General features: G+C 36.5%; 2 protein-coding genes and 1 long non-coding RNA gene across 3 annotated transcripts; 1 reads left to right on the top strand and 2 right to left on the bottom strand.

The window, feature by feature from the left end:
- Nucleotides 1-23,451: 23,451 nt before the first annotated feature.
- LOC145956560 (uncharacterized) lies at nt 23,452-24,732 on the top strand. Its single transcript, XR_014432806.1, has 2 exons — nt 23,452-23,740; nt 24,481-24,732. It is a non-coding gene; the product is annotated as an uncharacterized LOC145956560 (long non-coding RNA).
- A 5,265-nt stretch (nt 24,733-29,997) lies between these two features.
- LOC145956294 (uncharacterized) lies at nt 29,998-37,749 on the bottom strand. Its single transcript, XM_083071871.1, has 5 exons — nt 37,594-37,749; nt 32,648-32,762; nt 31,069-32,552; nt 30,620-30,768; nt 29,998-30,394 (listed from the first exon to the last, which is right to left on the bottom strand). Exons 1-5 carry the CDS (start codon nt 37,747-37,749, stop codon nt 29,998-30,000), a joined length of 2,301 nt encoding a protein of 766 aa, XP_082927997.1.
- Nucleotides 37,750-39,828: 2,079 nt separating this feature from the next.
- LOC109794163 (uncharacterized) lies at nt 39,829-41,029 on the bottom strand. The gene is made up of 5 exons (XM_083071870.1): nt 41,019-41,029; nt 40,798-40,924; nt 40,431-40,709; nt 40,243-40,344; nt 39,829-40,155 (listed from the first exon to the last, which is right to left on the bottom strand). The coding sequence occupies exons 1-5, from the start codon at nt 41,027-41,029 to the stop codon at nt 39,829-39,831; spliced, it is 846 nt and encodes a 281-aa protein (XP_082927996.1).
- Between the last annotated feature and the right edge of the window lie 31,060 nt (nt 41,030-72,089).

Below are 72,089 nucleotides of genomic sequence, written 5' to 3'. Positions count from 1 at the left end.
CATTTGTTCAACTAGCTTATGTTGAAATGATGTTCCAGGTACATCACTAGTTTTACCTTCATGGAGAAGGTGTAGGAACAGTTGATGACTTTGCGCATTTCAGCAGGGATGATCAATGGTGCAGCATTTTCCAGATGTGCATCTATTATAGGATGAACATATGGAAGAGAATGGAGAGTAGGAATTTAGAAAGGCTCTTTAAGTCTTTGAGCGTTCAAGCGAGTGAAGTATGATACTAAGTGCGGGGGAATTTATAGAGATTTTTGGTGCATAGGAGTTTTTGTTTCAATTATTATTATTATTTCAAACAAGTGCAAAATTTAAACAAACCTACAGATATTAAAGCCAAGAAAAATAAATATATACAAATTAAACAAAGTAAAGGGAATAGAATATTTGAACAATTATTCTTATTTTTCTAACTTCATCGTTTATTTCGGCTTGACCCTCTTAAAGCTTCCCCAATGAAGTCTCCATTTATCAGAATCTAAAAGATTTCAATCTTTCCCACAAATGGTTTGGACTTCTGTTGTGAAAATTTCATCGGTTAGAGAATGCTTGAAAACCAGTCTAATCCCTAATCAATAGTTTTGAAAAGTGCTCGAAGGAGCACCACCAATATTTTACTCTAAACATTGGAAAAAGGAAAGATTTTAACAAAAAAGACCAAAATGGTCCTTATAGTCAGTCTTGGGTTTGGGGTCGATTACGCGTAGGGAAGGTATTAGACACTCTACAATGCACTATCTCGGTACCCTTTATGACAAAATTAGCGCGATATAGAATAAAATTTTAAATATTTAGATCCCTTTAGTAATGGTTAATTACATGCTTAATTTAAAATTACACGACTAAACCTAAGACGTCTACATTGTTGCTTTTATTTATAATAATGTTTTATAACAAAAATAGTAGATGGTAGAAAAGGAAACTGATAGAAATACCTCTTGAACAAGCTTTTATAAAATGCTTCCAATATGACGAACTTAAGGCACATTTTGGCTACCTTACACACTACAAAGTACCTCACACATCTCAAGCAATACAAAAAGGGGGGAAAGAGAATATTTTAAATTATAAAGTACTCTAGTAAGCAATTTTTGCTCCATTTTCGGTCCCTGAGCACTATGCACGAGGCTCGCATTTATAGACGTCAAACCTAACTGGAATGACCATTTTGATTATCATAATGAGTCATTCCATATTAGTTTGTTGTGAGTAAATTTTGAAACTAGAACGACCCATTCTGAAATTGGAAAGGTCTGTTCCATGTTTGAATTTTACTCATGACAACCTAGGTTAAAACAGCCCATTCCAGTTTGGGAATGACCCATCATTTTAGAAGCTTGGAATGGCCCGTTCCAGATTGGGAACAACCCGCTGTTTTAGAAGCTTGGAATGGCCCATTGCAGATTGGGAACAGCCCGTTCTGGGCTCTTAATTCAAACCTTTTGGGTTTTCAGATCTTCTGATATCATCCTAGTCCATTATAATGCCTATAGGCCATTTTGATATCATGTCGGTCTGTTCTGACGTCACATTTGGGCCTCCGTGAACGCCTTTGTCTTGTACTAAAGATCCAGTTCCTTGTTTGCATGTCCTGGACAGAATAAAGGTGTTTGCAACTAGAACCACATAAATAAGTTCCCACCAGAACCTCAATATGCAACTATAATGCATGTCACCATTATGCAAATCCTACTATACTATCACATCATGATCATCGTTTAAATCATTGTTCTCCAACATCTTTATCAATCCACATCAAGGTCATTCATCATTCAACAATATCTATACTCATCCACATCAAATGCCATCCATCAAGACAAAAATCATCATTTGTCAAGCATATATATATATATATATATATATATATATATATATATATATATATATATATATATATATATATATATCCATCATCATATAATCAATTGTTAACATTATCAAACATCATTTAAAACATTATAAAGGAGTCTCTTGACAATCTATGTTGGGCTTGGAAACCCACGCCCAGCTTTAAGCCGAGACAGAGCATTATGGTCAACTCATGCCTGGCTTAATAAACTCACGCTCATCTTTGGGCACTCAAACCCGGTAGCATGTGCGATCAAACACCCAATCACCATCACCAAAATTGCTAGATCTTGAAATAAATGTTTTGATATTCAATTATACCAATTATAATCTCCCAAAACTCATTTTACATCCAGAAAATCACCAATTTTCCATCTAACCCTTTTTACAGAGCACTAAATTAATTACTCTAAAGACATATGATCATCAAATAAATTATATATTCAACATCTACTCATCAAATCACATTAAATGCACATCAAATTTGATCAAACAGAAAACTGACAGGATTGGAGGCTAATCCCTCTAGCTAGGGTTCTAACCCCTCTTCTACAAGGCATTCAATTAATTATCCAGAAACATTTGATCATCAATTAAATCACATATTTGGAATCTGCTCATTCAATCACATCAAATATCATCAAACAGAAATCTTATGAGATTGGGGGCCAATCCCTCTACCCTTCATGCATACACTCAATCCCTAGAATGAGTGTTCTCACTCCTCTTACCTGGAGTGATGAAAAATGTAGATTTACACGTTTGGCTCCTCTCCGGTGATTCCTCCTCCTTATTCTCTTGATACGTCCTCTTTAGAGTACTCAAGCGTCAATTAAAGAGTTTAAAAATGAAATGTAAAATAGTAATAACCTCTCTTATCTTCTAACATAAGCCTTTTATTTCCCTAAACCCCCTCTCATCTTTATTATTTCTAATACTCCCTTATAATAATTAATTCTATTAAAAGTGTAGAGTAAAAATTATTAATCGCAATATAAAACCAAAGTCACCCTCCTTCTCCCTAATTAATAAATATTACTAAATAGAAAATTTCAGGGTGCATGTTTAAGTTATTTATTTTAATTTTTTCTAGTAATAGTTTTGATATATTTGCTTTTTTTATAATTATTTTTAGTAGTATTTTATTTAATAATACTATTTATATATAAAAATATTTAGGAAAAGAATTATCAAAAGAAATAAGTATTTATAACATTTATTGAAAGGAAATTTTATTAGAGGAAGATTTTAGAATAAAGAAATTATAGATACTATAGATATAGATACTATATATGTATATATACTATATATGTAGATAGAGATACTAATTAACATTTATTGAAAAGTTAAAAGAGATTGTAATTAACTAAAAAAATTCTAATTAACGCAATCTTTTGTAGTGTTTTAGAAATTTTAAAATATTTATATTTATTACCGCAATCTATTATACTCTTTTTTTTAAAAAATAAGAATATGAATTAATTACTGCAATCCTATTTGATTAGCATTTAATTGCAAATCAATTTTTTGTGTATTATTAATTAATTTGGATGCTTTTTCTTACTGGTTTAGAAATGTCATGCAGAAATTAATGCGTTGTGTATTATTAATATATTATTAATTAATTTAATCGCAATCCTTTACTGTTTTTAAAAATATATTTTGATTAGCATTTAATTGCAAATTAATGTTTTGTGTATTATTAATTAATTTGGATGTCAAAAAATATTAGAGCATCTCCAATGCTAGACTTTTATCTGGATTCTTAAGTTTAAGCTCTTATTGCTTATAAGAAACCTGTATTGGAGCATGCTGACATGACAGGTCAAATTGCTAAAATTTAAGCACTGTTGCTTATATAAGAGACGATTGCTTAAGAATAGAAAATAATTTAATATTTTCTTCCTTCACTAAAGCCAACAACTATAATAATTAAACTTTTTAAAATTTATTAAAAAGGAAGTATGAGTGATTAAAAAGTGGAGGTGCTTATAAGCAACTTTAATTGAAATAAAAATTATAAAAATATAATATAAGTTGCGTATGAGTGACATGACAGTATGAGATCCATTTAAGGTGAATGAGAGTTGCTTAAGCAACTCTCATTGTAAATGCTCTTATATATTAGAAATGTTCTGCAGAAATTAATGCAACCCTTTATACTGTTTTAGAATTTTGAAAATATTTATATTTATTACCGCAATCTGCAATTGTATACTCTTTAAAGAATAAGAATATAAATTAATTACCACAACTGATACTGTTTAAAAATATATTTTGATTACCATTTAATTGGAAATGCTTTGTGTATTAGTAATCTTTTATTAATTATTAATTTGGATGGTCATGCATAAATTGATGCAACCTTAGATTTTTTTAAATATTTACATTTATTACTGCCATCTGTTATACTCTTTAGAAAAAATATAAGAATATAAATTAGTTAATGCAATCTGTTATACTGTTTGAAAATAATGTTATTTTGATCAACATTTAATTGCAATTTTTTTTGTGTGTCATTTATAACAATTAATAGATAAGAAGATATTGTTATGAAAAGAAAAATAATAACAAAGATGTATGAAATAGATAAGAATTTGACTGGTATTGTTTCTGGAAAAGGGAATAACTACATATGATAGCTAAATAATTAATTATACAAAAAAGGGAATAATATATAACGAAAATATAAATGATAATGATGTATATTAAATATTGACATTCGCTAATTAAGCCACAAATTATTATTCATAATATTTTCCATTGAATGTCTAATATTTAGAATGTGTCTTATTAAAACCTTACAAGGAAAAACCATAAAAACCTATTGAAGGAAAAAAGAATACATCATTGTTAGATATTTATTTCTCCCTCTCATGCATATATATAATCATCTTTAAGACTATACGGAGTTCAATCTTGTATCTCTACTCAAGAATTTTTCTTAGAAATCACTTTGTAAAGAGATTTGCTAAGTTTTCACATGAGTGAACTTGTTGAACATTTATATCATTATTTTTTTTAAGATAATGAGTAACAAAAATTTTGGTAGAATATGTTTTGTTCTATCTTCCTTTATATATCTATCTTTCAATTATGCAATGCATGCAACATGATATTCGTATATAATTGTTGATATCATTTTTTTAGAAGATAACCGACAAGTTTCCCATACATAGATCTTAACCAAACACGTTCATGATTAAATAAAGTGGCTGTTATGGTTTGTTTTACAACCACTCGTAAATAAATATGTTGTTTGTAGTTTACCATTATGAGGATTTTGATAGAAAAGAATGGCACAATCCAAGAGGGGAGGGTGAATTGGATTCTATGACCCTTTCTTTAAAAAATTATCAGAGTTTCTAGGATCTTTATTTCATTTAAAACTTTTCTATGATTGAATTTCCAAATGAAGCTTTTCTAAAGACTTGTTATGAAAATATGAATGCAATATGCCCACTTGATTACAACATAATGAGGTTCAACAACAATGCACTAATTCAGATTTAAACCATCATGATTCACATACACTTGTTAATCAAGTTTTATCTTCTTTAAAGTTCAACCAAGAAATTACACAATGTAAAAGATAAGGTAGAAGAAGATTGCACAAGTCTTTTATACTGGTTCAGCCACTCCACATGTGACCTACATCCAGTCCTTAATCAACACCTGATTAAGATTTGTTCCACTATCTTTAAGCAAGAAGGTTTACAAGCACACACACATGCATATACTTCAACACTAAAGATAACCACTTTCTTGACCCCAAGAAAGCACCCCTTGTAGAACCCACTACAAGAAACCTTACCACTTGAGAAACCCTTCTCAAGATTTTTACAAAGATTCACAAAGAATAAAGGAACGAATTCACCTGGAATTCTTGAACAAATCTTTATCTTCCCCTTTCAAGAATATGATGATGATGATTTTTTAACAAAGCTTTTCACAAACGTTTTTACTCTTGGATTTCACAAAGAAAACTTCTCCAAGATGTCACAAAGACTCACAAAAACTCTTTTCACAAATTGATTATCAGTTCTAACTCAATGTCTGAAGTTTCTCAAAGTTCAAACTATTTATAAAAAAGTTTCAGACGCAGATAATCGATTATTTTGTTCTTCAAGTTTTCTGGAAACCAACCAAGAACAATTTAGTCGATTATTTTGCTGGATAATCGATTATTCCAGAGAGTTGTTCCTGGGATAATCGATTATTTTGGCAAATAATCGATTATTACAGCAAGGCTTTCCACTTAGCCTATTAGCTGGAATAATCGATTATATTTAACGATAATCGATTATTTTGAGTTAGTTTTTAAAACTTCATTTTATACCTCAAAATAAGTTTCCAATCTTCTTAATTCATCATCATATACTCTCTACTTAGTTTAGACATAGATTTTGTTTATGCACAAAGCATACTAAGCACACAAAATATAAAAACACATTCAAAACAATTTATTTCCTAAGTTCTATTACACAGCTCCAATTCATAGCATTTTCTTGACTCTTCTTTGACTTTGTTTTTGTGCTTCCAAGTTGTTGTTTGTGTTGTGATCATCAAAACTCACTTAGCTTCAACAGCACTAAGCTCAACAATCTCCCCCTTTTTGATGATGACAACCCATGTTTCTCATTACATCAACTCAATGCAATTTTGCTTGCTTCAATCTTCTTAGCCATTGTGCCTAATTACAACCTGCACAAAGCACACACAAGCACAATACCTGCTAAAACAACAACAATACACACACAACCTTTTCTCCCCCTTTGGCATTATCAAAAATAAAGTAAGCCAAGTTTCACAATTATAAGCCATGTCTAAGTCATTGGTTCAGCAATCCAAACTTTGTGCACCAATGAACCACAATTCAGAACAAGTCAAGCCAAGAAAAGCATTATCACAATTAAAAAAACAGAGCATTCCAATCAAAAACAACATATATGCTCTCAAAACAGAGCATTTTTGCATCAGCCAAGCAAACCATAACATGATACCACATTCAGACCAACAAATCAGCAAAATAAAGTCCAAATTTCATCAAAATGTAAATTGTTCAGAACCAGAAAAATACTTACAACCAAATTGAAATTAATTGTTCAAGAACAGAATTTAAAATCCTAATTAAAACTAATCAAAGAAACAGAACACGGATCAATCCTCATCCTCCGGTATCCCTAGTTGAGTCTTGATCAGCCTCACTTCATGATCCAAGTCATCAAACCTGTCAAGACTACCAGAAAACAAAGGTTCATGTTTCCTTGACATTTCCATAACAGCATCAATTTTGTTGATCATCAACTGCTCAAAAGGTGAAAACGGCTTCAGTTCCGGTTCAGACTCCCTTCCAGGCTCAGCTTCCACCTGTGGTGGCTGATCCTCATCATGGGACGGAACACCGTCTTCATCGGTTGCCTGCTCCGGAGTTGGGGGTACATCGCCTTTAAACACCCACTTGTCTTCTTGCTTAAGCATCCCCATGTGATGCAATGAAGACTTTTCTATCTTGTTTGAAGCATGAAAAATTATTTTTCTTTCTCCAGATAAATCTATACCGGCACCTTCAAAAATCTTAGACAACAAAAGAGCATAAGGAATTGGACCGTCTTCCTTCCTTCTAGCCTTTGATGGAATCATGCTTTGGAGTGCAAGAGGTGACATACTCAAAGATCCAAGAGGAGTTGGCTAGAGATGAAGGTTTGGGCCTGTCAGGGCCCATCGGGCCCATTGGGCCTAGGAAGGCCCAAGTTGAACTTTTCATGGGCCATATTTTGTTATAGCTATTTTCATATGTTTTGTATACATCATGTTAGTATAGGTATCATATATTTTGGTCTTGTATTTTGGACCACATAGAGTAGCATTTTAGGTTTTAGGCTTGTTGGGCCTAGTTTTGGGCTTCATGGGCCTTTGGGCTTTTGGTACCCAATATTGGGCTCATTTTCATTCTTGTAATTTTTCCTTTCCATTGTATTTGTTTGACCATTGTATTTAGGTCATTAGATTAGGAAAATACAAGGAATACTAAAGTAGGCTAATTAGGTTAAATTAGGTTTAATTTGGAAGCCATTTAAGTTACATTTGAGTCACATGTTTTGCACCTTTGGTGGCTGAACATGTGACCTCAAATTAACCCTAAATGACACTCCAAATTACACTTAGATGCACCTTAGGTACATGAATTTTCGGAGTAGCACATGGGAGCCAAAATTTGAATTCAAATTTCAAATTTGAATTCAAATTTTGGGCGCCACATGTCACCTTTTGATTTATGCGCCCAAAGTGTGCAAAACCATGCTTACTAAAGTGTTTCCTTCACTATTTTGTATTCACTTTGAATATTCAGAAATTTGAGAGCCATTGAGCCAAGTTTCTCCCTCAAAGTCACCGAAATTCCAAGAGAGAAAGTCTTAGAGAGTGCCTTCAAAATACCCTAGGAAAACCTATTTTCCTTCTCTTTGAAGTGTGCAATCCCTTGAGGCTTGAGCTTGGATGCTTCCTTCTATGGATTAGGTCTTCTAATCCGCAATTCCTCATCCATTTTGAGCTTCCATTCATTCGGTCTACATCTCCTTTGAAGAAGATCCGTGCCTAGAAGAAGCTTGGAGGAGTTCACATCTTCATTTCTCCTACTACTTCTATCATTTTTTGTATCAAGAGCAAGGTCTTCAAGGAGATAAGTTCTTCATCTTGTTTTTGGTCCGAATATTTTGTGTTCTTTGTGTTCTTATGTTTGTCTTAATTGAGTTTCAATTCAGATCTATATTTTGATGTTATTGAGTTCATAGATCCATTGTTGATTGTCTTGAATTTTTCTTCCATAATCAACTTGTAGGAACTATTTGCTTTGGGCTAATTTTGAGTTTATTTTGAGTCTCTCCATTCCTTGTATGTGTCCGTGATTGGACCTCATGCATTGCATTTAGATTTTGTTTTTAAATCTTTGTTTTGTCTTAGAAGTTTGTGTTTAGTCCTTACTTGTTGCAAATTCCTTGAATAGCATGTTTAACCTAGTTTTATTTTGAGTTTTGTGTCCATATATTGCTTTCGGTTTACCTTTTGTTCTTGCTTCCTATATGTGCTTTTTCTTTTGCCTTATTGTGTTCATAACTTACTATTAGTTCTAGTAAGTTTCTTTAGAGTTAGGTTTCTATTATGTTCTTAAGTTTTCAAATCACATTCCATTGAAAAACTTATAAAAATTTTGTGACTCAAAAATTTCAAGTATAAACCTACTTCTAGTGTACTCTTCTTGTGGATTCAAATTTTAAAAAAAAATAGAGGCTGAAAATAGAGATAAAACAGAGCCTAAAACAAAAGAAAAGACCTAAAGTTCAAAAGAAAAATAGTCAAAAAGAATCCAAACCAAAACCTAAAACTAGTGCACTAGTTTATCATTCTTACTTGAAATTTGACCTAATTTTTGGCTGATTTGTATTCTCGGTTTCTATAGCTTGGAACCTTAGAAAAATTTGAAATAAAAGGCAAAAACACTCTCTGGAATCTTAATTTGATACTGGAAAAAGAAAGAATTAAAAAAAAATATATATAATACAATTTAAAACACAAAAGCCGAGAGGTGTACATTGGTGAAAATTCATTTGGTTCCTTGTTATTGTTTTGGCTACTAATTTTGCTATACTTGTCCAATTGCTTTCAATTTTTTTTTGTTTTCTTCATCTACTCTAGTACCTATCTAGGATTCATTCTAACTGAGTGCTAGCTTCATTTTGGAGTCTTAATTTTCCAGTTTTACTTGTTGAACCTCTTTGAGTCTTGTCATATATACATATTACTCTTAACTTTTGGTATAAGCTTTCCAAATTGTGCTTTATTGCTTGTCTAGTTTTCTTTCAATAATTTCCCTGTGCTGGAAGTGGCCTCAAATCCTTGCTCAAGGATCAAGCATTGCTCAACAAAGAGTAGGAAAAGTTTGGACACTAAGACCTAAAAATTTGACCTAATTTAGTGACCAAAACTTCTCCTAAACTTCCTTCACTTGAGTGACCATTCCTTTCACCTTGTGAGGCAGCCACCATTAACCTCTTTGTTGTGTTTCTTTTGCAGGTCCAGTAGCATCATATTCAAGGATTAGTGGCGGATTAAACACTTGATTAAGTGTTGGAAAATTTGCACAACAATCCGTCACTAAATTGGTCACCAAAACCGCCATTTATTGCTTTCTAGGCTAGTTTAAATTTTGCAATCTCTCTTGTATTTTAAAATCAATTTGTAAAGCTTGGAGGGATTATTAAGAAGCTGGTCAGGTATATCTAACTCCTTGTTAGCATCCTCACGTGTAGTGCTAGTGGAAGTGGCTTGGAAATTTCATATGTTTTAAGCTTCCACTTAGGATATCCGACTAGTTGCTTACATTGTTTCCTTTAAGTTCTTTGTCTTTTAATTGCTTTATTTTGCTGCCTTGAAACGTCTAGACTTGTGTAGATTTACTTGCTCACGTTTAGTTTAGTCTCAAAAACAAACAAATTGTGAAAAAGCATTCAAAATTTTGTGAAAAGCTTTGGGAAATTGGAAGTATCACAAAGGAGTTTAGTGATTTCCACTTGAAAAGGCTTGGTTATTAAGTGGCTCTTTGTAGCTCACCTCCCTTGATAGTGTAACTTGTACACTTAGACTTCCAAGTGCTATTTTCATTCCTAGAAAATACCAAAAACATTTTATAACTCTTTGCATAGCATATACAAAAAAAAAAAAATTCTTTTGTTTAATCATGAGAAAATATTTCTCAAGTGGTAGTGAATTAAGCTCTCCAAAAGGTTTTTCACATTCTACTCAAAGGCTTAAATCACTAACACCTTGGACAAAGCAAGAAGCTTTAAAATAAGAAAAAGAAAAACTTGAAAAAAAAGCACAAATTGCAATTTTAGAGGAAGAAATTCACATTATTAAACAAAAGAGAGAAAAACTTTTAGCAAAAGAAAAATTGAGAAAAACAAGAGAAAAAGAAAGAAAAAAGGCATTGCTCTTAGGGAAGAGTAAGGAGGAAAATAATTCCTCTAAAGGACTTGTGAGTGAAGAGAGTTGTTCTACCACTAAAAATCATTTACAAAATACTCTCTTCATAAATAAAGACCTTAACTCTTACCCTAATCTTACCACTAGTCATGAAGTAGAGATTCAAGAACAAATCATTCTAAAGAAAAATGAATCTCAACTTCAAGATGTAGTGAAGAAGGAGTGGACTACATTTAGTTCCACTTCTTGTGCTACTTCCTTGGAAGTGCCCAAGGAAGATAGCCTTCCTCTCTTTAGGAATCCTTCTACCATAGTTTTTCTAATAAAACACCCAAATTTTGGAATATATTGTTTGATAGATACATCTTGTCATATTTCATATTCTATTTTTGATCTTATGGGAAGTTCATCTTTATTTGAACTTAATTTGCACCCTTCCCTACAAAACAAAAATAGTTTATATGAGTTTTCAAGATTTTCCAAGACATTTTATCTACCAAACAATATGATTCAAAATTGTTTAGGACGTTTTCTAGTATTCTTTTCTTTATATTTTAGGAAAAGCCTAGGCTACCATTTAGGGTATTTTAGGCAAGATATTGTAGTGTTTAAAAATCATTTTTTTCATTGTCTTAGTCATAGTGTTCTTACATTTTTAGGTTTTACTTCTAGGTTATGCTTAGAAGAGGAGCCTATTTTTAGAGAGTCTAATATTTTATCTTTCTTTGTTAGGTTAGATATTAGGACTCCTCTTAGGATCCATGATCTTTTCTCTTACCATGTTACTTCTTATTCCTTGCATGTTTTATATGTAGGTGTTAATTTTTCTTCCATTCATCCTCGAGATTTGAGGACAAATCCTTTTCAAGAGGGAGGGGATGATGGAATCATGCTTTGGAGTGCAAGAGGTGACATACTCAAAGATCCAAGAGGAGTTGGCTAGAGATGAAGGTTTGGGCCTGTCAGGGCCCATCGGGCCCATTGGGCCTAGGAAGGCCCAAGTTGAACCTTTCATGGGCCATATTTTGTTATAGCTATTTTCATATGTTTTGTATACATCATGTTAGTATAGGTATCATATATTTTGGTCTTGTATTTTGGACCACATAGAGTAGCATTTTAGGTTTTAGGCTTGTTGGGCCTAGTTTTGGGCTTCATGGGCCTTTGGGCTTTTGGTACCCAATATTGGGCTCATTTTCATTCTTGTAATTTTTCCTTTCCATTGTATTTGTTTGACCATTGTATTTAGGTCATTAGATTAGGAAAATACAAGGAATACTAAAGTAGGCTAATTAGGTTAAATTAGGTTTAATTTGGAAGCCATTTAAGTTACATTTGAGTCACATGTTTTGCACCAATTGGTGGCTGAACATGTGACCTCAAATTAACCCTAAATGACACTCCAAATTACACTTAGATGCACCTTAGGTACCTGAATTTTCGGAGTAGCACATGGGAGCCAAAATTTGAATTCAAATTTCAAATTTGAATTCAAATTTTGGGCGCCACATGTCACCTTTTGATTTAGGCGCCCAAAGTGTGCAAAACCGTGCTTACTAAAGTGTTTCCTTCACTATTTTGTATTCACTTTGAATATTCAGAAATTTGAGAGCCATTGAGCCAAGTTTCTCCCTCAAAGTCACCGAAATTCCAAGAGAGAAAGTCTTAGAGAGTGCCTTCAAAATACCCTAGGAAAACCTATTTTCCTTCTCTTTGAAGTGTGCAATCCCTTGAGGCTTGAGCTTGGATGCTTCCTTCTATGGATTAGGTCTTCTAATCCGCAATTCCTCATCCATTTTGAGCTTCCATTCATTCGGTCTACATCTCCTTTGAAGAAGATCCGTGCCTAGAAGAAGCTTGGAGGAGTTCACATCTTCATTTCTCCTACTACTTCTATCAGCCTTCCACATACAATCGTTCACGACCGATACCCAATCGATCTTTATTTTCTTCTTAATCACATGCATCAATAGAATGTCATCTCTTGACATCTGAGCATGGTTGTGCAACCTGGGTTTCAACATCCAAGCAATAATAAAAGAAATTAAACGAGAGTTCTTTTTCATACCTCCCGCCAAGAATTTCTCATAATTTGTGTGCACCGGGTTCCTTTGACAATCCCGGAATGTTGTTAGCTCTTCAAAATCCCCAAAATTGAACGGTTGGGGTTTCTCCTGTCCAGTGCCGCTCAGCCCTGCAGCAGCCGCCAATGTCGGTCCGTCCAACCAAATCATTTTCCCTTTTACCACCGATTGCATAATGCAATCGTTGCTAGTGGCAAAACAGAGGAAAAGCCTAATCAACTCAGGATAATAGGGACCTTCCAGCTCTAAAAATTTCTTCAGCCCTTGATGCTCCAAAAGGGTTGGAAAACTAAAGCCCTCATTCTTAAACCATTCCAGTTTAAGAGTCTTCGGAAGAATGATTCTCCGGCCATCATATCACTCAAAATAGTACTCTTGAGTCTTCTCATCAGGGAACCATTTAGAAATAAGTTGCCCAGAGGGTAGAGGACGTTTGCTCCCCTTCACTTCAAGCTTCTTTGGCCTTTTGGAAGAAGATGCCATGAATGGGTATTGGAGAGGATGAAGGAAATGAGAGATTTGAGAGGATTTGAGGGAGTTAGGGTTTTGAGATTTGAGAGAAAATGAGAGAATGAGAGAAGAGAAGTTGGGAGAAGTGTTTTATGCCCTAGCACATTCTGGGTATAAGAGTAATGGGTCGTTTTAAGAGTTGGCGCGTAGATAACCGTTTAAAAACGCTTCAGGAACTTCTCAAACGGTCCAGATAATCGATTATTTATGCAAATAATCGATTATTTGCATTAGTAAAATTTCTTAAAAACGAAATCTGATATGGATAATCGATTATTTTCAAGATAATCGATTATTACAGAGGGTATTTTCTCCTAACACAACCCAGATAATCGATTATTTACAGAATAATCGATTATTCCAGTGGCCTTTCAGATTCCACTACTCAGATAATCGATTATTTCCCAAGATAATCGATTATTACAGTGACTCTTGAGTTCCTTCTTACCAGATAATCGATTATTGCCCAAATAATTGATTATTTCAGAGACTCTTGAAATTCTTCATGTTCCAGATAATCGATTATTACCCAAATAATCGATTATTTCCATGGGTTTACTTAAGATAATCGATTATATCTTAAGATAATCGATTATTCCAGAGAAGTTTTGCTTCTCAGAAACTTTAACTTCTCAAATTTCACCAAGTCTTATTTGTCACTTTAAATACTCTCTTCCAAACATCCCTAATTATCATTCTCAAAGCATAATCAATTCAAACATGATTCATTGATTATTCCCAATTCAATTCTCAAATTGTTGAATCTTTCCCTTTGTTCAGCACATAGCACTTATACCCAAACACTCTAAAATATGAAATGTTAGGTTTCTTTCCTTTGTAAATTTCATAGGGTGTTTTCTTTAATATAGGCCGAATCAGAACTTTGTTTAACACATGACAAGCAGTGTTAATAGCATCAGCCCAAAAATATTTTGGCAAGTTTGTTTCATTCAACATTGTTCTAGCAAGTTCTTCTAAGGACCTATTTTTCCTCTCAACAACCCCATTTTGTTGAGGTGTCCTAGGTGCTGAGAAATTATGGTTTATACCATGTTCCTCACAGAATTTTTGAAATATTATGTTTTGAAACTCACCTCCATGATCACTTCTTATAGAGGTGATGTTTGAACACTTCTCATTTTGAACAAGTTTTGCAAATTTTCTAAAGGCATTAAAAGCATCATTTTTGTTTGCAAGAAACATAACCCATGTATATCTTGAGTAGTCATCAACAATCACTAAACCATAGTAGTTTCCGCCTAGGCTCATGGTTCTTGAAGGACCAAACAAATCCATGTGAATTAATTGCAAAGGTCTAGTTGTGGAAATTTGATTTTTGCTTTTAAAGCTAGCCTTCACTTGCTTTCCCTTTTGACAAGCATCACATAGTTTGTCCTTACCAAACTTGAGTTTAGGTAGACCAACCACTAATTCTTTCCTACATAGCTTATTCAAATGATCCATATGAATATGTGCAGCTCTCCTATGCCAAAGCCATATATTTTCTTCTTGAGTTATTAGACACTTAGTACTTGAAGTTGCTATTGAGTGTTCTAAGTCAAGCATGTATATATTGTCAATTCTTTTTCCTATGAATCTGATTTCTTTTGTCTTTTTATCACAAATCAAGCAACATGTATCATCAAATTCAATTTTAAAGCCTTTATCACTTAGTTGACTAATACTCAGCAAATTATGTTTCAAACCATCAACAAGCAATACATTTTCAATCAATGTTTGAGAGGAGGAATTACCAACATTGCCATGGCCAAGAATTTTCCCTTTGTTGTTGTCACCATAGGTAACATACCCTTCATTCTTCAATTTCAGACTTGAGAATTTTGAAGGATCCCCAGTCATATGCCTTGAGCAGCCACTATCAAGATACCAAAGTAGATTTTTGGCCCTCAAGCATTCCTACAACACAAATTCAGAGGAAAAATTTAGGTACTCATGTGAAGGGTCCTTGTAGGTTAGTTCTCAGCCTTTGACTCTTTTCAACCCAAACCATCTCTCCATTTGGAACTCCATATTTTCTAGAATAACAGTTCCTAATTGTTTGGCCCTTTTTCCAACAATAAAAACAAGTTGTTTGTCTAGAAAAGTTGCTTTTGAATTTTCTAAAATTTTGATTTTTCACAAAAGCTTCCTTCTTTGACTTAAATGGCATGCTCATGTTTTGGTTAAAACCAAGTCCACTCCTATCAAAAGTATTTCTTTGTTTTCCCAAAAGAATGTTTAAGTTTGAGTTTCCATTTGTGAACTTTGCAAGAGTTGATCTCAAATCATCATTTTCTTTTTCAAAAACTTTGCAATGTTCACAAGCATCTTTTGAGGAAGTGGAGTTTTCACAATGAGCTTCATTAAAGTTAAACATAGTTTGAAGATTTACATGCTCATGCTTTAAATCATCAAGCTCTTGTTCAGCTTTAATTAAGGCATTTTCATACCATTTCAGCTTGTTTTTCAGCTTTAAATTTAAGGCTCCTAATTTGACAGCTTCTTCATGGATTTGTATAAAAGCTTCTTGGAGTTGATCATAATCCGGATTTGATTCAAGGTCAGAGTCACTTACAATTGTGTCTTGTTCAGTTCCAGCCATCAAGCACAAGTTGTTCTCCTCACATTCGAATTCATCACTTGATGTGCTTGAGTCATTTTCTTCCCAAGCAATGTAGGCTCTCTTCCCTTTTCCATTTTTCTTAAATTTCTTCTCCTCTTGTTGCTTCTTCAAGAGATTTGGACACTCAACTTTCATGTGTCCCGGTTTTCCACATTCAAAGCAATTGAAGGAGGATGTGCTTGCTTCCTCTTTCTTGTTTGTCTTTTTATTGAATTTGTAAGGGTAATTCTTCTTTCTTCTCATGAACTTTCTGAACTTCTTCACCAGCAGATTGAAGTTCTCGGTTTCAGAATCATCGGAGCTTGTTTCTTCACATACCTCTTTTCCTTTGGCAGATTTCAAGGCTTTCAATGACACTCCTTTGCCTTTCTTATCTTGCTGCTCATGTTCATCAAATATGTGCAGCTTTTGCTCATGCTCTCTCAGCTTCCCAAAGAGAGTAGCTAATGTCAAGGAGGTCAAATCCTTTGATTCTTCAATGGCTGTCACCTTTGCTTGCCATGATCTGTCCAAGCATTGCAGCACTTTTAAATTCAGCTCTTCCTTCTCAAATTTCCTGCCAAGGTCAACAAGGTGATTTATCAAGTGTGTAAATCTCTTTTGAAAATCAGAAATAGATTCACCATTTTGCATTCTAAACAGCTCATATTCTCTAATGAGAGTATGCTTTCTTGATCTCTTTACATAACTTGTTCCTTCATGAGTGACTTGCAAAGTATCCCACATTTCTTTAGCAGATATGCATTGTGAAATTCTAAAAAATTCATCAATAGACAATGCAAATGTTATAATGTTTTTGGCTCTCTTATCATGTTGGGCTCTTTTCTTTTCTTCATCACTCCATTCACTCCAATGTTTTTCCTTAAGCTCACCATCATCATCTTTTTTCATAGGGATATAGGGTCCATTTTCTATAGCATCCCATACAGCAATATTAATAGCTTCAATGAAAATTCTCATCCTAATTTTCCAGTAGACATAGTTTTCACCATTGAAAACAGGAGGTCTATGAATAGACACACCCTCACCATAGGGTAAGTTGTTGTTGGCCATTTTTGAAATCTTGAATAACTCTCAAGAACCTTGCTCTAGATACCAATTGATAGAAAAGAATGGCACAATCCAAGAGGGGGGGTGAATTGGATTCTATGACCCTTTAAAAATTATCAGAGTTTCTAGGATCTTTATTTCACTTAAAACTTTTCTATGATTGAATTTCCAAATGAAGCTTTTCTAAAGACTTGTTATGAAAATATGAATGCAATATGCCCACTTGATTACAACATAATGAGGTTAAATAACAATGCACTAACTCAGATTTAAACCATCAAGATTCACATACACTTGTTAATCAAGTTTTATCTTCTTTAAAGTTCAACCAAGAAATTACACAATGTAAAAGATAAGGTAGAAGAAGATTGCACAAGTCTTTTATACTGGTTCAGCCACTCCACATGTGACCTACATCCAGTCCTTAATCAACACCTGATTAAGATTTGTTCCACTATCTTTAAGCAAGAAGGTTTACAAGCACACACACATGCATATACTTCAACACTAAAGATAACCACTTTCTTGACCCCAAGAAAGCACCCCTTGTAGAACCCAATACAAGAAACCTTACCACTTAAGAAACCCTTCTCAAGATTTTTACAAAGATTCACAAAGAATAAAGGAACGAATTCACCTGGAATTCTTGAACAAATCTTTATCTTCCCCTTTCAAGAATATGATGATGATGATTTTTTAACAAAGCTTTTCACAAACGTTTTTACTCTTGGATTTCACAAAGAAAACTTCTCCAAGATGTCACAAAGACTCACAAAAACGCTTTTCACAAATTGATTATCAGTTCTAACTCAATGTTTGAAGTTTCTCAAAGTTCAAACTATCTATATAAAAGTTTCAGATGCAGATAATCGATTATTTTAAAGAATAATCGATTATTTTGTTCTTCAAGTTTTCTGGAAACCAACCAAGAACAATTTAATCGATTATTTTGCTGGATAATCGATTATTCCAGAGAGTTGTTCCTGGGATAATCGATTATTTTGGCATATAATCGATTATTATAGAAAGGCATTCCACTTAGCCTATTAGCTGGAATAATCGATTATATTTAACGATAATCGATTATTTTGAGTTAGTTTTTAAAACTTCATTTTATACCTCAAAATAAGTTTCCAATCTTCTTAATTCATCATCATATACTCTCTACTTAGTTTAGACATAGATTTTGTTTATGCACAAAGCATACTAAGCACACAAAATATAAAAACACATTCAAAACAATTTATTTCCTAAGTTCTATTACACAGCTCCAATTCATAGCATTTTCTTGACTCTTCTTTGACTTTGTTTTTGTGCTTCCAAGTTGTTGGTTTGTGTTGTGATCATCAAAACTCACTTAGCTTCAACAGCACTAAGCTCAACAGATTTGACAAGTAACCTGACTCTGCATAACCATTTAGTTCTGGTTTGGGAACATTTGAATAGAATAATCCCATATCCATTGTACCACTCTAAGATAACTGATGGAAACCTCTTGGATAATCCAAATTACTTAATGATGGCTTCTCCTCCAAGTTTCTTCCTAGACCTTTGGCTCTTTGACTTTTCTCAAGCATCTCCAAAGCTTCCTATGATATAAGTAGCTTCAAATTTCACCTTAGGAGGTGAAGAACACTCTTCAAGTGATGCCACTCCTTAGAAGAAGATGAATTACTTCAATACTCACCACACTCTTGTATGAAGAGGATAAGAGAGTAGGATTGAAATCAAAGAGGTTTAAGACTTTTAAGAAGAAAGAATTCAGAGAAAAAATTCTTGGCTATGCTCTCATATCATCAAAAAGTGTTTACCAAATGAAAGAAAAACCTTGTATAGAGAATATGTAGCTTATGGTGTAAGCTAGTCTAACCATGGTTCAAGTAGAACTATGGTTAGCCTTCTTACACTCAAGCTAACTAACCCTAGTTACCTAGAAGCTTATGGAGCAAGATAAGCTTGAAGCTTGGGGAGCAAGCTAAGCTAGAAGCTTGAGGCACAAGCTAAGCAAGTGTGTTGGAGAAGCCAAAGAGCAACTCGACCAAATGGAGAGTTAGACGGCCTAGTCTTGTTTTCTTCACTAATTCCAATCCAAAAATATTGGAATTAGTTTAGTTAGGTTCACCAAATAATGGTGAGACCTAGCTAAATCAATTCCTTGGAAAAAATGGAGGAAAACGAGCCTAATATGTAAAATTTTGCCTAGGCACACCAAAGGTCAAATTACTAGCTACGCCTACACACTTACTATTTGTCACCCTACTTCTATTACTAAAAATGAGAAAATCTATAACCATTAATATAAGGTCAAATGGAGCAAAAGTCTCCAAATCACATACCTTAGAACCCTAAAGGGATGACCTATAAGAAAAGAAAAAGGGTGTCTCACAAATACAAAGGCAAAATATACCTATACAAGTAACTACATTGTACAAGTATTATACAATGTATATAAAATAGAAGATAAGAGACTAATAAGAGGAATAATACTCAATGCTCATGAAGAGCATAGGTCTAAGAAGCACCTCCTCTATAAAATCCTTCTCTAGCCTCCTAACCATGGACCTAGTTAAAGGCCTAATGGTCTTTAAGTGTGTAGCCTCCTGGAATGGTCTTCTATCAATAACGAAGGATTTGTTTAATTTCATTCCAATGTCTTTGTGTTGATGAAAAACTATATCTTGGTAACAAATTAATAGCAAATGCTATATCAACTTATGTATAATTAGCAAGATACATTAGTGCGATTAGGTTTTTCTTCATCTTTTTCTTGGGGTCTAAATGGATCTTTGTTAACATCTAAAGATCTTATAACCATAGGAGTGCATAATGAATGTTATTTGTCCATATAAAACCTTTCAAGCACCTTTGTTATTTAAGCTTCTTGATGCACAAAAATTCCATTTTTTAAAATATTCAATTTATAGTCCCAAGCAAAACTTCGTCTTTTTTAGATCCTTCATTTCAATTTATTTCTTTAGGTAATCTATTGTTTTTGAAAGCTCTTTAGGAGTTTCAATAATGTTCATGTCATCTACATAAACTACTATTTTGGAAAATCTATTTTCAAATTTTTTTATAAATATACTTGGACAAATTAGATCATTTTTATATTCTTCTTTTAACAAATATTCACTTAGATGATTATACCACATATGACCTAATTACTTTAATCCATATAGGAATTTATTCAACTTGATCATGTAATTTTCTCTAGTAATTGTATCGTTGGGTAAATTAAATCATTTAGGGAGTTTTATATAAATGTTAGTGTCAAAAGAGTCATACAAATATGTTGTAACTACATCCATTAGATGTAAATTATGTTTTGCATGTACTACCAAACTAATTAAGTATCGAAAAGTACTTGCATCCACTACAGGTAAATATGTTTCTTCAAAATCAATACTAGGTCTTTACAAAAATTCTTAAGCAACTAGTCTTGTTTTGTATCTCACAATTTCACTATTTTCATTTTGCTTTTGTGCAAAACCCCATTTATACCCAACTGGTTTTACACCTTTAGGTGTACATACTGCTAGTTCAAAAACTTTTCACTTAGCAAGAGAGTCTAATTCTGCCTCAATTGTATCTTTCCATTTTGACCAATTATTTTTTTTGTCGATAATCCTTGATGGACTTTGGTTTGTGATCCTCAATATCATTTATTACATTTAGTGCTATAATATGCAAATACACTGTCAATGTTGACTTCTTTTTGGTTTCATTGTATTTTCATTCATGACATAATTTGAAATCTCTTTGTTTTTACCAAATTTTAGGTACCTGATTTCTTCTGAAACTTATTATTTATGTCAAAAAAATATTTTGGACTTTTTATATCCTTGATTTGACCATCTTGATTTTTAGCTCATTTTCTAAATCAAGAATTTCTTATCTTTGGAATCAATAAGTCTACCACACTTCATGCGTATTTAAGACTTTTTGTAATATAACCTAATAGGGACTTTAATTTTGTTACAGCATTAACAATTGATATACATGATTTAACCATTCTTTTGGTTAAACTTTTGTCATTGAATTATCTCTTGAACTTTTTATTCATTTTTAGTTTGAGGATCAATATTATAATTCATTCCAACTAATATCTTCTTTCCAACTACTTATTTTCTCTCCCTAACATTGGAAAAATCAACTCAATAAAAGGACAATCGACAAATCGAACTGTAAATATATTCCTGGTTAATTGTTCAAGATATTTTATCATAGATGGAGATTCATGCGCAACATATACTCTCAACGTTATTTGAGGACCCATTTTAGTTCTTTGAGGTGGGCATTTGGAACATATACAATACACTCAAAGATTCTTAAATGAGAAATATTGGGTTGCTCACTAAAACCAACTATAAAAGAGAGAATTTGTGATAGCTTGTTGGCCTAATGAAAATTAATATTGCAACATGCAAGATTGCATGCCCCCAATTTGAAAGTGGAAGTTTTGATCTCATAAGTAATGGTCTTGCAATCAATTTTAAATGTTTGATGAATGATTTTACAAGTCCATTTTGTGTATGAATATGTATTACTATATGTTCAATATCATTTCCAATGGACATATAATACTTACTAAAAGGATAAAATGTGAATCCACTAGCATTATCCAGACAAAGTTTCTTCATTGGATAGTAAGATAATGAGTTCTTAATCTAATTAGTTGAGCTAGTAATCTCCAAAACACCTAATTAATTGCAAGTTGATAATAAATAAACATATAACCATCTTGATGATGCATCAATTAAAATCATAAAATATCTAAATGATCCTCAAGGGGGGTATATTGATTAAAAAATATCACCCTACATGCATTCTAAAAATAAGATAATATCATTTCCAATTTTTATTGGTGATGGTCTAATTATTAACTTCCCTTGAGAACAAGAGGTACATAAGAAAATATTTGATTGAAGAATCTCTTGACTCTTCAATAAATGTTCGCGTGAATTTTCAATTATTTTTTGCATCATGATAGACTCCGGATGACCTAATCGGTCATGCCAAAACCTCAAATTTATTTTGATTTGTAAAGTTCAGGTTTATAATAGTATGTGTTTCAATCGATTAACATACGAGCAATACAGACCATAGGAGAAAGTGAGCAATTTTTCCAATACTTACTTTTTATTCAAGTAAAGCTTCGTGATATAAAGATATTCTACATTTTTTTCATTGTCAGTTTCAATATAATACCCATTTAAATGAATATCCTTAAAACTTAATAAGTTACTATAAGACTTAGAAGAATATAATACATTTTTAACATGCAACTTCATTTCTCCCAATAACAATATACTAGCTCTTCTAGAACCTTCAATGATATTTTGTAGTACCATATAACATTAACTTATCACATTAATGAATATGAGAAGAAAAAAAATTAATACGTTGGTACATTCACTTCAGGAAATTAAACAATGCTAGCTAAAATGGTCTCATGCATAATAAATCTCATTATTTTATTTAGTCTTCAAGAAACAATAATATCAATTTAAGATATTTCTTAATCTCCCTTTTATCTTTCGATATTGCTACTTCAGGAGCATGATAGATGTATAAAAAAATATAGCATATTTTCAAACTGAGAAATCATTGTAAAAATGACATTTCTCTTGATGTATCTTCAAACATCAATTTAATCTCAAGATCTACACTAATTTTTGTACCATGTATATAATCTAAAAATAAATACTTCGTAAAAATAAAATTTAAAAGACATATTTTAGTAACACTTTATTTTATCATTTAAGAAAATGCATGACACAATAAAATAAAAAATATTAAAATCAATTACTAGCAATCATGCAACACAATCATATATTCTTTTGAAAAAATCATAACTTTTTAGTGTTTATGTCTTTCTTTTATTAAAAATACAAAGTAAATCTTTCTCATTACAATGATTAAAAATTCATTTAATAAAAATACATTGCTAAAAATTAGGACAATTATTCTCCTTATAAATGTTATATAGAAAAATATCAATATAATTATGACATTGAAAAAATTATTTCACTTCTAATAGTACCCTTATTTATATCAAAGAATCAAACATAATACAATATTTACATCATATTTGTTACTTTATTTATCATTTTTTTTTTTATGAACAATTTTTTACTTTTGGTGAAAATTATTATCTTTTTCACTTTTTTATGTTTTCTCAGTTTTTATAAGAAAATTATTCTATCATTTTTATTATTGTACCATTTTCCCACTTCTAGTGAGAAAAAATATTATTCAAAATTCTCTATTTGATATCTTTTAGACCATTGTAAAGATATTCTTATAATTTATTTTCTTGATTTTTTCTTCCAGATCAGCTGTATTTAATTAAAATAAGAGAAAATTAAATAACAAAAGAAAGGTATAGAATTTAATAGTGAAAATCTTCATTAAAATACTTTTTCTTATTATAAAAGTTTCACCGGTTTCCTTATATATCTTTTTCCCATAATTTGTATTAATTTACCTGTGCATCTTAAATAGCCTTCAAGCAGAGTGTGCTAATCCATCTTTCCAGAAAGCAAGAGAAAAAAAAACTTTACAATGGCACTAAAGATGCTCAATCTAAACATTTTCTTGGGATTTCTATGTATTGCTTTGGTTTTGGTTTCAGGTAACGGATTATTCCATAACTAAGTTACACTATTTACATGATTATCTCAATAATTTTGAATTTTGCAAATAAATTTAGAGCAAACCGGAAAACAAACTTCTTACATTGTTTTCTTGAAATTTGTTTCAGATCAATAGTAATGCATTGATGTCTTCTTAAATTTACCATGTCTATTTTACTGTGCTTTTCATAATATGAAAACTCCCCCTTAATATATAAGAATCTATTTCATTGTTTTTGACAAATTGTTTCATGTTAGTTTTGTAATTATCTTAAAAATCTCAAATGTATTAATATTCTTTTAATTTTAACCCTATATGTTTTGTTGATTCTATTAAAATTTCGAGCATTTTATGGAAAAAAATGATTAATCAAATCCGATTCATGTGTAATCACATTAAAATGTTATTTCTTGTCCTAGTTTCAGTACACAATTAGGGTTACTATTAAATAATTTTTTTATAATTACTAGTAGGAAAGTGTCTCTTCGTATCTTTCTATATATTTAAATAATTGCAAAAAAATAAATAAAAATTTGAAAATAGGTAGCCATATAGAATAATTTTAATTAAAAGCTAACAATAAAAGTAAAAATCAAAAAATGTAATCACGAATATATCTTCTTTGTAATAGATATAAATATTATTATTACAAATTATTCATTAATAAATTTATCGATAACGATTTGGACATGAAACTTGTTCTGAACTATTCAAATGTTATAATATGTTTTATTGCAGGGCAAGTGATAGCAGATGAGAAATTGGATGGTGGAAGTTGGTTGTATTGCTTGGGAGAGAAGTATTGTCCAGACGCTACTGCTTGTAACCAATATTGTATAAATATGCACTTTCCTGGGGGCGGTCAGTGTGTCAACAACTCATGTTGCTGCAAAGGATAGGATTTTTTGGTTTTTTTAAGAATTACCAAAAGAATTCATATTATGCACTTTGTGTGTTCAAAATAAAAAAGTATTGTTGCCTCTTAAAAAATGTGAAATTTATTTTAGATTCTTTTTATTTTTGTGAAGTTAATAAGTTATACGTTTTTTATTCAATGAATTAGGGAAATTTAAGTCTGTAAATTTTTAATTGCGCATATAACATGTTAAGTAGATTTTTTTATTAGTACGTAATTGATTAACTAGTACTAAGATAATTATCAAATGCTATATTAATAAAGTTAATAAAAATATTTAAGAGAAATTTTAAAGAAGTAAAAATAATCAAATTATAAATGAATTAAAAATGAGCTAAACTTGAACAATGAATTTTTTTTACAAGTCAAGTTAAGGTTTTTAAATTTCAGACTCTTCAAAAATTTTAAATAAATATTCATTATTTAAGTAGTATTAAGAAAATAATTAATTAGTGTAAAGAAAAGAGAAAAGTAATTAATGTTTAATATATACTTAAACTATATTGATGATAAACTTTTAAAAGATATTTTCATTGAAAGCAACAATTAAAGTTGACAAAAAAAAAAGGGTAAAACGTTCATATACTTTGAAGGAATAATGCAAATAAACATTCACACCGAAATTCAGTGGGAAAAAAAAGAATAAAGGAAAGAAAAGAAAGATTATAAGCAAGACAAAATTAATTTGGTAACCAATAACCACAACAATAACTAGTCATAGACCAAGAAATCCCGCAACAAGTAGTCTCCCACAATTTGCTTGACAAGAAAAACTATTTTGGTATCATTGCTTTGAAAATTGACATTCCAAATACTTTTGATATATTAGATTGTAACTTTCTTATTAATGTTTTAAAGCTTTTAGTTTTACTAATTGTTTCTTTTTAATTGAGTGTCTGCTATGGTATTAGTCTACTAAGACGTCTATTATAGTTAATGGCAAACCTCATGCCTTCTTCCCCTATGGTAAAGGTATGGCAGGGAGATTCTATATCTCTTTTAGTATTTTGTATAGTTGTGGAGATTTCGATTAGAGTTTTAACCATGTTGGCTAACTATGGTAAATTGGCAAGATTGACGGTCCTGTCAAGTACACTTTCCTCCACATGTCTTTTATACTAGGACACTAAGTTTTCTGGTACAACTAAGGCTACTGACTCAATCGACTCGGCAATATCTGGGTCGGCCAACTCGGTTCAAAAGGTCGGCATGCTCAGTGATAAAAAACCAGGTCATATGAATTAAGATGAGATTAATTTACCTAATATGCAGTTTAATCCCCTAAATTTTTAGGGCCTATTCCCTAATTACCGTCCAACTACAACTAGTATAAATAGTGTTGAGATTCATGGAGTAGTGAATCAACTCAAACTTGGAGTATGAAAGTTTTGACGATAACAAAAGGTGGATTCTAAGAATCAAAGCCGACCAAGGACATCAACAAGTCAAAAATAAGTCAAGAAAAAGATATGACTATTATGTGTAATAGGGATAGTTCATAAGTTGTATTGATTTGTTTAGCTTATTTTGCATGTGTGTTTTGTGCATGAGTTAATCTAATTTGACTGAGAGTGAGTATGATGATGATTTAAATACTTGGAAAGTTATTTTGAGATATAAAACTGAGTTTTTGAAAACTAACTCAAAATAATCGATTATCATTAAATGTAATCGATTATTCCAGCAACAGGTGAAAGGAAGCCTTGCTGTAATAATCGATTATTTGTGAAATAATCGATTATCCCAGGAAGCATTCTCTGGAATAATCGATCGATTATCCTGCAAAATAATCGATTATTCTGTTCTTGAGTAATTTCCAGAAATCATGAAGAACAAAATAATCGATTATCCTTTAAAATAATCGATTATTTGGTTTTGAAAATGTTATAAATAGTTTTCACACTTTGAAACTTCAAAATAGAGAATGAGTTAACAATCAAAAAAAGAAAAACGTTATTGTGAAGTCTTTGTGACCTTCTTGGAGTGTTTTCTTTGTGAAACCAAGAAGTAAAACATTTTTGAAATGCTTTGAAAGAAGATCATCATCATCATCATCATCACATTCTTGGGAGAGAAAGATTGAGATTTTCTTTTGGAATTCACAGTTTGATGTGTTCAGCTTCCAGGTGAATTCGTTCCTTAATTCTTTGTATTGTGTAAGGGAAATCTTGAGTAGGTGTCTCATGTGGTAAGGAATTCTTGTAGTGGGTTTCTACAAGAAGTGCTTTCATGGGGTCAAGAAAGTGGTTATCTTGTAAAACTTCTTCATTGAGATAGTGGAACAAATCTTGATCAGGTTATGATTGAGGACTAGATCTAGGTCACATGTGGAGTGGCTGAACCAGGATAAAAGACTTGTGCACTCTTCTCTCACCCTTATCTTTTACTTTAAGCAAAATCTTGGTTGAATGTTAAAGTGAATAATCTTGATTAATATGTTTGTATGTACAGCATTGCTTTAATCTGAATCAAAGTGTTGGATATTAAGTGTTCTTAACTTTGAACTTTATCAAAGATTAATCAAGAAAGCATATAGGACTCATTCCCATTAGCAAGTCTTTTAAGGAACTTCTTTGAGAATTTGTATTAGAAAAGTTTAAATTGAAATAAAGATTCTAAAAACTGAAAAATTTTAAAGTGTCATAGAATCCAATTCACCCCCCTTCTTGGATTGAGCCATTCTTTTCTAACAAATAGACCCCAATAAGGTATGTAATTCAACTCAATTATTGCATTTAATACATTGATCCCTTATTGACTTGAGCATCAGAGTGTCTTTTGTAGGCACCTTGATGTGAATCAAGAAGAAGCAATAATGGACTAGGAATTTAAGTAGTTTGGGACTGAATAATTAATAAGTTCATTATCTTATTTTTAATGTAATTTTCGTTTTATTTTATTTTATTAAATAAATATGATAGGTTGCCTTGCCTTTTAGGTTGCTAAGGGGAAATAAATGCTAGTGGGAATTTATTGCTTAGTTAGTGGGCTAGTGAAGAGTCAATATTAAGTGTTAGTGGGAATTTATGTCATCTTGCCCATCTAAGCTTATAAATAGGAACCATTTGTAAAAGTTTGGGGAGAGAAAATGAATTATTCAGAATTTGGATATTTTTCCAATTGAGAGGATTTTCTCTCTCTAGGTTCTTAGGAACTACTTTTGATTCTTATCCTTGAATTTCCTAATTCAAAGTGGCGAATCTTCCTCAACTTATCAATCTTTAGGGATTGTGGCGTTGTTCTTCCATTTCTTACCTCAATCCATATTTTTTTCTTTTAAATTTCTTAATTATGAGCTTTCCAACCTAGATAGATCCGTAAAACGAATCCATCCCTCTGGGTTCATATCATTTGGTATCAGAGCTTCGGCTCTGGGTTTGGAATGGAAATGGAAATTTACTATACAAGATGTTTGGTTGACGACTCTCTATTCTTGGTTGCAGTAGATGAATTTAATTTCAGAAATGTCGTGAGCAGCAGGGCGGTTGAGAAATTATGTCTGCCCACTACAAATGGACAAGCAATGATTAAATTCTCTATTGGAACATATGAAGATGAAGTTCTTTGTGATATTGCCCCCATGGAGACATGCCATATGTTATTAGGGAGGCCATGGTTGTATAATAAAATTATAAATCCTGAACGACCTTCTATTTCTTTTGTGCATGGTGGACGAAGGATTAAGTTGATATGTCTATCATCCGATGATGTACATGAGGATCAACTGAAATTGAAAATAAAGATAGAAAAAGAAAGAGAAGAGAAGAGGAGAGTAGAAGATGAGATACATAGAGAGGAAGATGACAACTCTAACATTACATTTTCTTCTTTTGATGTGTCAAAATTACAGGAACAAGAGGACAAGTTTTCTTGTTTGAAGAAGCATGTAAACATCATTCCTAATGCACCTTTATACATTCAGTCCACCTTTCAAAATAAAATTCAAGAGACCTTGCACCAGGAAAATGGAGTTGATTTGTTGTTTGAAGTTACTATTTTCCAAAGCTGCCACTTGAATGGGATTCAATTCCTATTCATTGAGTACGTTTGTGGTTATGAGTTTGAAGAGGTTTTATTTGTTTCATTGATGATTAATAACTTACCAACAGGTGAAGCTAGAGATGGATACAAGCGAGATGTCTTCGACCCAGGAGGAAGCATTTACGTTTCGGCAGTAGTTAGTGAATTAAATAAATTAGGAAATAAATAAAGTCTAAAGATTCGGGACGAATCTTCTCAAAGAAGGAGGGTATGATGTGAATCAAGAAGAAGCAATAATGGACTAGGAATTTAAGTAGTTTGGGACTGAATAATTAATAAGTTCATTATCTTATTTTTAATGTAATTTTCGTTTTATTTTATTTTATTAAATAAATATGATAGGTTGCCTTGCCTTTTAGGTTGCTAAGGGGAAATAAATGCTAGTGGGAATTTATTGCTTAGTTAGTGGGCTAGTGAAGAGTCAATATTAAGTGTTAGTGGGAATTTATGTCATCTTGCCCATCTAAGCTTATAAATAGGAACCATTTGTAAAAGTTTGGGGAGAGAAAATGAATTATTCAGAATTTGGATATTTTTCCAATTGAGAGGATTTTCTCTCTCTAGGTTCTTAGGAACTACTTTTGATTCTTATCCTTGAATTTCCTAATTCAAAGTGGCGAATCTTCCTCAACTTATCAATCTTTAGGGATTGTGGCGTTGTTCTTCCATTTCTTACCTCAATCCATATTTTTTTCTTTTAAATTTCTTAATTATGAGCTTTCCAACCTAGATAGATCCGTAAAACGAATCCATCCCTCTGGGTTCATATCAATGATGTGAATTAATCGATTATAAGGAAGGCGCCACAAATATGATTATTTGATAAGCCAAGAAAGATCGCCACAAGAATTGGAGAATTCTTGATAAGATCAAATGATGCAAGGAAAAACCCTAGCAGAGCTAAAACTCACAAAAATTTGTAATCTGAATAATCTGTCCTTTTCTCAATTCTCAAAATGTTTAATACAACTTTTGTTTGAGTTTGCCTCATTTGGAAGTAAATAAAGAAAATTAAAATATTAATATCCCAACAGAAGCTAATATGCCCAAGTGGTTTGATGAAGGCATTATAAGCTTAAGGTCTTGGGTTCAAATCCTGAAATGTAGTAGTTTATTATTTTTATTTTTAATACTGCCTTTTACAAAACAAAACTAACACAACTTTAAAACTTAAGACATAAAAAGATAATAATAATAAAATAAAAACGAAATCTTCCAGTTGGCCTCCTAGCTTCCCAAGCAAGCTATGCATGTAATAAGTCTAGCCTCCTCCATGTGTTGAGTCGATTGTTGGGTCTCTAGTAAATGGGCCACTCTTGGATGGCTCTAATCTTTTCCTCATCAACTTGTACCCCTTTAGAACTCACAACAAATCCCAAAAACACAACATGATCAGTGCAAAAGGTACATTTTTCAATATTAGCAAACAATTTTTCCTTTCTGAGCACATTCATGACAGCACTTAAATGTTCAACATGCAAATCAAAGTTAGTGCTATATATCAGAATATCATCAAAGTATACCACAACACATTTGCCTAAAAATTCCTTTAAGACATGGTTCATCAATCTCATAAAAGTGCTTGGGGCATTAGTTAACCCAAAGGGCATCACTAGCCACTCATACAAACCATACTTAGTTTTAAAGGCAGTTTTCCATTCATCCCCTTCCCTAATCCTAATTTGATGGTACCCACTTTTCAAGTCAATTTTTGAAAAAATACAGGCACCATGCAATTCATCCAATAAGTCATCTAACCTAGGAATAGGATGCCTATACTTAACTGTGATGTTGTTGATGGCTCTACAATCAGTGCACATCCTCCATGTTCCATCCTTCTTAGGGACTAAAATGACTGGAACTGCACATGGGCTCATGCTTTCTTGTACCCATCCTTTGCTCATCAATTCTTCGACTTGCCTTTGGATCTCTTTGGTCTCTTGGGGATTACTTCTATATGCTGGTCGGTTGGGCAATGACACTCCTGGAATGAGATCAATATGGTGTTCAATTCCCCTCAAAGGTGGTAGTCCCTTTGGTAACTCCTTCGGAAACACATCTTTATATTCCTGCAAAATAAATTCAACACTAGGAGGAATAGCAATTTTATTTGAATTGTCAGCAACAAAAATATTATTTTTGCAGTACATCAAGTAAAGTGGTTTGTGAGCAAGAAACATCTTTTTCACCTCACTTTCTTTTGCTAAACAACTCATTTTTCTCCCAAGTGTTTCACTCTTTCCCTCAAGTGTTTCACTCTTTCCCTCAAGTGTTTCACTCTTCTTCTTTCTACTTTTGATAGGTGTTTCACTCTTCTCTCTTTTCTCTTGCATTATTTTTTCTCTCATTTTTATTTGATCCTCACACACATCTCTAGGAGATAATGGTTTGAGAATAATTTTCTGGTCATTGTGCATGAAAGAAATTTTGTTGGTGAATCCATCATGTAGTGCTTTTGTGTCATACTGCCATGGCCTCCCTAGGAGGAGATGAGTTGCCTCCATTGGAACCACATCACACAACACCTTATCATTATACCTTCCAATTGAGAAGCACACCTCAACCTGCTGAGTTACTTTCATCTCTCCATCTTCACTAAGCCATTGAAGTTTGTATGGCCTAGGATGTGGTTTGGTTCCCAAATTTAACTTAGATACTAATCTGGAACTAGCCACATTAGTACAACTTCCACCATCAACTATTAAAGAGCATAATTTACCTTTGATGGAACATCTAGTGTGGAAAATATTTTCTCTTTGGGTTTGCTCAAGTGGTTGTATCTGACTTCCCAACAACCTCCTTACCATTAGTATATCACCCTGCAATGCTTCCTCTTCTTTCTCCACTTCTTCTTCATCAGGTTCAGATTCACTAGTGATTTGCCCATCCTCCTTCATGATCATGATCCTCCTAGTTGGGCATTCAGAAGCAATATGTCCTCTTCCCAAGCATTTGAAGCATTTGATGTTTCTAGTTCCAGTAGGAAAGACAGATGTATTTGGATTTGTTGGTGATTTCCCTTGTGGAGGAGTCACTGCTGAACTAGATGAATTTCCTCCTTCCTTCTTAAATCTATCCCTCCAGTTTGGATTATAAGAACTGGAAGAATTCTTCCTTGCTATACCTTTCCTCTTGAGTTGTTGTTCAACCTGTACAGCCTTGTGCAACAAATCTTCCATCTCCACATATTCCTGCAATTCCACAACATCCCTAATATCAGTGTTTAGGCCATTCAGAAAACGAACCATTGTTGCTTCATTTTCTTCCTCTATGCAGGCTCTCATCAATGCCATCTCCATCTCCTTATAGTATTCTTCAACAGTCATGCTACCTTGAGTTAATTTTTGAAGTTTTAAACGCAAAGTTCTACTATAACTGGTTGGCACGTATCTCTTCCTCATGACTCTCCTCATTTCAGCCCATGTATCTATTTCCCGTTCCTCATCTCTTTGCATTTCCTTTTGATATTTGTTCCACCAAATGAGGGCATAGTCTGAGAATTCAGCTGCAGCCAACTTGACCTTTTGTGCTTCAGTATAGTCATTGCATGAAAACACATGTTCAATCTTCATCTCCCACTCTAGATAGGCATCTGGATCACTCCTACCTTTGAATGGGGGAACATTCAACTTCACTCCTTCAAGTCTGTTTTGTCTAGGACCTCCATTGCCGCCTCTACCTCCCCTATTTCGGTTAGGACCTCCATCATCTTGATTTAGTTGATTTTCAATTCCTTCAATCCTCTCATAGAGCTCTTGATTATTTTGTGTCATCAATCTTTGCATTTGTGCAGTCATAGCTTCAAGTAACAATCTTTGAGCTCCATCTAAATGAGGACCACCACCTCCCGCTCCTGCCATTGTTCAACTAAAAGAACCGAAAACAAAAAAAAATGTGAAGTAATAGGACCTTACCACTCTTCTCACGTGTTTGCACTCAAAGATGTACCACTCGTGTTTACTCTCAACTTGGCTTTTGTGTAAATATTCACTCTTGCCTTTTTCCACTCAATCTCTGACTTAAGGTTCTTACAAGAATCAAATAATCTATAATCAAGAATCACCTTCAAGGATAGCAATCATAAGGAATAAAATAGAATTGTAGTACCCACAAAGGACAAGTAGCAACGAACAAGGAAGACACTTGACACTTAGGAATTTTATCAAACAGGTAATGTGCACAAAATTTAAGGAAGAACAACTGCCATATATTTGTATATATATATATATATATATATATATATATTTTTTTTAACTTCTTTTGCTGCAGATTTTTTTTTTTTTTTTTTTTTTTTAGAAAACTTTTTTTTTTGGCAGAATTTATGTTCCAAAATGAAAGAGAATCACTAAAGAAATATGTGGATACACAATAACAAGAAGAAATGAAACAAGGAAAGAAAAAAAAATTTAAAACAGGAATTTGAACAGTACCGTGAACAGTGATGATGAACAGTGCGCGTGAAATAGTATCGATGAACAGTACCAGGAACAGTGACGATGAACAGTGCGCGTGAACAGTCCAGGAACTGTGTGTGTGAACAGTACCGATGAACAGTACCAGGACGGTGTTGTGTGAACAGTACCCACAACCTAGCTCTGAATACCAAATGATATGAACCCAGAGGGATGGATTTGTTTTACGGATCTATCTAGGTTGGAAAGCTCATAATTAAGAAATTTAAAAGAAAAAAATATGGATTGAGGTAAGAAATGGAAGAACAACGCCACAATCCCTAAAGATTGATAAGTTGAGGAAGATTCGCCACTTTGAATTAGGAAATTCAAGGATAAGAATCAAAAGTAGTTCCTAAGAACCTAGAGAGAGAAAATCCTCTCAATTGGAAAAATATCCAAATTCTGAATAATTCATTTTCTCTCCCCAAACTTTTACAAATGGTTCCTATTTATAAGCTTAGATGGGCAAGATGACATAAATTCCCACTAACACTTAATATTGACTCTTCACTAGCCCACTAACTAAGCAATAAATTCCCACTAGCATTTATTTCCCCTTAGCAACCTAAAAGGCAAGGCAACCTATCATATTTATTTAATAAAATAAAATAAAACGAAAATTACATTAAAAATAAGATAATGAACTTATTAATTATTCAGTCCCAAACTACTTAAATTCCTAGTCCATTATTGCTTCTTCTTGATTCACATCACACCTCCACCACCTCGGACTACATAGAGTGAAGCTTGAAGACCATGGCCTGAAGCCGAGATCGTGATAATTAAGTGATTAGCAAGGTGTGTCTCCTAATACAGGAAAATTTGCCACCCATTGTGGGGCTGAAAAGTCTTTTTCAACCCCTTTAAACTCTATCAACTGAGACTAAGACATGGTAGCTACACGCAAATGACCTTCAACATTAACCCAGCCGCCCCCTAATATTGAACACCATCTCGGCATGCCTGGACAAGAGCGGTACACTTACGGAATGCACCAGATGCGACAGGAACCCATAAAATAGGAGGGCCGAGTAAACATGAAGGACCCATCGAACTGTAACGATGACCTACGCCTGCTGTGCAAAGAGATGGCTATTATACACAAGCAGCAAGAGGCTGATGCCAGGGAAATGGCCGAGCTTCGACGTCAAAATGTCGAGCTCAAGAGCTTAAACAAAAACCTAGATCCCCACCACTCCTACGCCCTTAGAAGATTCGGTCTATCATGTCCCAACTAATCAAGTTTCCCAGACACTTGCCACCTCTTTGGTGAGCGGTAAAGACAACACTACAAGAAACTCTCTCAAACACCCATTCTCCTGGAGAATAATGGAATCCACCCAACTTGACCACTAGAAGAGCTTACCCATTGATAAATATGACGGATCAACCGACCCCGAGGAGCACTTGAATGTGTTCCTAACACAAGTCACTCACTCAACTCAAGATGATGCCACGTTATTGATGGAACTACTTGGAGAAAGGTTGATGTTCTTCAAGTTGAACCGTCCAAGACCTTTTACTCTTGAGGTTGAACACGTGAATGAGAGGGAAAACTCCATTGAAGAAGCTCCAATGGAGGTTGAACAATGGAGGGGGTTCGGCCACTCCTTGAAGATGGAGAAGCTTAAGGAACCTTGCTCAAATGTTGAAGTTCCTTTGAGAGAAACCTAGAGAGAATTGTCTCCACAGTTTTGTGACTTAAGAGAAGAGATAATTCTAAGGAAATTTTCTGAATTCATTCATCAAAAATGAGAGAATAGGTGAGGTTTACAAATATATAGGGATAGGTAGCTTAGAGAGCAAGCTAACCTTAACCATGGTTCACTAGGAACCATGGTAAGGTTTAGCTTAACCGTCCAAGGTTTCTAAAAATTGGAGAGCAAGCTAAGCTTGACCATGGTTCACTTGGAACCATGGTAATGTCGGCCTAACCACCCTAGGTTTAGAAACCTGGAGAGCAAGTTTCTAAACTTGAAGAGAATGACTCAAAAATCCGGCCAAGTAGTGAAGGAATGAGCTAGGCGGCCATGACTACATTTTGCTCACTTGATTTATTTTAAAAATGTTGATTTGGTTTAGTTAGGTTCATCATATGATGATGAGACCTAGCTAAATTCAATCTATGAAAAATTAGGAGCAAAATGAGTCTAATATGTAAAATTTTGCCTAGCCCAACTCTGGCCCAATTTCTAATCACACCCTCAAGCATTGCTAAATGTCACCCCTTTTTCCCTACTGAAAAACAGAAAATGAATGTATCAACAAGGGAGGTTAAATGGAGTTAAACTCTCCAAGTAACCCACCCTAAAACCAATATACAATGACTAATAAAAGCAAGTAAAGTGCCTTACAAATACAAAGGCAAAAATAACCTATACAAGAGAACTATGTACAAAATATACACAAGTAGAACTAGGCCTTCTCTTCATGATAGAGTAGTCCAAGTGAAGAATACCTTGGGCTTCAGAAGCCCACTAGTCTTCAAGAGGTCCATCTCTTCTTGAATGCTCCTAGCCATAGCTCTAGTGATTGGCCCCTTGGCCCATGGTCTATCATCCCCTCCCTCTTGAGAAGGATTTGTCCTCAAATCTGCAGGGTCATCTTCCTCATCATAACCTGCAAAAGGAATAAGATTACTAACATTAAAAGTGTTACTTACTCCATAATCACTAGAAAGATCTAACCTGTAAGCATTATCATTGACTCTTTGGAGGACTTGAAAGGGACCATCTTCTCTTGGATTGATTTTAGACTTCCTTTGAGAAGGAAATCTTTCCTTTCTCAAATGAAGCTAAACCCAATCTCCTTCCTCAAAAATGAGATTTTTCTTACCTATGCTTCTTTCTAAAGCAGTTTTCTCATTTTGTTGTTGTATATGTGTTTTAACCTTCTCATGTAGTTTCTTTACAAATTCAGCCCTAGATACCCCTTCTTTAAAAGATATTTTCATTGAAAGCAACAATTAAAGTTGACAAAAAAAAGGGTAAAACATTCATATACTTTGAAGGAATAATGCAAATAAACATTCACACCGAAATTCAGTAGGAAAAAAAAAGAATAAAGGAAAGAAAAGAAATATTATAAGCAAGACAAAGTTAATTTGGTAACCAATAACCACAACAATAACTAGTCAGAGACCAAGAAATCCCGCACACTACAAGAATGTGGGTTATTAGTGTTGGCTTTTAACCGACTCTAACTTAAAAAATCCGACTCTATCGTCTAATTAGCATTGGCTCTGCGTCAACATAATGGCCTTTACTAAATTTGTTGACACTAAATATATTGTGTCGGCCTGACAAACGGACATCTCATAGAGACGGCTAAACCAACTCTTAGTTATCGTTAAAATATGTCGCGTTGCTTTTAAACATTAAATAAATTTTGTTTAGCGTCAGCCATAGAGACAATAAATTACAATATTTTTAAAATTAAAATTAGTTAGTGTCAGCATTGTCGACAGTAAATAATATTTTTTTTAAAATGCATATTTTTAGTGTTAATAAAGCCGACTCTAACATAATTATTTATTTATTATTATTATTTTATTGTCCGCTAAGTTGACGCTTAAAGTTAGTTATGTGAGTTGGTTAAATTTGTAGAATATGGTTTTTGTGGGCTTAGCCGACACTAATTTTTTTTGTTTGTTTTAGAGTCAGCCTAATAAAGGCTTGGCTGACGCTATGAGTAGTGTATTTTTTAATTTTAGAGTCAGCTTAATAAGGGCTTGGCCGACGCAATACCAATTGTTTTTTTTTTAAATTTAATGTTAACCTTTGTTGTGTTTGGCTGATCATTCTTTAGTATCAGCCAATGCACATCAACAACCCGTGAGCATCACAGTGCAACTATTTTCTGTGTTTGAATATAGTGAGGTATAATATACAAAATAAGGAATTACACCAGCATGATTCAAACCTATTACATTTATTGATCTGTACGTAAGCTAATTCTTTTCCATCTTAGAACATTATTTTTAAGATCGTTATAGTATATGAATGCAAGTTTTGAAGAATTATTCTCATGTTTGAAACGACATATAGCTATGAACTAAGAAAAACATTCAGTTTATATGCCACAATACAACTTCTATGTACCAGAATAAATAAGCAGTGTTATAAGCAAATGTAGTGTCATCGTTCCCTAAATCTAAGATCCATCAGATTTGTTATTTTATGGCCCCATAACCAGTACAAAATAAAAAATGAAAAAAAAAATGAAAAGTGGACATTTGACAATAAAACTAACAAGAAACAATTATTATCACAGAACATTGCACAAGCACAAACTGTCTCACCAACTTATTAAAATTGGATGAACAATAATCAAATCATAAAAACAACCATATAACAAAAGTAACTTAAAGCAAGTAAATTAAAATAAAAGGAAAAATATATCCCAGCTATTCATTAGGAAACTGCATCAATATTTTCGTACCTCAGTGATTGCATCAGGACCAGAAGGTAATCCATTTCTAGGAATAACACTGAATATCCGCTCAGCAACAGCTAGAAATATTTCCTCCAAAATGTCGTGCACTGAAGTATTGAACTTGCAGATAAGTTGATTTAGTAACAAAAGAAAGCTAACCATTTGCTTTGGATGAAATAAAATATAAACAAGACACTACAGAGTTTTATCTTCAACCAACACCAAAGGAAACAACCAAATCAGGTGTAAAACATGTGTATCACTTCATGTTGAAATTGTTTTAGATATAGGGGAAGATAGAATATTTACATTACTCATATATGAATATATATTGGACATTTCCATATATTCTAACAGCCACCCTTAAGCTAAAGCTTACACATTTAGTTTGAGTGCGTAGCATTCTAAACATTACTTTTAGCTACATGAAATTAAAGTACCAAAACTGATCAACTTCTGATTTCTCAAAGTACCTAAACTAATCAACTTTTGATTTCTCTTCCAGGATATTATCTTCAGTTGTTTTTCCTTGCAGCAGAAGAACCAAGTTTTGGTTTGGCAGCATTAGCAGTAATCCCAAGGCCTACAATCTTAAATGAAAAATATGAGTTTGCAGTTTTTATTACCATTATCATTACATAAATATTTCAGGACAGGGATGACAAGATCAAATAATAACTATAAGATCTTATGTATGGTTATGCGACTAAATTTTACTATTTTTTTTATATTAATAACTATGTATAAGGCATATAGGATGAAGTATTAATTTGTACGAGAGAATGAAAGAGTTAGAAAGGAAGAATGACAAACAAATGTTTAATGTTATCTTCTAATGAATTTGATACGCAACATTGTATTAAAAACCAATCTTGTACGCAAGTGAATCAGCTAACTCATAATTGAAAGACTACAAATTTCAGGTATACTAGCTAGGCAAGACTTCTGAAAAAAAAAAGAGTTTTATTTGCATTGCATTGGTTATGATGAGAAGAAAAAAATGAAAGCTAATAAAATTAGGAGTAATAGCCAATAGAGTCATCTAACAAAGCAATACCAAAATTATTCATGCTATCTAACCTTTCCATATATGAATATATAAAATGGCAAAGGTGCCTCTAAAACCTCTAAGCTAATTATTTAAGATAAATTCATATAAGAAAAGGATAACTTAATTTAGCAAAACTAAACTTTCAAAATAATAACAAGAGAATCGCCAACCCCTGAAATGTTCAGTATGGTCTATTCTATTATATCTCCTATTATAGAGAACAACTTTGGAACTCCAATAGTTTACTAGGAACACGACTTCATCATTTTTAGACATGCAGACAAGCAAAGGCATCACTATTGTATGAGGTGGAAAGTGATGAATTAAAAGATGCTCATAACTCACCTTCAACAACTGAGTCCAAGATTTTCCAATGGAAACTAAATCAAACCCAATAATTATTCATGCAGTATAAATCATTGCCTCTTCAACAACCTACTATTTAGATCAAACATCATGATACGAGCAAGAGTTAACATTGGCCATTTATCAGTTGTATAAAAATTACAATTGTCACTCTCAAACACAAACAAACAAAGGCATAAGGGTCACATACAAGAAGGCCAATAGCTCCAAGTCCAAAGATGGCAGCAGAAGAACCAAGTTTTGGTTTGGCAACATTAACAGTAGGCCCAAGACCTACAAGCATAAATGAAAAATATGAGTTTGCAGTTTTTACTACCATTATCATTACATAAATATCTTAGGACAAGGATGATCCAAACCTATTTGATGCCAATTAGTTCACAACAATATGTTAAAACCTAATAATTATCATAAATTAAATAGTGAAAATAAGAATACAATAAGAAAACCATTCAACCAAACATATATAGTGATCATCATTATGTTTAAACATACATATCAATATAGCAAAAAATAGGTAGATATGTGTACAAAAAGTGCACATGACAAAAAAAAGCACCAAGTACTTAAGTGCACATGACAAAAAAAAGCACCAAGTACTTAAGTTCCTAAAATGCTAGTATTTAAGAACGGCGACGGCGTCGACATAGGGGAACCTCCTCATCCAGTGGCTGCTGATCAAATTCCTCATCATAATGAGGATGTAACCGACTAGTACCAGTTGAACCGCCTCCAGATTGACGGTCCAGCACCAACTATAACTATTACTGCATCAATTTCATTTTCTCCTCTAATTTTGCATACTTCTCATTTACAGCATTAGCTCATGTAGTCGCTGCATCAGCTCGTGCAGTTGCTGCATCAGCTCGCTCAGTTGCATGTTGAACCTCTTGGCGTAATGCCTCTATCTCAGTAGAATGGTGATGTGTATGACTGGTAGCCTGAACAAATAAAGTGACCTGTGTAAGAGAGGACACACCATGACGTATGTTAGAAGCTAGATCTCTCGTGGCATAACATCGACCCCTACTCTTGCCTCCTGCTGCTTCCTTCCAACACTGAATCTTTTTCACCCCATTTACAGGTAATTGACTGTTAGACCCCTCAACACCCTCCAACTGAATCACTCTCAACCACTCGTGATATTTTTCCTAGTCAATTATAATGCATGTCAGACATTAGAAATATGTAAGTTTAAAAATTGAAATTGTAATGAAATTATTTTTTGTATAAGGTACATATGTATCACGAGCACGGTCATCAACCCAGCTACCAGTTTTCTTTGTGTGAGTGGCCACAAATAGCTCGTCCGGATCTAGAGGTCGACCATATTTACGCTCCTTTAAGAAATGTAAATAAATATAAGCAATATTTTATATAATGTCATTATATATGGGAATTTACACAAGTCATGAACAATACTTACTAGGCCTAACGTAACCTCAAGATGAGACTTACGTCCCGTTGTGTGCAATGCTCCACCTCTAGTAGAAGCCCGATTATTTTTATTTCGGGTAGATTTTTCTTCGAATTTGTTGTTGTCCCAATACTTAAGAAGATCATCCCAAGCTTGTTCTCCTATCCAATGTGGCCTAACCGCTTTACACCTTGCTTTGGTAAGCATATCACGAAGGAGTTTTTTGACTTTCTTTCCATACACCTTTCTAATCTCCCATTCGTGATGTGGTGCCCAAGTAATTCTTGCCTAAAACAAATAAAGAAAATAAGTATCAATTTCATCAAAATATATTAATAAATATTTAAATACATAAAAAAAATTAACATATAGTCACCGTGAACTCTGTCCACCATTTGACTTGCACATCCTCTAGAACAACATCATAACAATGATAAGGACCCCTAAATTGTGACTTAATTGCATGACCAATTGCTGCAATAGGGTGAGTATTAGGGATCCATCTGTAAAATATTCAAATCTAATGTTAAGCATTAAGTTCATGAATAAAACCATAAAAGGCATAAACATTAAAAATCAAATTGCTATTAAACATACCCATTTGCCATAGGTCAGATGATGATCCTACCATCACTATAACATTCCACTATCTCCTCAATTTGGATGTGCTCTTTCCCTATATGAGCCTCTACCTCTATATCCTCATCTCCCTCAACATTATGAGGATCCTCTGCTCGAGGAATATCGACAAGATGAACTAGTGGGGGTTAGGTGGCATAAGATGATGAAGTAGGGGTGGCCTGAATTATGGGAGTATGGGGTGGAGGAGTAGGTTGAACTAGTGGAGGTTGGGTGGCATAGGATGATGGAATAGGGGTGGGATCAATTATGGGAGTGTGAGGTGGAAGAATAGTAGTAGACTGATCGAGTAGAGGGTGGGTGACATAAGGTGATGGAGTAGGGGTTGGCTGAACTATGACAGTGTGGGGTGGTGGCGTAGGGCTAGGTAATTGCAATAATGAAGGGGTAAAATGTACAACACCACTAGTACAGGTGGCCTGATGAGTTATTGAAGGTGTTGAGCTAGTGCTTTGGGTCTTATGGGTCGATGAAGGTGTGTTAGTCCTGTTATTTCTTGATGTGGATGACTTAACAATAGATGGAAAGGTACCAATAGATGTGGGGGTAGAATTTTGCACATGACCAAGCTCTATAGCAAGATGACCAGGTAATAATCTAATCTCTCGAGCTCTTGCCATAGCTCGCTGGCCTCGAGAAATCTCAGTTGTGCCTCGTGTCCTAGGCATCTGTCTCACACATTAGTTAAAGTTTAAGATAACACAAGATAAAATAAAACCTTTTATGAATAAAAGAAAAACATAACAATATATGAAAATCAATGAAATATAAACCTAAGTTAATCATTGTCGTTATCAAAGTTCCAATCCTCTTGATCATCATCTTCCTCCCCTAACTGTAACCCATCTTGACCATCTTCAACTTCTTCATCTTCTTCATCATCCTCAACTTCTTCAATTACTGATGTGTCAGCTAAACCTTCTAGTTGTTCAATTTCTACAATTGGTAATACATTTGCCATTTCATCAACTTGATAAGGTAATTCCTCATCCACATTGTTGACTTCAACATGACCTCTTGGTTTTGCAGTGATTACCACACACCAAGCATGCAAGTTTCTACAAATATCTGGATAAGAAACATAGTAAACTTGTCTTGCTTTTTGTGTAAGGATGAACAGATCATATGGAATATATCTTCCACTCATCTTGATTTCTACAAGATTGTATTATGGATGAACCTTTGTGCCTCTATTTTTTGTGGGATCAAACCATTCACAATAGAAAAGGGGATCTTTTTATTTAGTCCAAGATACTCCAATACATAAATATGGTGGATAATTCCATAAAAGTCATCTTCTCCTCCTTCGGTTACACCTTTTATGTGCACCCCACAATTGATTATTTTTCTTCCATTACTCCAACTTTTTGTGTGAAACTTGTACCCATTAACAAAGTACATGTTCCATGATATTGCGCATGAATTAGGACCCCATGCTAATGACTTTATGTTTGGATCTACCACCCCATTCCTCCCATCATTGACCTACATAAATAAGACACTTAAGTTTATATTGTTGATTTTCCTTATTAAGAAATTGAGAATGATAACACTTACAAAGTTCCTAAACCATTCTGGAAAATATGCATGTATATGTCTAGAAGTTGGTTCATCATTTAGGGATTGAGCTTGTAAGAATAAGCTGAAATGAAACACATAACCAGTCATACAAATATGATAGTTACATTTGACTGACACAATGAATTTAGGAATTAGAGGTACTTACTCAAGAATCAGTTTAACCTCATTACAATTTATGAGAATATGTACATGAGCAGATCTCCATTCATTGTCACGTAACCAGTATTCTTTAGACATGCCACTAGGGCGTCCAGAATTGTTCAATATTGACAATGTTGGGTGAATGCCCTCATGTGCAGTTCTAGGATCATTTCTCAAACTACTGTTTGGCAACAAGCTTACACTCTTGAAATAATGGGAGCAAAAAAATGTTATCTCTCGGTGCAAGTAGAATGCACATATTGAACCTTCTACTCTTGCCAAATTATGCACTGCTCGTTTTGCATCTCCCATCATTCTGTACCACATTAACCATTTAGTGCAACTAGAAAATAAATGGGAAACTTGATAATCAATACTACATATAAAAAAATACCTTTCAAATGGATACATCTATCGATATTGAACAGGACCACCAAGTCTTGCTTCCATAGGTAGGTGAATAGATAAATGTTCCATTGAATCAAAGAATCTTGGAGGAAAAATTCTTTCTAACTTGCATATAATGACTGATATATTTTGCTCCATTCTAAGTAAATCATCTATCCGCAAGGTATTACAGCATAAATCTCTAAAAAATCCACTTAATTCAGTAATAGGATTCCACACACATTCTGGCAATGCACGAAATGCAATCGGGAGAAGACGCTCCATGAATACATGACAATCATGACTCTTCATCCCATACATAGTTCCTCGATCAACATTGGCACACCTAGCTAGGTTAGAGGCATACCCATCTGGCATTTTTAACTCAGTAATCCATTTATAAATTGATTTTTCTTTTTTGACGAGTAAGTATAGTTTGCCTTAGGTTTTCCCTACTTCCCATTAGGTAATTGAATCAACTCTAATTCCCCACGTGCACAAATTTTAGAAACATCCTTTCTTGCCTTTTCATTGTCTTTTGTTTTACCCTTGATATCCATTACAATGTTGAATACATTATCAAAAAAATTATTCTCTATGTGCATTACATCAAGGTTGTGTCTTAATAAGTTATCTTTCCAATATGGAAGATCCCAAAATATAGATCTTTTAAACTAATGATGAAGTTGCCCATACCTTGGCATATTCGGTAAAGGACCATCTGTTGCTTTAGTAAAATTGTGGATAAATTCCCATATTTGATCTCCTTTCAAGAAATAAGGCGGTCCATCAAATTCAGTTTTATTCCTTATAAATTTCCTTTTACTTTTCCTAAAAGGATGGTCTGCTGGCAAGAACCGTCGATGACAATCAAACCATGAAGGTTTCACACCATTATCTAATTGGAAGGCCTTTGTGTCTTCCATACAATGAGGACATGCTAATTTGCCTTTTGTTCCCCATCCAGACAACATGCCATAAGCTGGAAAATCATTTATTTTCCACATCAACCCTGCACGCAAGATAAAATTTTGTTTTGTGGAGATATCATACATCAACACCCCATAATCCCACAATAATTTTAGGTTATCAATTAGAGGTTGCAAGTACACGTCTATTTTTGTTGTTGGGTTATGTGGACCAGGTATAAGACAAGTCAGAAACAAGTATGGTTTGGTCATGCACATTTCAGGAGGAAGGTTGTAAGGCGTAACAATTAAAGGCCAACATGAGTATGGGTTTGTTGATGCTTGAACATAGGGTGTAAACCCATCAGAACATAGACCAAGTCTTATATTTCGTGGTTCACTTGCAAAATCTGGATAAACATGATCAAAATGTTTCCATGCTTCCCCATCACATGGGTGTCGTAGATCAGTAGAATTATTTTTGTTCTCGTGATGCCATCTCATTTGGCTCGCGGTTTCTGTTGATGCATATAGTCTTTGTAATCTTGGAATGATTGGAAAGTAAAACATTCTCTTCACCAGAATGTTTTTGTATCTTCCCTTTCCCACCTTAGGAGGTAAATACCTTGGACTATGAAAAAACTTGCATTTAGTTAAATCTTTGTCCTCTTTGTAATACAACATACACCCATCCACGCAACAATCAATCTTTTTAGCTTTCAGCCCCAATTGCGACACCAACTTTTTTGCTTCATAATAGTTCTTTGGTATGCAATTATTTTTTGGAGCTACATCAACTAACATTTGTATAAAATAATCTAAACATTTTTCAGGGGCATGCCAATTGGTTCTAGCTGCCAAAAGCCTTACAACAATTGATAATTTGGATTCAGTTGCTTCTTCGTATATTGGTTGGTTCGCAAAGGCTAGCATGTCATAAAATCTTTGGGCTTCTAGATTCGGAGACTCATTTTCCATATCTGCATTGATATGTGATACATCACCCATATGTGCGTGTGCATCATACACCATTCGAGTCACAGATGCAAATTGATTCTCACAACCTATAGATGAAGAGTTACTAGATGGCCGAATTTCTAAATTTGAGACATTTGGCCCATCTTCTCCATGTTCAATCCAGGCCCAATAGTTTGGTTTAAACCCATGTCGTAGCAAATGGGCCCTCACTATCGGTGGTTTAAGAATCTTCTAACAATTACAATTTACGCAAGGGCATCTAATCCCTCCATCTGGAACAAAACAAGATTGTTCCATTGCTTTGCAAACAAATTCGTTGACTCCATTGATGAACTCATGCCTGAGTCTCCTTGAAGGATCAAGCATATTATATATCCACTTACGATCCATGTTTCTGCATACCATTCATAACATTTTAAGAATTCATATGGGGACATTTTCAAAATGGAAAGCCAATGAAAATTGGTGTTTTATAATCAAGATTGATCTATAGTCATGCAATTTGACTATGTTGGATTGTTACTGTTATCCTTTTACAAGAATAATCAGGAAATTTTACAAGTTCTACCAACAAATAATGGTAGAACTACACATTTTTCATTGATCTATAAATTTAAATTTTCTCCATTAGTTATTTAATGGCTTACAATCTTTAATTGTGCATAACAGCTCTATTATGCTAGCTTTTGTATGTCATTAATAAACAATAGCTTTGTTATGCTATATTTTGTTGGTCTAGTTAATCCACATTTTAAGAAGGGATTGTTTAAGTGAAATATGTCTAAAGCAAGTATAGTTTAAAACTAATAATAGGTTAAAAAAAATTGCTCAACAAATTTTAAACCGGTTCATACATTAAAATTGCTTAATTTAAAATTGGTTATAAAGCAAGCAACCAAGTCACCAATATAAAAATGTTCTAAACTAGTTATACCAAACCTTAACCATCAATAAAAATGTTCTATGTACAATATATAGAAGAAAAATTTAAATTCATTTAAGAAATAGTACACTAGGAAAATTTTTCTAGTTACACAACACACATGCTAGAAGTAAGATCAATTTTTAATATATCCATTAAATCTATAACAAATGAGAAAGCTAAGGAGAAGGAGTACCACTAGCAGCTTTTCCCTTGCAACTTGTATGAAATATCAATGACCTGTAAAATGCACATGACATTAAATTAAAACAAAATATATCCCATTAAAAACTTATTTATACTTTCGCATCACATAAATATGACTACAAATTATGTATGCCATTACCTGAATGATATGGCTTTAATAAAATTGGTGTCAACCTGCAACATGGCCAATAAGAAATTAAAGAAAGCCCTAAATCTATATAATGATAGTACTCTAGTCCATCACATACTTGGTGAATTAGGAATGAAAAATAGGAGAATTTGTGTAACTCCTAAAATCAGACTTTATCAATTTATACACATATTCAAAAATAAGAACTCATAAGTTATAACATTGAATAATTACACTACAAATTGCACCATATTATAAGACTTTAACCAATTTATATCTATCAAGCAAAAATGCTCAGCCTTCTCAAACATATCTCTAACATAGGCACAAAAGAAGTAATTCATGCACAAAACAACCTCCTTAATCAAAATCAATACATATCTAATAGAGTTAGTATTTTAAAATTGTTAAGTCTTCTCAAATCATAAAGATTTTTACATGCTAGATATCTAACAAAGCCATGTAGCCAAACATTTACATATAATTGGTGGTAGAATTTAACACAAAACACATATTGTTCATAAATTAGACAACTCAAAATATATAGAGTTCAATCACAACACTTTAGTGAGTCTTTTAGACTCACATGTATAAAACTAAAACTAAAATCACCTATACACTCCAATTGGATAAAAATAATAGCTTGCATCATGTATAAACACCTCTTGTTTGAGCCTTTTCAAGAGTGCCCTTGAACTTCCTTATGCATGAGCACATGTTGTTTGAGCTTTTTCAAGAGTGCCCTTGAACCTTTCCCTCTGCATAAACACATGCACAATTCTTGTTAGTGTTTCCAATGGATGTTAAAACACTTAACATTTTTTCAGGTTTATAGTATGATTGATTAAAAAATTTGATATCTAACTTAAACCTTGGGCAAAAATTGTTCGTATGTGTATGTGGCTTTCTAATCATTATTGTGTTTATAATTATAAAGTCGCTCCAAAAGCTTCAAAAATTACTTAATCCCTTTATATCTATTAAAACCATATGGATCTAAATCATGGTACATTGAAAAAAATAATAGGTATAAGATATAGGATGATTGATGGAATCATGCCTAGGAAGGCAATGGGTGACACATTTAAGGAGCCAAGAGGAGTTGGCTAGACATGAAGGTTTGGGCCAGTCAAGGCCCAATGGTCCCGATGGGCCTGGAAAGCCCAATTTGAGCTTCACATGGGCCATCTCTTGATAAATCCATTTTTCTTATATTTTGTACATATTATATTAGTATAGGTTTCACATATTTTGGTCTTGTATTTTGGACCACATAGAGTAGCATTTTAGGCTTTAGGCTTATTGGGCCTAGTTTTGGGCTTCATGGGCCTTTGGGCTTTTGGTACCCAATATTGGGCTCATTCTCATTCTTGTAATTTTTCCTTTCCATTGTATTTTTTTGGCCATTGTATTTAGGTCATTAGAATAGGAAAATACAAGGAAAACTTAAGTGGACGGATTAGGTTAAATTAGGGTTAATTTGGAAGTCATTTAAGTTGCATTTGAGTCACATGTTCCTCACCACTAGTGGCTGAACATGTGTTTACTTAAATGCAACCCTAAATGCTATCTAAATTAAATCTAAATGCATGGAAAACCTAAACTCACGGACTTGCACATGTGCACCCAAATTTGAATTCAAATTTCAAATTTGAATTCAAACTTTAGGCGCCAATTTTGTGTAGCCTTGTTTAGGCTCCAATGCTACTCAAATCCGTGGCTACTTAAGTGAATACTTCTCATTGTAAAATCACTTTTGATATATGAAATTTGAGAGCAAATCTTCTGCCAAGTTTCTTCCAAAAGTCACCGAGACATTGCCTTCAAAACCCTAGGAATCACACCTTAGTTCCTACCTTTTGAAGTGAGCAATCCCTTGAGCCTTAAGCTAGGATACTTCCTTCCTTAGTCTAGGCTTTTCTAATCCAAGAATCCTCCATTCAAGTGTTCATTCCATTCGGTTTCAATCTCCATTGAAGAGATCCAAGCTTTGGTGAAGCTAAGGAGTAGTTCATCATTCACTTCTCCTTCCTTTGCCCTCAATGATAACCAATTCAACTTTATGTCTCTAATCTAATGTATGAATTTGAAATATGATGCTCCGTGGTTTTGTTACTGTTATTAAACCCTTTTTGAAAATAGACCAACAATGCTTCTAATTGTTTTCAACTAATACTAATAAGGATTTATAAAACTTAAAACCAAGTAGAATGTGTTCCTCTCGTGTGTGTATATATAAGGATTATAAATATATCATTTTTCAAGTTTTAACATACAACACTTGGATGAAAATGTTGCTGATGTTATATTGAAGAGTCAGATAGACATTCAAATCACTTACCCTCATAAAAGATAATTGTGGTTGTCGCCACCCGCCGAAATGGACATTGGCATTCGCGACGATGGTTGGACTCTTTTTAAGTTTTGAAAAATGATGGATTGTTAGAACGACTTATTCTCAAACTGAGACCTCATCGAGCTAACAATTTTGTTTAAATGACTCTCACCAATCCATGTTAATCCCAAGCGGGACCCTCCATGGATTAGTGGTTTTCGCAAAAAGAAGGGGTTCTTGGAGTCGCCACCAATGTTTTACTCAAAACATTGGAAAAAGATATAAGGCAATTGATTTTTACAAATCAACTTTGGCCATTACAACCAGAGTCGGGTAAGGGAGTCGGTTACGTGCGAGGAAGGTGTTAGCACCCCATAACGCCCCTTTTGGGTTCCCTATGACGGATTATTTCATAAATAATAGTGTAAAGTTACTAAATTACCCCTATTTATTAGAAACGATTATAAGTATAATATTTACATGATGAAAGCTTTAAACGTGTAATGCAACAATCAAAAAGCGGTAAAAGAAAGGATTTTGGGAATAAACCTTTGAAGCGTGCTTTTATATATTCAAAACGAAGTTTAGGAGGCTTTTTGGCGCTCCTTCCCACTACATGTCCGCTCGCTCCTTTCCCTAAAGATAATTTTTACTATGGAAATCAAAGAGATTTCCCTTCGACTTGTTCGAGTCTCAAGCTAATGGCTCATGACTCAAGAACTTCGTCGGATTGGCTCTCGGAGAGACTTCTAGGGCAGAGAATAGCTCAAAAACCCAAGAATACTCAGCACGAGGGTCCAGAAGTGTGGAAAAAGTGTGGAAGGACGTGCCAATGACGTCCTATTTATAGGATTGAGGCGCAGTACGGCCTAGAGGGTCAATACGGCCCGTACTGAGTTTTTGAACTGTATTACGGCCGTATTGAATTTGGTACGGCCGTACTGAAGTTCAAAAACTTCAGTACGGTCGTATTGATTTCACTACGGCCCGTACTGAGTTTTTTGAACTACAGTATGACCGTATTGAATTTGGTACGATCGTACTGAAGTTCAAAAACTTCAGTAAGGACGTATTGATTTCACTACGGCCGTATTGTAGTTCAAATGGCTCAGTACGACCGTACTGAACCTCTAGGAGGGTGTATTGAGCTCCAATCCTCGCACACCCTTATTCTAAGCTACTCTAAGACTTTTAGACCTACAAAGAATCATCCTAGGGTCTTCCAGGAGTCCTTCCGGCTGACTTTCCTTCGGTCTTCGAGAGTCTTTGAGTCTTATTTCCGACCCGGACAATTTTAGGGGTCTACAGCTGCCCCCCCTTTACTTAGTCGAACGGCTTTTTGGTGTACCGGTTGTCGCCACCGGCCCAAACGGGCCTCGGCGGTCGCGAAGACGGTCGAGCTCGCTTTTATTTTTAGTTTGAAAATGTATTGGATTATTAGAACGACTTGTTCTCAAACTGAGACCTTGTCGATCTTATCCAATTTATTTATTAAAATGTCTCACCAATCCATATTAATCCCAAGCGGGACCCTCCATGGATTAGTGGTTTTCGTAAAAGGAGGGTTCGTGGAGTCGCCACCAATGTTTTACTCAAAACATTGGAAAAAGGGATAAGGCAATTGATTTTATAAATCAACTTTGGCCATTACAACCAGAGTCGGGTAAGGGAGTCGGTTACGCGTGGGGAAGGTGTTAGCACCCCACAGCGCCCCTTTCGGGTTCCCTATGACAGATTATTTTCTAAAATAACAACGTAAAATTACTAAATTACCCCTATTTATTATAAGTGATTATAAATTAACTATCTACATGATGACAGTTTAAATATGCACACAGAAAGCAGTAAAAGGAAGGATTTAAGAAGAAACCTCTTGAAGCGTGCTTTTATATATTGAGTAAAACTGGGAAGCTTTTTTGGCGTTCCCTCGCTCTACAAGCTCGCTCGCTCCTTCCTAAAACTTTTAACTATGGAAATCCGGAGGATTTCCCTTCGACTAGGTTCGATCCTCAAGCAAAATGGCTCGGGGCTCAAGAACTTTGTCGGATCAACTCTCCGAGTGATTTCTAAGGCAGAACACTGCTCAAAAACCCCAGAATACTCAAGGAGAGGGTTGAAACTATCTGAAAAAGTGTGGAATGACGTCCAATTGACGTCATATTTATAGGGAATAGGCGCAATACGGCCTACAGAAGCAATACGGCCGTATTGAAATTTTTGATCTTCAATACGGTCGTATTGAGTTCAATATGGCCGTATTGAAATTCAGAAATTTCAATGCGCCCGTATTGAGTTCACTGCGGCTGTATTGAAGCTTCAATACGGCCGTATTGATTTCAGTACGGCCGTATTGAAGTTTTCAGAAACTTCAATACACCGTATTAAGTTCACTGCGGCCGTATTGAAGCTTCAATACGGCCGTATTAAGTTCAGTACGGCCGTATTGGGCTTCATTCCCTCCACTTCCTGATTTTGAGCTATTCTAAGACCTCTAGACCTACAGAGAACCCTCCTAGGGCCTTCCAGGAGTCCTTCTGGCTGATCTTCCTTCAGTCTTCGAGAGTCTTCAAGCTTTATTTCCGACCCGGACAATTTTAGGGGTCTACAGCTGCCCCCCCTTTACTTAGTCGGACGGCCTTTTGGTGTACCGGCTGACAAGTAAAGGAGTTGACCCAATTGTCCGGGTGATGTGCCAACCTTCTGACTTGTAATGTCTTCCGGTGGAAAATTGTTGAGTAGCCTCTCCAGGTGGGTGCATACCTCGGCGCTTCTGACATCCTCGGTAGCTGAGTTTACCCTCTCCAGGGTCAACTTCACTCGACGCCCGAGCCGGAAGTTGGACATCAACGCACCTCTGATGACGCTGATGGTTGAGTACCGTCTCTCCAGACCTAGCCTCACTCGACGCCCGAGCCGGAAGCTAGACACCAGTGTGTTAACATCACCCTGATGATTGAGTACCGCCTCTCCAGGCTCTGCCGCTTAACATTTGGCAGTTGAGTTTGCCCTCTCCAGGGTCTACGTCTTAACATCGGCAGGTGAGTTTACCCTCTCCAGGGACTGCGCCTTAACATCGGCAACTGAGTTTACCCTCTCCAGGGACTGCGTCTTAACATCGGCAGCTGAGTTTAGCCTCTCCAGGGACTACGCCTTAACATCGGCAACTGAGTTTACCCTCTCCAGGGACTGCGTCTTAACATCGGCAGCTGAGTTTGCCCTCTCCAGGGACTGCGTCCGTGTCTTCTGATCACTTCGGCAATGCGAGTTTACCCTCTCCAGGGTTTTGAGATGATTTTTGTCTCCACAATCCACTATGCTGCTTCGACAGTTTTTTCTGATTTTGTGCCGCTGAGGGCTGGATAACGCAGGGATCCGTCTAGGGGATGTGCAGTCATTCATAGGTTCCTGTGCCCCAACTTGCCTTGCATTGTTGGTACCCATGGGGAATTTCTGAATCCTTGGGGTATGGACACAGATGCTCTCTCTTTGAGTTGAGCGATGCCTTATGTTTGGCTGACGTCCTTTGACGTTGGTGGAGTATCCCGGTTGTCCTTATTCGGGTGACTCTTTTCAATTTTCTGATTTTGTAGCCTCTGTGTAGGCTATTATCCACTAGGGAATTCTGTCATTCATTTCTTGACTGGCCTCTTCTGTTGGGCAGATAATCTTGATGTTCGGTGCTTGGCTGGATGCCGCATTCCGCTTGGGGAATATTTATTGAGATTTTTTTATTTTTTCTCCTTTTGTAGGGATGCCTCTTGAGTAGGCGATTGGGGACTTGGGGATCTTATTGTATCCCAGAGTATTATTTAGGAAGCCTCTACAGGCTTAGCCTCGCTCAGCACTTTGAGTCGGAGAGCTATCTTCCACTGAGGAAGTGTTAAGTCCTTTGACTTGTATATACTGTTTGGATGATCGCACTTCCATTGGGGATTGCGTCGATTTTTCTTTGATAGCTCTCGCTGGGGATTTTTCCGTGAGCTTGAGCTGAGGTTCCCTCTGGGGAGTATTATTTCTGCGAGCCTCTCCAGGCTCAATTATTCTGTTTACTGAGGAGTATTGTTTCGGCAAGCCTCTCCAGGCTCAGTTATTCTGTACAAACTGTTTGTTGGATTTTCTGTATCCTTACCTTTTTTATTTTCGGCTTTTTCTGTATTTTGCTTTTTTTCTGATTTGGCTTTTGCTGACTACTGTCATACACAAGCAATTTTCTATTTTTCTATTTTATGCAATTGCTTCATGATAAGGTCTTTGAATGTGCAACTAATGTGTGTGATGCACGAAATGCAAGCTTTATTATTTGTTTATTATATATATATTTTTTAGAAAGATGAATGGCTCTCCCTATCCTCTTCTTCTATTTAGAGGAACTTCTGTCATTGACGCGAGGGAATATTTTCATGAGCCTTTGAATGCAGGAGTTTAAAGATTTTATAGGAACCCCTCCAGTTTTCTTTTATTGACCGATTTAAGAGTTTCGTACAATTTTTAGAAACATCAATTTAAAGGCATAATCACAAGGTCAAGAGAGAAAAGAAACAAATGGATATTTTATTGATATTCAAATGTTTGTACAGAAAGATTTACAAAGGGATTTTCTGAAGAATGGCTGGCCAGGGTAGGCTGTACATTTTTTTGGCTTAAACAATTACATCTGTGATTGCTGCCCTTCCCGTTCCCTAGTTGCTTCGGGTGAGATGCCTGAGCCAGGAGTGTAGATGCTGCAAGACGCTTGCTTCTAGAAGATTATCACTTGAAATGCCTTTTCGGTTTTCGATTCAAGTGATCGTTGCTTTCTTTACTTTTTGCATCTTATTCTTTTGCCCCTAATTTTTGCCTAGGACATGTCCTAGCGGGGATAATTTTGCCTTTGTTTTGCCTAGTACCCTTGTACTGGCGGGCTTTTCGTTTTGCCCTAACTTTTGCCTAGGATGCCCTTTTTGGGTTTTCATCCTAGCGGGCTGATGCAAGCAACGTCTTCAAGCATAATACTTCTTTACCACGTCAGCGTTGACTGGGTATTGAAGTTCTTCTCCATCCATGTCTGTGAGAATCAATGCTCCTCCGGAGAAGGCTCGCTTCACCACGTATGGTCCTTCGTAATTTGGGGCCCACTTTCCGATTTTGTCCTTTTGAGCTGGTAGCAATTTCTTCATCACCAGCTCTCCCTCATGGTAGATTCGAGGATGGACTTTCTTGTCAAAAGCCTTTTTGATCTTCCTTTGGTAGGCTTGACCATGGCATATGGCGTTCAGTCGTTTTTCTTCGATAAGGTTCAATTGGTCGTATCGACTTTGAACCCATTCTGCCTCGGAAAGTTTTGCTTCCATGATTACTCTCAGAGAAGGTATCTCGACTTCAACCGGCAGAACTGCCTCCATTCCATAAACAAGGGAGAATGGAGTAGCTCCTGTGGATGTACGTACTGAAGTCCTATAACCATGGAGAGCAAAGGGTAGCATCTCATGCCAGTCTTTGAGTGAGACAACCATCTTTTGTACTATCTTCTTGATATTCTTATTGGCTGCCTCGACTGCCCCATTCATCTTTGGTCGATATGGGGAAGAGTTGTGGTGCTGAATTTTGAACTCTTTGCACAGTTCTTCCACCATCTTATTATTCAAATTGGATCCATTATCAGTGATGATTTTGTCGGGAATACCGTATCTGCATATGATATTCTTTCTGATGAAGGATGTTACCACCTTTCGGGTCACATGAGCATACGATGCCGCTTCTACCCATTTGGTGAAATAGTCAATGGCTACAAGAATGAACCTATGTCCATTAGATGCCTTTGGCTCGATGGGTCCAATAACATCCATGCCCCACATTGCGAATGGCCATGGTGAAGCCAACACATTGAGTGGCGTTGGTGGGACATGAATGTTGTCAGCGTATGCTTGACACTTGTGGCATTTCCGGACGTATTGGTAACAATCCCTTTCAATGGTCGACCAATAATATCCTGCTCTGAGGATTTTCTTAGCCATTGCAGGCCCGGGAATATGGGTACCGAAAACCCCCTCATGTATTTCTTTGATTACATTTTGAGCTTCGACTTGGTCTATACATCTCAACAAGACCGAGTCATAATTCTTTTTGTAGAGGGTTTCTCCAATCAACAGAAATCCCATGGCCCTTCTTCGGATATGCTTTTTATCATTATCGCTAGCCATATCAGGATATTCCCCTTTTGACAGATATTGTTTGATGTCATGGAACCATGGATAATCATCAACAGCTTCATCTATCAGTAGGCAGAACGCTTGCTTATCGTGCCGCCGGATATTGATGATGGGCATTTCATGCTCCTTATCCAAGGCGAACATCGATGATAGTGTAGCAAGGGCGTCGGCGAACTGATTTTCCTCCCTTGGGATATATTCAAAGACGACATTTTGAAAGAATTGTATCAGGTCTTTGATATGTTCAACATATGGTATCAGTTTAGGATTTCGGACTTCCCATTCACCTCGCAGTTGGTGGATGACTAAAGCCGAATCTCCGAATACTTTGAGCTTTAGGATACCATTGTTGATTGCTACTTGGATTCCTAACGCGCAAGCCTCGTATTCGGCCATGTTATTTGTACAGTCGAAGTTGAGTCTTGCCGTTAAGGGGATATGCTTTCCTTGTGGGGAGATTAATACTGTTCCAATCCCCTGTCCAAGCATGTTGGAGGCTCCATCGAAATACATGGTCCACGTATCATCCTTAGGATCTTCATGTTGTAAATGCATTATATCCTCATCGGGGAAATCATCCTGAAGGGATTGATAGTCATTGGTCGGCCCGTGTGCTAGGTAATCAGCTAGGGTACTACCCTTGATGGCTTTTTGTGTGACATGTATGATGTCGAATTCTGATAATTGTACTTGCCATCGGGCGATCTTCCCAGTGATTATTGGCTTGTCGAACACATACTTAATTGGATCCATTTTGGAAACCAACCAAGTAGTATGCCTTATCATATACTGCCTGAGCCTTTGTGTTGCCCATGCTAACGCACAGCAAGTCTTTTCTAATGGCGTGTAGCGGGTTTCATAATCTAGAAATTTCTTGCTCAAGTAGTAGATGGCTCGTTCTTTCTTTCCAGTTTCGTCCTGTTGCCCTAGCACGGCTCCCATGGACTCATCAAGCACTGTTAGATAGAGGATTAATGGCCTTCCTTCGACAGGTGGCACCAATACTGGTGGATTGGCCAAGCACTGTTTGACCTTGTCAAAAGCTCGTTGACAATTCTCATCCCAAGTTTCGGAATGATTCTTGCGCAATAGCTTGAATATTGGCTTGCACGTGTCAGTCAACTGTGCGATGAACCTTGCAATGTAGTTCACCCTGCCAAGGAATCCTCTTATCTCCTTCTCGGTTTTAGGAGGAGGCATTTCCATTATTGCCTTTACTTTATCGGGGTCCACCTCTATGCCTTTTTCACTGACGATGAACCCGAGAAGCTTACCCGACCGAACTCCGAAAGTACACTTAGCCGGGTTTAGCTTAAGCTGATACTTACGAAGCCGATTGAATAATTTTCTCAAATATTGGATGTGGTCCATCTCGTCTTTTGACTTTGCGATCATGTCATCCACGTATACTTCAATTTCTTTGTGGATCATATCGTGGAATAGCGTCACCATCGCTCGTTGGTAGGTGGCACCCGCATTTTTAAGTCCAAAAGGCATCACCCTGTAGCAGAAAGTGCCCCAGGGTGTGATGAAAGAAGTTTTCTCGCGGTCTTCTATATTCATCTTGATTTGATTATACCCCGAGTATCCATCCATAAAGGAATAGAGTGTGTTTGTGGCAGTGTGATCCACAAGTGTATCGATGTGTGGCAAGGGAAAATCGTCCTTTGGACTGGCACGATTCAAATCCCTATAATCAACACACACTCTAACCTTCCCATTCTTTTTTATGACTGGCACAATGTTAGCCAGCCATTCAGGATATTGGGATACGACCAAGAATCCCGCATCTAATTGCTTTTCTACCTCCTCCTTGATCTTTAAAGACCATTCGGGCTTGATTCGTCGAAGCTTTTGCTTAACGGGTCGAAACCCTTCTTTTAATGGCAACTCATGCTCGACGATGTTAGAGTCCAATCCGGGCATATCACGGTACGACCATGCAAATACGTCCTTGTATTCCCTTAATAATTGGATCAACTGTGTTCTTATTCCATCACTGATATGGGTCCCAATGTTGACCTCTTTCAATTCTTGACCCTGCCCCAAATTCACGGTCTCCAATTCTTCTTGATACGGTTGGAGTAGACGAGCTTCTTGATCTAGCAGCCTTTGCAGATCCGGAGAGATGGTCTCCTCATCACTGTCCAACTCAACCCATTCATCCTCGGCTTTCGGATTCCGGTCAGAGCGAGCAATCACAGACATAATTATTTATTGGTTCTGTTTAGGTTTAGAGTTTATTAATATTAATGAGAGAGAGAGAATAGAACAAAATGAGAGAATAATGTGTGAAAAATGCCTCTTTATTGATATATGTACAAAACCCTTATTTACATGAAAGGTCCTCATGATCTCGGGTACTGATCATGAGTCCCTAAAAGAAAATTAAGAAAATTAAGGAGAGGCCCTATTGTGGCTTGCCCTTCTCTCTACTCCTGCTTCGGTAGAGGGTTCTTGCTCACGTCGGGCGCTGTCGAATCGAAAGTGACCCACCCAGCATCAATAAGGCCTTGGACCTTGTGTTTGAGAGCTAGACAGTTCTCTGTTGAATGCCCTGGTGCTCCCGAATGGTATAGACATTTGTCCTGAGGCTTGTACCAATCGGGGTAAGGTGGGTCGATCTTTCTTGGTGGAATATAGGCTAGAAGTTGGGCTTCTACTAGCTTCGGCAGGAGATCGCTATAAGTGGTCGGAAGTTTGTCAAACTTCTTCACAGAGTTGTATTGCGATTTGCCTGACTTCGAAGTGGAAGAAGATGGAGAAATGGTTACAGCGTTGACTCCTCCTTCTTTCTTCTTCCCGAAGGCCTTCTTAGCTTCATATGGTTGGGAAGGCTTAGCCAGCTTCCCACTTTTAAGTCCTTGTTCCACCCTTTCTCCAATGGTGATGATGTCCGAGAAGAGTGTCGTTGTGTTCCCTATCATTTTATCGTAATAGGGACCAGTCAACGAGTTGATGAATAAGGACACCGTCTCCTTATCCGACAGCGGGGGCTCTATCTGTGCCGCCAACTCCCTCCAACGTTGGGCGTACGCCTTGAAGGATTCATCGTTCTTTTTACTCAAGGCTTGAAGATCAGACCTATCGGGTGTTAGGTCGATGTTGTATTTATAGCGCTTGAGAAAGGCGTCGGTCAACTGCCTCCATGTATGTACTAGATTTCCATCTAGCTGCATATACCAGTTGAGTGCAGTTTCAGCTAAGCTCTCTTGAAAGCAGTGGATCAAGAGCTTTTCATTTGTGGCATATGCGGCCATCTTGCGACAGTACATGGTGAGATGACTTTTGGGGCAAGTCGATCCCACGTACTTTGGGAAATCCGGCACTTTAAATTTAGGAGGGAATTGGATGTCCCTCACTAAACACATGTCGGCGGCATCCTTGATGTCAAAATCATGCCCCTCCATAGCCCTCAGCCGATCCTCGAGGGCGTGGAATTGTTCTTTTGATACTTCGGGCTCTTTAATCATAATTCCAGCCCCAAGGGGTACAGTGTGTGGAGGTTCTTTTTCATGCTCTTCCTCCTCTCCCTCATGATGGGACCCATGATCACTGTGATGAGATCCATGGATGTTGTGATGACGCATGAGTTCCATCATTTGCGCCATTTGGTCTTTAAGTTGTGAAAGCTCGGTTGTAAGCTTTTTGTTTTGCTCCTCTAATGCTTCCATTTTCTTGATCTTCTTTGCGCGTGTGAGGACAGAGAGATGACCAGCCACTTTCTAAAATGAATGTTTATTCTAATTAGCTTATTTATGATATGAATACACTCTCGATGTGAGCTTGATAATCTTTCATCTTTAAGGCGCTGCCTTTTTAAGATGAAAGTTTATCACCCTCCCTAGCCTATGATTTCTCCACAACGGAGAAACTCAATAGTCACGGGTCTCTTTCACTTACATCGAGAGGGTATTAGTGAACCTATAAATAATGATGAGGATGCATGAGGTATTATTGATAATGATGCCTATGCTCCTTACTTTTATTATATTTTCACACATGGTTTTTCCTCTCATGTCATGGTTTTTTCATGCATGAGGATTATTTTTTAGACCTTATCACGAGGTTATTTATTAATGCACAAACAATTGCACATAAGCATTTACACAAACAATTCACTCATCCACGAACAGTCACGAGCGAATCACGAGGTAGGGGTCTCCTGCAGAAAAGTGCATATTCAAGGAGGATCTAACTGTTCTCACTTGGTCAAAGGCCCCCAAGGTGCCCCCATTATAGGGACCCAATTCCTCTCGTCGTAGGTCGATGGAAAGCTCCAACGCACCGTCGGACTCAAGTTCATGGTTATCACCTTGAGTGATGTTTTCCGACAACGGTCTACGGGCACCTATAGACCCATTCGACAACCGGCCGTACTAACATCCACTCCCTATGGTTAATCACTCATGCCCCCGGGTATAGAGGGAACTGTTGTGTGCAAAGGTTTGTGTGCAGTTTTTATTTCAAACAATTGCGGAATTTAAACATACAACAGTTATTTAAAAGCCACATAGATAAACATGTTATCATACAAGCAAGGGGTAACGAAGTAATTTTAACTATTATTTGTTAAAAATAATCTGTCACTAAATGGGACTGACTCTCGAGGCTTCCCCAGTGGAGTCGCCATCTGTCGCCACCGGCCCAAACGGGCCTCGGCGGTCGCGAAGACGGTCGAGCTCGCTTTTATTTTTAGTTTGAAAATGTATTGGATTATTAGAACGACTTGTTCTCAAACTGAGACCTTGTCGATCTTATCCAATTTATTTATTAAAATGTCTCACCAATCCATATTAATCCCAAGCGGGACCCTCCATGGATTAGTGGTTTTCGTAAAAGGAGGGTTCGTGGAGTCGCCACCAATGTTTTACTCAAAACATTGGAAAAAGGGATAAGGCAATTGATTTTATAAATCAACTTTGGCCATTACAACCAGAGTCGGGTAAGGGAGTCGGTTACGCGTGGGGAAGGTGTTAGCACCCCACAGCGCCCCTTTCGGGTTCCCTATGACAGATTATTTTCTAAAATAACAACGTAAAATTACTAAATTACCCCTATTTATTATAAGTGATTATAAATTAACTATCTACATGATGACAGTTTAAATATGCACACAGAAAGCAGTAAAAGGAAGGATTTAAGAAGAAACCTCTTGAAGCGTGCTTTTATATATTGAGTAAAACTGGGAAGCTTTTTTGGCGTTCCCTCGCTCTACAAGCTCGCTCGCTCCTTCCTAAAACTTTTAACTATGGAAATCCGGAGGATTTCCCTTCGACTAGGTTCGATCCTCAAGCAAAATGGCTCGGGGCTCAAGAACTTTGTCGGATCAACTCTCCGAGTGATTTCTAAGGCAGAACACTGCTCAAAAACCCCAGAATACTCAAGGAGAGGGTTGAAACTATCTGAAAAAGTGTGGAATGACGTCCAATTGACGTCATATTTATAGGGAATAGGCGCAATACGGCCTACAGAAGCAATACGGCCGTATTGAAATTTTTGATCTTCAATACGGTCGTATTGAGTTCAATACGGCCGTATTGAAATTCAGAAATTTCAATGCGCCCGTATTGAGTTCACTGCGGCTGTATTGAAGCTTCAATACGGCCGTATTGATTTCAGTACGGCCGTATTGAAGTTTTCAGAAACTTCAATACACCGTATTAAGTTCACTGCGGCCGTATTGAAGCTTCAATACGGCCGTATTAAGTTCAGTACGGCCGTATTGGGCTTCATTCCCTCCACTTCCTGATTTTGAGCTATTCTAAGACCTCTAGACCTACAGAGAACCCTCCTAGGGCCTTCCAGGAGTCCTTCTGGCTGATCTTCCTTCAGTCTTCGAGAGTCTTCAAGCTTTATTTCCGACCCGGACAATTTTAGGGGTCTACACCGGTTGACAAGTAAAGGAGTTGACCCAATTGTCCGGGGAGTAAGCCATCCTTCCGACTTGTAGTGTCTTCCGGTGGGAAAATTGTTGAGTGGCCTCTCCAGGTTGAGTATTAGTCGTCGCCTCTCCAGGCTCGTGCATACCTCGGTGTTTCTGACAACCTCGGTAGCGTGAGTTTGCCCTCTCCAGGGTCTGCATGCCTCCGTGTTTCTGACGACGTTGGCAGCTGCATACCTCCGTGTTTCTGACGACGTCGGTAGCTGAGTATTGGTCGTCGCCTCTCCAGGCTCGTGCATACCTTGGTGTTTCTGACAACCTCGGTAGCTGCATACCTCCATGTTTCTGACGACGGGGTAGCTGAGTATTAGTCGTCGCCTCTCCAGGCTCGTGCATACCTCGGTGTTTCTGACAACCTCGGTAGCTGCATACCTCCGTGTTTCTGACGACGGGGTAGCTGAGTATTGGTCGTCGCCTCTCCAGGCTCGTTGCATACCTCAGTGTTTCTGACAACCTCGGTAGCTGCATACCTCCGTGTTTCTGACGACGGGGTAGCTGAGTATTAGTCGTCGCCTCTCCAGGCTCGTGCATACCTCGGTGTTTCTGACAACCTCGGTAGCTGCATACCTCCGTGTTTCTGATGATGGCGTAGCAGAGTATTAGTCGTCGCCTCTCCAGGCCCGTGCATACCTCGGTGTTTCTAACGACCTCGGTAGCGTGAGTTTGCCCTCTCCAGGGTCTGCGGTTTGCCCTCCCCAGGGTTGCATACCTCCGTGCTTCTGGTCACTTTGGTAGCGTGAGTTTGCCCTCTCCAGGGATTTGTGATGATTTTGTCTCCACAATCCACGATGCTGCTTCGACGGTTGTTTTTGATTTTGGTGCTGCTGAGGGCTGGATAACGCAGGGATCCGTCTAGGGGATGTGCAGTTACTCATAGGTTCTTGTGTCCCAACTTTCCATTGCGTAGTTGGTGTCCACTGGGAAATTCTGATTCCTTGGGGATGCAGACACAAAGATGCTCTTCCTGAGGTGAGCGATGCCTTATGATTGGCTGACGTCCTTTCGACGTTGGTGGAGTATCCCGGTTATCCTTATTCGGGTGACTCTTTTGATTTTCTGGTTTTGTTGCCTCTGCGTAGGCTGTTATCCGCTGGGGGATTCTGTCGTATTGATCTTGATTGGCCTCTTTTGTTAGGCGGATTATGTTGACGTTCGGTGTTTGGCTGAATACCGAATTCCGCTTGGGAAATGGGTATTGATCTTTTTGGATTTTCCTTTTTTGGAGGAATGCCTCTGAGTAGGCGAATGGGGATTGAGGATCTTGTGTATCCCAGAGTATTATTTAGAAAACCTCTTTAGGCTTAGCTTCACTCGTCGCTCGAGTTGGAAAGCTATCTTCCACTGAGGAAGTCTGAGTCCTTTGACTCGGATATTTTGTTTGGATGATCATGCTTCCATTGGGGAATCTTGCTGATCTTGCTCTGATAGCTTTCACTGGGAATTCGGCCCAATAGTGCAAGCTAAGATGTCTCTTGGGAGTATTATTTCGGCAAGCCTCTCCAGGCTCAGTTATTCTGTACGATTGTCGAATTTTCTGAATTTTTTCCTTTTTTGTCGATTTTCGGCTTTTTCTGTACAGAAGGATCTCAAACACACTCACAGATAAAGTATGCAGAGGAATGAAGATGTTCTGATGAATGAGAGGAGGAGGGACGTATTTATAGAAAAAAGTACGGCCCATACTGAATTCAGTACGGCCGTACTGATCTTATTGTTGATGTACAAAAGAATGGGCCAATACGGGCCGTATTGAATTCAATACGCCCGTATTGGTGTGGACGTTATGGCCAATATGGCCGTATTCATTTCAGTACGCCCGTATTGAGTTGAAAATTTGTTCATAACCCTAATTTTAGTACGAGCGTACTGAACATGGTACGGGCGCATTGTTTTTTCTGAAGTTTATATGTTTTTTGTTTTTTTGTTTTTTTGTTTTTTGTTTGTTTTTTCAATAAACAGAGAATAAGTGATCTTCCAGTACACCTATCATCTGTATGCATGTATGCGGTATGATGCACCTAATTCTATTTGATTTATTTTTCAAAAGAATTAACCGATGCGTTTCTTTGCTTGGATTTTGCCATTCCTCTTAGACAGGTTGTGCGCTGCCGATTTCTGTAACCGAGGAATGATGCGTGTTATATCGAGATTGGTGTCATCAACCCAGTGATCGTTCCCTTCCTTTAGAAGATGTATCAACCTTCCTATTGACCACTATATCTCCATGTTTCCACTAGATTATTCTAAAATCGTTTGGGACAAGAGAAAAGAAAGGAAAGATATTTTTGTTCAAAAGTTTGTGTTTTAGAGGGGATTATTATTGTTTTGAAAACGGTTTTTGTAAGAATGGCTGGCCAAGGTAGGCTCATGTGTTTAGGCTTGTTTGATTAAATACTTATGAAGTTAAGAAAGTCTTGTTATTGACGTTGTGATTCGACAACTTAGATAGTTTCCCTTGAACCTTTCTTTTTGAATTCAGCTCATGGTACCATCATGGATTTCTTTTGTTTTTTGATAGTCCTTATTTTTGTCTAAAACACCCCTTTGTGGCGTCTCAGCGGACCTTTGTTTTTGTTCATTTTTGCAACCCTAATTTTTGCCTAGGTCACTCTTTCGTGGGATTCCTAGCGGGTTCTTTGCTCTTATTTTTGCGCAGCCCCCTTTTTGGGTTTCATGCCGAGCTTTTTTGTTTTTATGATTTTTGTTTTTAAAGGATTTCTTTTTTATCCATGATGACACTTGTCGAGGCCAAGGAATGGTGCTCCAAGTTGTCATACACACTTCCACATAAAAATGATGCGGGTTTATTGTTATTAAGACAATTTTAACCTCATTCATGCTTATTCAAACAGGGTTAAAATAATGTGGTCTAGAAATTTATTGCAAGCAAGAAAAAAAGCAATAAGAAGTAATAAAGAACGATTTTATTATAATTATAGCGGAAACATGTGCCCTATCGAGGCTCGGGGGTTGACGAGAGGTTGTCGAAGCCTCTATCAAACACAAAATAAAATGAGTTTAAACTTGTAGCACAGTAGTGCCCTAAAGTCGTCTCTCGAGGATCAAAGGAAATTCTTTTTATTATATTAGCAATATTAACAAAATTTTGGAAAAGGGGGGGTTTGGAGTTTGATATAATTTTTAGAACAAGAAGTTGAATAATAAACTTAGATGATAAAAACTTCAACTTGTGGATTTTCGTTCTTTGGATTTATCCTTGGTTCAAAATCTCAATCTCAAATAATAATTAATTTCTTGCATTTAAGTTCAATTAGTTAAGCACCAACAAAACTTAAATAGATTCTTTCCAAAGTTCAAGCGAACATCATTTGAGTCCATTAGGTTAGGATCAAGCGTCCAAATTTAATCCCTATTTGGTCTCTAAGTCCAAGAATCCAACAAGCCATCCATTGGAGAATTTAATTAATCAAATCTTGCTTGTCCCAAAGTTAATCAATCAAGCGTCAATTAATTTAGGAGATTCTTCAAATGTTTAAGCAAACATGATTTGAGTTAACAAGGTTAGAATTATTCATTCACATTTAATCCCTAGTTAAACTCTAAGTCCTTGAATCGGCAAACAATTAATGAGTCAATCAATTAAGTCCATGAATGTTCCTTTGTCTTTCTCAAAATTAATGTAAACAAGTGTCACATAATTCTTGGTCTTGCATTCCTTCTTAAGTCCAATGTAAGTAAGCATCACATAGGTCTTAGTTCAAGGAGTTAATGAGAACATCTTATGTAATGAATTTAAGTGATCAATTCAAATTCAATTATATAAGCATAAACAAGATAGAAAGATAAAGGTAAATTCAATTATTAAGAGTTGAGGATACACAAAATTTTCTTCAAACCTCAAAATCCATTAGAACTTATTACCACAAGCTGAATTAGAAACTTAGCTATCCATAAAATTAAAAGACATTATAACATTAAATAACAAGAAAGACTAAGAAGAAATTGAGAAGAAGAAGAAGAAAGGGAGGTAGAAGAACACCCAAGAGTAACTTATTTGAAGGTGTTTTGGGACATCTTGCAATGGAGAAATGAAGGCCTATTTATAGCCTTCATACAACACAAAAAAATTGTAAAATAATGGGGAAAAGAGTAGACAAAACGAAATGGGAGAGTTGGTGGGATGAGTTGGTGTTGTTGGTGGGATGAGTTGGATTCCATTTCCGCACCGATTTTTGACCACCGAATTGGACCTTCTAGATGGACGAATTTGCCAACGGAGCCTTCTGCAAAGTTTTAGGTCTTTGTCTCAGCTTTCCAGGGCCACCAAGTTTGCTCCATTTGGATCACCACAGCCCAAGTTATGGCCTGAAAACCGAGACATGTTCATCAGCCCAAAAACAGCAAAATTTAGAATAATAATTCCCAACTATCCAATTAGGCCCAACAACACACATATCTATCTAAATCCTATAATTAGCCATGGATGGAATGTAAAATAGCTAAATTAAAGGAAAAGATACATATCAAATCATGATTTATCAGGGGTCGGGCTGTCCCCGAGGAGTAATCTCTAACAGTCATCAGGACTATACATCCCTATCGGAAGGAGAAGAGCACTTGATGACGACGACCGGCCTTGACGCTTGTGAACCGGCCTTCCTAAAGATCTGGCTTAAAGAACGTCGAGAAGGATCTTGGTTCCTCTTCGTCCTTTGATCTTTATTAGGGTTGTATCCTAACCCTTGTTTCCCCGGATTATCCTTAATAATGGGTAGCTCGGGAATTCCTTGGGAATCCTTGCCAAGTCCTTGTCCAGGCAAGTATCCATTCTTGGTGAGCATGTAGGCTACCTTCTTCATTTCTCGGGGAAACGTTTCGACATTGGCGATCTCCAATGCTTGGAAGGCGGTCTCTAGAGCTTCCTCTGCTGCATCCACGTAAGGTATGGCAGATGGCTTGCTGATGAGTATGTCATCTTCAGCTTGTACGGTCACCAGCTTGTCACCCACTATGAATTTGACTTTCTGGTGGAGCGTAGAGGGAACAGCTTTCGCATCATGAATCCAAGGTCGGCCGAGGAGACAGCTGTACGCGGGAGTAATGTCCATCACTTGAAATTCGACATTAAAGATGGTGGGTCCAATTTGGATTGGAAGATTAATTTCTCCCACCACCTCTCTTTTAGAACCGTCGAAAGCTCGGACGATCATGTTGCTCGGGCACATTTGGATTCCCTTGATTGCCACTTGATCAAATGTTCTTTTTGGCATCACATTCAAGGAAGATCCATTATCCACCAAGACTTTAGCGATGTGATATTCCTTGCACTTTACAGAGATGTGCAAGGGCTTGTTGTGATTCGGTCCCTCAGCGGGGATTTCTTCATCGGTGAAAGTGAGGTGATCATTAGCCGTGATGTGACTAACAATCCCCTCAAACTTGTCTTGGGAGATAGTGTGCGACACGTATGCCTCGTTCAAGACTTTCAACAGAGCTTGTCGATGCGGTTCGGAGCTTAGGATCAACGACAACAGAGTAATCTTTGCTGGCGTCCTATGAAGTTGATCCACGATGGAGTACTCGCTCTGTCGGATATATTTTAACAGCTCGTCTGTCTCCTCCTCGGATTCTTTATTTTCCTCGGTTTTCTCTTTTTCTTTTTCTTTTCCTTTTCTTTATTCTTGGGAGCTTTATCATGAAGATCTTCGGGAGTGTAGATCCTGCCACTCCTAGTCATTCCCCCAAGTCCAGCGATGTTAGAGATATCGCTGTCGGCAGAAGAATGGATGTCGTATATCCATGGCACAGCCTTATTCGATTCGTAGGGAAAAGGTCTTGGAGCAGTGATCCTTAACGGTGTCGGACCTTCCCCTTTATTCGTCTTGATTACCAACAACGGAGTTGATGTGCGTTCGCTTGGCGCGGTTGTTGGCTTACACTTAATAACAAACGGCGTGCGATCCATTCTGAACATACGCATCGGTTAATTCTTTCTTTTTATTAATGTTTATTAATGAATTACTAGGAGGGATGTATGCAAATGAATGACTATGAAATGCAAAGGCAATTGAAAGATTTCATAGATCTCAAAAATTCGATTTATTTAATCAAAGAAAGTGTACAACTCATTATACAATGCTTCGAAGCAATTTTTTACAAAATGAGAAAAGCCGATAGAAACCCACAGGCGGTTTTATGTTTCTTCTCCATTCATCTTCGGCTTCCTCTACATGACGGGCCATTGCTTCGGCTTGCGTATGGACTGCTTGGCTTATATTATCGCTAAGCTTTTGAGCGTCCTTCGCCTTTTGAATGTGGTAGTTGATCATGGCTTGCAGTTCTTTAAGCTCGTCTTTGGCTCGATCCTTCTCCTCTCGGAGCTTAGCCATCTGTGCTAATCCTTCCCTTTCCTTCTTGCGAAAATCGGAAAGGCTTGCGGTTTGTTGTTGAGCAACTTCCCGCCATTGCTGCGCATCGGATCGAGTCAAGAGTAGATCATCTTGCATGTCCTTGATCAACTGTGCCTGCCTTGCGTACTCGGCTTCAAGGTGTGCTATCTTTGCGTCAACATCTCGGAGTTGACTATTCGGTTCGACCTTTGGCATTTTGGATGCCCTGTAGACCCCTAAAATTGTCCGGGCCGGAAATAAAGCTCAAAGACTCTCGAAGACCGAAGGAAAGTCAGCCGGAAGGACTCCTGGAAGACCCTAGGATGATTCTTTGTAGGTCTAGAAGTCTTAGAGTAGCTTAGAATAAGGGTGTGCGAGGATTGGAGCTCAATACACCCTCCCAGAGGTTCAGTACGGCCGTACTGAGCCATTTGAACTGCAATACGGCCGTAGTGAACTCAATACGGCCGTACTGAAGTTTTTGAACTTCAGTACGGCCGTACCAAATTCAATACGGCCGTACTGTAGTTCAAAAAAGCTCAGTACGGGCCGTAGTGAAATCAATACGGCCGTACTGAAGTTTTTGAACTTCAGTACGGCCGTACCAAATTCAATACGGGCGTACTGTAGTTCAAAAACCCAGTACGGGCCGTATTGACCTCCCAGGCCGTATTGCGCCCCAATCCTATAAATAGGACGTCATTTGCACGTCCTCCCACACTTTTTCCAGACTTTTGGACCCTCTTGCTGAGTATTCTGGGGTTTTTGAGCAGTGTTCTGCCCTAGAAGTCTCTCCGAGAGCCGATCCGACAAAGTTCGTGAGTTCTGAGCATTTAGCTTGTGGATTCAAACTAGTCGAAGGGAAATCTTTTTGATTTCCATAGTAAAAATTAATCTTTAGGGAAGGAGCGAGCAAGCGTGTAGTGGGAAGGAGCGCCAAAAAGCCTCCTAACGTCTGTTTGAATATATAAAAGCACGCTTCAAAGGTTTCTTTTTCAAATCCTTCCTTTTATTTCTTTCTGATTGTTGCATTGCATTTTTCATCATGTAGATATCTCGTTTATAGTCGTTTCTAATAAATAGGGGTAATTTAGTAATTTTACACTGTTATTTATAAAATAATCCGTCATAGGGAACCCGAAAGGGGCGTTGTGGGGTGCTAACACCTTCCTCGCACGTAACCGACTCCCTTACCCGACTCTGGTTGTAATGGCCAAAGTTGATTTATGAAATCAATTGCCTTATATCTTTTTCCAATGTTTTGAGTAAAACATTGGTGGCGACTCCAAGAACCCTTCTTTTGCGAAAACCACTAATCCATGGAGGGTCCCGCTTGGGATTAACATGGATTGGTGAATCATTTAATAAAATTGTTAGTTCGATGAGGTCTCAGTTTGAGAATAAGTCGTTCTAACAATCCATCATTTTTCAAAACCTTTAAAAAGAGTCCAACCATCGTCGCGAATGCCAACGTCCGTTTCGGCGGGTGGCGACAGATGGCGACTCCACTGGGGCAGCCTCGAGAGTCAGTCCCATTTAGTGGTGGATTATTTCTAAAAATAATAGTTTAAAATTACTTCATTACCCTTCGCTTGTATGATAATATGTTTTATCTATGTGGCTTTTAATAACTGTTGAATGTTTAAATTTTTGCAATTGTTTGAAATAAAAACTGCACACAAACCTTTGCACACAACAGTTCCCTCTATACCCGGGGGCATGAGTGGAAAGCCATAGGGAGTGGATGTTAGTACGGCCGGTTGTCAAATGGGTCTATAGGTGCCCGTAGACCGTTGTCGGAAAACATCACTCAAGGTGATAACCATGAACTCGAGTCCGACAGTGCGTTGGAGCTTTCCATCGACTTACGACGAGAGGAATTGGGTCCCTATAATGGGGGCACCTTGGGGGCCTCAGACCAGTGAGAACAGTTAGAACCTCCTTGAATATGCACTTTTCTGCAGGATACCCCTACCTCGTGATTCACTCGTGACTGTTCGTGGATGAGTGAATTGTTTGTGCATTGTTTATGTGACATTGTTTGAGCATACATTGCATTCTTTAAACATACAACATTCCTTTTTAAAATAAGAATAAATAGGAATAAGAATCTTCCATTACATGGTGTTAACATCTACCTTCATCACATTCATATAGGTAGTTTCCCTTTTCACCCAAAAAAAAAACAAAAACAAAATACACAAAGAAATATAAAGAAAAAATATATTTATCCAAACTAAGCAATATCATGCATCATCTTAGGAACATCCCGAAAACATGATAATGCTTTGTTGAATAAACACTATGCATGCATATTCAACGCCATCATCTCATATCATGCATTTTTGTCGTAGATCATGGAGGGATCTAGGGGAATGCAAGGGCAGTTGAAGAAAGTGGATTTCTTATTATACCGTGCCGAGAGGTTGGACCACCTCTGTTCTTTGATGCCACGTGAGGCTCGTGTGGAGTTCGAGAAATCTTATGGACGAGTCCTCGACTTGATGAAGATATGTGTGGATCCGGCTTTTCTGAGAGCATTGGTTCACTTCTGGAGTCTCGATCTGCATTGCTTCGAGTTCCCCCAGTTTGATTTAGTTCCTACTCTCGAGGAGTATGAGCTCATGCTACGATGGCCCAAATCAGCAGGGGTCTATGTCTTTCATGGCAATCATGTGGCCGTGGAGAGGGTTGCTACTCAAGTCAAACTGCCATCACGATCATCTGCCTTAGTGGGGAACGGCAGTATCAAAGGTTGGAAGCTCGCTATGATTGAGGACCACCTTTCTTCTTTGGCTGGTGAGGGATATTGGTTAGCTTTCAACAAGACTCTAGCGTTAGCCGTGTTTGGGACGATCCTATTCCCCTTTCACGCTAACACAGTGGACCATGCTGCTATGGACGCTTTCTTCGCATGGGACGTTGATGGAATCATGCTTTGGAGTGCAAGAGGTGACATACTCAAAGATCCAAGAGGAGTTGGCTAGACATGAAGGTTTGGGCCAGTCAGGGCCCATCGGGCCCATTGGGCCTAGGAAGGCCCAAGTTGAACTTTTCATGGGCCATATTTTGTTATAGCTATTTTCATATGTTTTGTATACATCATGTTAGTATAGGTATCATATATTTTGGTCTTGTATTTTGGACCATATAGAGTAGCATTTTAGGTTTTAGGCTTGTTGGGCCTAGTTTTGGGCTTCATGGGCCTTTGGGCTTTTGGTACCCAATATTGGGCTCATTTTCATTCTTGTAATTTTTCCTTTCCATTGTATTTGTTGGACCATTGTATTTGGGTCATTAGAGTAGGATTTAAGGAGGAATATTAGTTTAAGAGGATTAGGCAAAATTAGGTTTAATTTAGCATGCATTTAAGTTGCATTTTGAGTCACATGGATTATGCCACCTTGGCTGAACATGTGTGACTTAAATTCAACCCTAAATGCACACTAAATCAAAGCCAAATGCACCAAGCACCCATGGGACCGGTCATACACATGTGTGACAAGTTTTGAATTCAAATTCAAATTTGAATTCAAAACTTGGCGCCAACATGGTGGCCACTCATGTGGCGCCAAGTGTCCACCTAATTTTCGAAAGCTATATGTTCCCTCCTTCACCTTATTGTACTCACTTTGAATGATTAATGAAATTTGTGAGCCATAGTGCCGAGTTTCCCTCTCAAAGTCTCCTTGAGTTCATCTTCAAAAACCTTAGGAATTCACCTAGAATCCTTCTCTTTGAAGTGTGCTCTCCATTGATGCTTGAGCTTGGATGCTTCCCTCCTAGTTCTAGGTTGAGTTCATCCGTGAGTTCATAGCTTGCAAGTGTTCTTGAGTTGAAGAATTCATCCTCCATTGAAGAAGATCTGGCCTAAGCAAATTCGTGGAGAAGAACATCTTTCACTTCTCCTAGTTTTTGCTATCAGACGTACACATGAAGAGTCCCGTGCCTGCCATTCTTGCCGACACCTTGCTTTCTGTCCACCTATCTCAGCAGAAGCAAGGGAAGATTATCCGATGCTGCACCTCCTTGTTATATGTGTGGGGCATTACACATTTCTATGCCTCTAGTCACATGGGGACTTTGCCCGATCCGTTGAGGAGTTTTCCGAAGATCCCCGTATGCCGCCATTATGCTTCCGAATGGAAGGAAGAGATGGAACAATGGAGCATTGAGCACTTCACATGGGTTTGTCCTTGGTTCCGTCCGAGCAACATATTGATGAGATGCGGTAGCTACTGTCGCCACCGGCCCGAAACGGGCTTTCGGCATTCGCGAAGGATGGTTGGACTCGTTTATTTGTTTAAAAATAGTGGATTGCTAGAATGACTTATTCTCAAACTGAGACCTCGTCAAACGAGCAATTTTATTAAAAGGCTCACTAATCCATATTAATCCCAAGCGGGACCCTCCATGGATTAGTGGTTTTCATAAAAGGAGGGTTCGTGGAGTCGCCACCAATGTTTTACTCAAAACATTGGAAAAAGGGATAAGGCAATTGATTTAAAAATCAACTTTGGCCACTACAACCAGAGTTGGGTAAGGGAGTCGGTTACGCGTGGGGAAGGTGTTAGCACCCCACAGCGCCCCTTTCGGGTTCCCTATGACAGATTATTTTCTAAAATAACAGCGTAAAATTACTAAATTACCCCTATTTATTCTAAACAATTATGAATTGACTATCTACATGATGACAGTTTAAATATACACACAGAAAGCAATAAAAGGAAGGATTGAAGGGAAACCTCTTGAAGCGTGCTTTTTATAAAAAATGAACTGGGAAGCGTTTTGGCGTTCCCTCGCTCTACAAGCCCGCTCCTCGATCTCCTAGAACAAAATTTTAACTAAGGGAATCAAAAAGATTTCCCCTCGACTAGGTTCGATCCTCAAGCAAAATGGCTCGGGGCTCAAGAACTTCGTCGGATCAACTCTCCGAGTGATTTCTAGGGCAGAACACT

The sequence above is a fragment of the Cajanus cajan genome, chromosome 3 (genome assembly GCF_000230855.2).
Source record: "Cajanus cajan strain Asha chromosome 3, NIPB_CcT2T_4, whole genome shotgun sequence".
Classification (NCBI taxonomy): domain Eukaryota; kingdom Viridiplantae; phylum Streptophyta; class Magnoliopsida; order Fabales; family Fabaceae; genus Cajanus; species Cajanus cajan.
The sequence above is the reverse complement of the archived record's forward strand: the minus strand, read 5'-3'. Positions and strand labels throughout refer to the sequence as shown.

Excerpts from the sequence above, each read along its gene's own strand:
- LOC145956294 (XM_083071871.1), bottom strand. The coding sequence starts at position 37,749 with ATGGTTAGCTTTCTTTTGTTACTAAATCAACTTATCTGCAAGTTCAAT. Across the intron at positions 32,553-32,647 it reads GTTGAGAGTAAACACGAGTG|GAGCGGGAGGTGGTGGTCCT; the intron begins GTACATCTTTGA and ends GAACAATGGCAG. Across the intron at positions 30,395-30,619 it reads GAGACCAAAGAGATCCAAAG|TGGGTACCATCAAATTAGGA; the intron begins GCAAGTCGAAGA and ends TGACTTGAAAAG.
- LOC109794163 (XM_083071870.1), bottom strand. Across the intron at positions 40,710-40,797 it reads AATGGTGGACAGAGTTCACG|GCAAGAATTACTTGGGCACC; the intron begins GTGACTATATGT and ends TATTTGTTTTAG. Across the intron at positions 40,345-40,430 it reads TTGAGGTTACGTTAGGCCTA|GAGCGTAAATATGGTCGACC; the intron begins GTAAGTATTGTT and ends CATTTCTTAAAG.